The sequence below is a fragment of the Phodopus roborovskii genome, unplaced genomic scaffold (genome assembly GCF_943737965.1).
Source record: "Phodopus roborovskii unplaced genomic scaffold, PHOROB, whole genome shotgun sequence".
In the NCBI taxonomy this organism is placed as follows: Eukaryota; Metazoa; Chordata; class Mammalia; order Rodentia; family Cricetidae; genus Phodopus; species Phodopus roborovskii.
The window spans coordinates 14250466-14319971 of NW_026126541.1; the positions used below are offsets into that span (position 1 = coordinate 14250466).

Here is a 69506-nt window from a genome sequence, read left to right on the forward strand (position 1 = left end):
ATCACTCCTCCCTCTCTGCAACTGGATTCCAGGAGTTCGTTCGACTGAGTATTTGCTGTGGGTCTGCTTTTGATTCCATCAGCTACTAGATGAGGGCTCTATGATGGCATATAAGTTAGTCATCAATCTCATTATCAAGGAAGGGCATTTAAGGTAGCCTTTCTATTGTTGCTTAGATTGTAGGTTTCTGGCATTTCTCTGTTGTCAGTTTTCTCTTCAAACCTATAATGGCTTCCTCTTTTATGGTATATCTCTCTCTCTCTCTCTCTCTCTCTCTCTCTCTCTTTTTTCTCTCGTCTATTCATCCCCCAACTCAATCTTCCTAGTCCCACATGTTCTCCTCTCCTCCCCTTCTCTTTCTCCTAACTCCTTCTCCACTCATTGCCCCCCCCCACACCACTCCCAATATGCTCAGGAGATCTTGTTCCTTTCCCCTTCTGTGAGAGAACTTGTATGAATCTCTTAGATTCCTCCTTGTATCCTAGTTTCTCTGGCAGTGTGAATTATAGACTGGTGATCCTTTGCTCTATGTCTAAAATCCATATATGAGTGAGTACATACCATGTTCCTCTTTTTGTGACTGGGTTACCTCATTCAGGATGGTTTCTTTAAGTGCCATCCACTTGCCTGTGAATTTCAAGATTCCATTATTTATTTCTGCAGAGTGGTATTCCATTGTGTAGATGTGCCACATCTTCTTTAACCATTCTTCAGTTGAGGGGCACCTAGGTTGCTTCTAGGTTCTTGCTATTACAAATAGTACTGCTATGAACAAGGTTGAACAGATGCCTTTGTTGCATGGATGTGGACCATTTGGGGATATGCCTGAGTGGGATTTCCAGCTCCTGTGGTAAACTAATTCCCATTTTTCTGAGGAACCGCCATACTGATCTCCAAAATGGCTGTACAAGTTTGTACTCCCACCAGCAGTGGAGGAGTGTTCCCCTTTCTCCACAACCTTTCCAGCATTAGCTGTCACTGGTGTTTCTAATTTTAGCCAATTCTGACAGGAGTAAGATGTTATCTCAGAGTTGTTTTGATTTGCATTTCTCTGATGGCTGGGATGTTGAGCATTTTCTTAAGTGTCTTTCAGCCATTTTGGATTCCTCTATTGAGAATTCTCTATTCAGGTCTGTACCCTACTTTATTTTAATAGAGTTATTTGGTGTTTTGGTGAATAGTTTCTTGAGTTCTTTGTTTATTTTGGAGATCAGCCCTCTGTCAGATGTGGGGTTGGTGAAGATTTGGTGCTGGCACAACTGGATGATGGTGTGTAGAAGACTGCAGATAGACCCATGTCTATTGTCATGCACAAAACTTAAGTCCAAATGGATCAAAGACCTCAACATAAATCCAGCCACACTGAACCTCTTAGAAGAGAAAGTGGGAGGTACCTTTTAACAAATTGGTACAGGAGACTGCTTCCTGATCATAACTCCAGGAGCACAGACACTGAGATCAACAATTAATAAATGGGACCTCCTCAAACTTAGAAGCTTCTGTAAGGCAAAGGACACAGTCGACAAGACCAAATGGCAGCTCACAGAATGGGAATAGATCTTCGTAGTTGTTCTTTAAAAAGGTCTTTTCTAAGCCTTTTCTAAAGTCTCCTAACCAAAGAGTGATGTGTTCTTTGGAACAAAAACAAAATATGGGATTAGTGAAACAGCTCAGTAGTTGAGTGCTTGCTGTTCTTGCGGAGGACCTGAGTTTGGTTGCCAGAATCCACATAGGTGGCTCACAACCGCCTGTAACTCCAGCTCTAGGAGGATATGATGCCTCTGAGGACATCTGTACTCATTCACACACACACACACACACACACACACACTACAGGGAAAATAAAACATTTAAAAACGACAGTATAGGACTGTGAAGGCAGTGTCCGTTTTCCTTGCCTCCAGTCCCATTCAAAGACAATCAGAGTGGGGGCTGGAGAGGTGACTCAGCAATTAAAGCATCTGCTCTACCAGAAGACCCAGGTTCAATTCCCATAACCCCAGTTCCATGGAATTCAAGAGACATGCATGTGGTGCACATACCTGCATGCAGGCAAAAGATTCATTAAAATCTATTTAAAAAAAAAAACTGTAAAAAGATAGCCAGCAGCAATTTCCTATTGTCCTTCCAGACTGTAATGTGCTTCTATAAACACAAGTGCAGCTTTCTTATGCTTTTATGAAAAAAATGTAATTACAGGTTAATCATCAGTTCCCCAAATGCTTTCTCCATCCCTGTTTCTTTCTCCTTCTTCAACCTCTTCTCTCTTCCTCAGATTCATTCATTCCCATTATCCTACTGTCAAACTTCACTGACTTTTCTTTGCTTAGTCTACCATCTGCCTTTGCTCCTCCTAACAAATTGTCTGTTATTCTTAGCTCCAGAATGCCCTTTACTTGTTTGTCTGTTTGGTTGGTCGGTTTTGGTTTTTTGCTTGTTCATTTTGCTTTTTAGAGTCTCCAGACAGGGTTTCTCTGTATAACAGCTCTAGATGTCCTCGAACTCATTCTGTAGACCTGACTGGCCTCAAACTCAGAGATCCTCCTAACTCTGCCTCCAGAGTGCAGGGATTAAAGGCATGCACCACCACTGCCTGGCTTCTTGTTAGTTTTTAATCTTTTTTTTTTTCAATTTGCTATGTACACCCCAAGGTATTAGGAATGAGAAAATGGAGCGTCAGAAAGACGACTCAGTGAGTAAACCACATGGTGGCTCAAAACCATCTATAGTGAGACCTGGTGCCCTCTTCTGACCAGCAAAGATACATGTAGACAGAACACTGCATACATAATAAATGAATAAATCTTTAAAATAAATTGTTGCCAGGCATAGTGATGCATCTCAGCACTAAAGAGGCAGAAGCAAGTAGATTATCATGAGTTTGAGGTCAGCATAATTTATATAGTGAGTTCCAGACCAACCAGGGCTATGTAGTAAGACCATTTCCCCCCAGCAAAAAACAAAACAAAAAGTAAGAGAGCTGGGCATGGTTGCTGACACCAATAATTCCAGCACTGAGGAGGCTGAGGCAGAAAGTCTCACAAGTTATAGGTCTCAATATATAAAATAAGAATATATATATATATATATATATATATATATATATATATATATATAAAGTTACAGGTCAACATGCCTATATAATGTGTTCCATGGCAAGCTGGGGTACAATGTGAGACACTGTCTCAAAAAAAAAAAGTTGCTGCGTATGATGGCACACACCTTTTATCCTAGTACTCTGGAAGCCAGAAGGAGGCAGATCTTTGTGAATTAGATGCCAGCCTGGTCTACATAGCCAGTTCCACAGCAGCCAGTGCTACCTAGAGACCCAAGAATGGTAACATGCACTTCTAACCCAGCAAGGGGAGGTAAATCCCTGGTGCTTGCTGGCCTGCCAACCTGGACGAATCAGTGAGACCCAAGCTAAGTGTGAGACTTAGTCATGAAAAGCAACGATGTACAGACTCTAAAACTTGACAGCTGAAGCTGGCTTCAAGACCTGCTATCCAAAAAGTAAAACCAGATCTCAGCTGAGCTGTCATCCTTTAGGTTCTGTATATCTAGGTCAAAAAATCAACCCAAGGTGTAAACATGGTCTGGTTTGGTTTTCCATGTTTCACGAGGAGAACCTTTCTATGGCTCTCCTCATCTCATCTCACTTGACCCAGGAAACAGAAAATGAACAAAACAGAAGACTTTCTGTGCCACCCAGGGAGGGAATCACGCCACTGTTCTTGTTTGGCCACTTAATTTTCAGTGCTCGAAGCCCTGGATGCAAGTAAAGTTAGAAGGATGTCTTCAAATCCACAGGGCAGGCGCCCCTACTTGGCACCCATCTTGATTTCCTGATAGAGGAGTATAGCTACAAAAGGAAAAGTGATGGCACCTCTGATGGGAGATGTCTTCTGTAAATATGTTTCTCATATTGATTAATGAATAAAGCACTGTTGGCCAAGAGGAAAGCAAGATAGGAGGGACTAGGAGACAAGGAGGAGAGAGGAAGGAGTAGGGAGGAGATCCAAGATGGAGGATGGAGAGAAAAATGCCAGCCCCTCTCTCCGGTAAGATAAGACCACGTGGAAATACTTAGATTAATAGAAATGGGTTAATATTTAAGACAGAGCCAGCAGACAAGAAACTAGTAACTGGCCAACAGCATTATATCAAATACAGAGTCTCTCTGTGTTATTTGGGGCTGGTGTGGCAGTGGGACCAGACCGGCCAGCAGGAAAAACCTTACTACTAACACACCTCCATCAAAAGTCTGAAGAGAACCTGGGGAAGCTTCTGCCCACAGCTTGGCTGTTGTTGCCACCGAGCCCCCTGCTGGTGTCACTGTTTTGTCCTCCAGGAATACCAGCCACCAGCCACTGGGGCCAGTCTGACTGACTTCACTCATGGGACCTTCATGAACCAGACTCAAGGAGCTGCATCTTCTAGTGGTAAATGATCCAGGCTGGCTACCAGCATCTCACAGAGCCGTCTTACACCAGTGTGCTGATGGTCGCAATGGATGCATGGTTTCTCCCCCACTCTCTGTGGGCATTGCCATCCTGGCAACCAGAAATGCAGTCGGTGGACCTGATGTGGTGGAAGCTGGCCCCAAAAGTTCTACGCACACAGCATCATCTCGTGTGAATGAATACCCATAGATCATGCCTGGTCCCTGTACAGCAGTGCAGATACTTACATTATGATTCATAACAGTAGCAAAATTACAGTTACGAAGTAGCAACAAAATAACTTTATGGTTGGGGGTCACCACAACATGAGGAACTGTATTAAAGGGTCACAGTGTTAGGAAGGTCGAGCACCAATGATTAGAGCCCCTAAGGAGCAGCAGCAGCAACGGTGGCGAAGCTACACCCAGGAGAAATTTCAAGGTGACTGAACTGTGCTGGCTCCTAAGATCACTGCTGCTTATTCTGAGGTGGCAGGGGGTTCAGAGGCATGTGGGCAACCTCCGTGCCTATGGAATCCACGCCCTTCTGAAAACTGTAGCAGCTGCATCTTCCCATGCTGAGAGCGCTGACTGGGGTAGGAACAGTCACGGAATGAGCTCATGTTCCTCTAAAACATGTCACCAAAGGTAAGGTGAAAGGGTGGGGGCTGGAGCACCGGCTGCTCTTCCTGAGGTCCTGAGTTCATGCCCTGAGTTCAACTCCTGGCAACCACTTGGTGGCTCACAACCATTGATGGTGGGATCTGATGCCCTCTTCTGGCATAAAGGTGTATATGCATATAAAGCACTTACACATGAAATAAATCTTTAAAAAAAATAAGATAAATGGAAAATACCAATTTAAAAATTGTATAGGTACAAAAACAAGCATAAAAATACAGCTTATTTGAAATCACTGCTCCATCAGGGTAGAGTACATTGCTTATATCCTGAAAGCTATTTTTCTCACTTCCTGAACACAACTCTTACGCATCCATTAAGGGCAACCAAGAATACCCTCTAGACCTATCTTATACTTTTTTGTTGTTTTGGAGACTGAGTTTCTGTGGCTGTCCTGGAACTCTTTGTAGACCAGGCTAGCCCCAAATTCAGAGATCTGCTTGCCTCTGCCTTCTGAGTGCTGGGATTAAAGGCGAGTGCCACCACTGCCCGGCAATAACTATCTTTATAGTGCTTTTCCCTCTTTATCCCCTCACTTGGGTAGGATTCCAGGAGTTCTGGCTTCTACAAGCCATGTTGCTTGTATGGCTTTCAGGTAACAGATGGCCACGTAAGCCAGAGTGGTTGCCTTTCCATTCTTATGCAGGGAGCAAGAGCCCCACCTATTGGCCTTTTCAGTAACTGCAGAATCGAAAGCAGGTTCTTCAAAAAGCTGGAATTCTGAACACTCGCAGTTCAAGTTTCCTGGCAGCTGTTTGAGTCAAGAGTATTATCCCAGGGCTGAGAATGTGATTCAGCTGCTGGAGTGCTAACCTACTACTCTTGAGGCCTCAGCTTTGATGTCCAGCACCACGTAAAATGTGGTGGGTGGCACACTAATCCCAGCACTCAGAGAAAAAGTTCTTGGTCATTCTCAGCCACAGTTGAGAGCTTGAGGCCTGGGTACATGAGATCTGACCTTTTGTTGTTTTTGTTGGCAGGGTTTCTCTGTGTAGCCCTAACTGTCCTAGAACTTGCTACGTAGGTTACGGAGGGTAGGCTGGCTTGGAACTCTGGAGATCTGCCTGTCTCTTCCTCCCACCCAAGTGTCTACATCCAGTTGATTTTTTTGTTTGTTTGTTTTGTTGTTTTTTCTTTTGAGACAGGATTTCTCCATATTGCTTTAGAGCCTGTCCCGGAACTAGCTCTGTAGACCAGGCTGGCCTCGAACTCAAGAGATCCGCCTGCCTCTGCCTCCCCAGTGCTGGGACTAAAGGTGTGTGCCACCACCACCCAGCTAGATCCAGTCGACTTTGTCACTGAGCCTGAGGACCTGAGTACAATTACCAGGACTCACACGGAGGAGAAAACTGACTTCTGACCACATGTGTACAATGGTGGTGTCCCCACACACACATACACAAATGCTTTTTAAAATTAAGTTTGTGCTGGATGGTGGTGGCACACACCTCCTTTAATCCCAGCACTTGAAGGATAGAGGCAGGTGGGTCTCATTGAGTTCCAGGACAGCCAGAACTATTACACAGAGAAACCCTGTCTTAAAAAACCAAAATAAATAGAAATTTTAAAGTTTGTGCACAAGTACATACTGACTGCATGTATGTACTTGTGCCACCTTCATGCCTGGTGCCCAAAATCAGAAGAGGATTTGGATCCTCTGGAACTGAAGTTACAATTACGAACCACCCACCATGTAATGTCGGTGCTGGGAATTGAACCCCAGTCCTCTGCAAAAGCAACAACTGCTTTTAACTTCTCCCAATAAGTAATAAGAAAAAAAAAAAAAAAAAAAAATTATAGGGGCTGGAAAGATGGCTCAGTGGTCCAGAGCACTGACTGCTCTTCCAGAGGACCACTGAAACAGGATTTCTCTGTAGCTTTGGAGCCTGTCCTGGAACTCTCCAGACCAAGCTGACCGAGCTAAAGTTTTTTTTTTGTTTTTGTTTTTTTTATGACTGTCCTGGTTCTTGTTTTATATCCTAGCCTGTCTTTTGACTCCCAAGTGCTGGCAATTTAATGTAAAAATCATTTAGCCCCTAGATGATGCAAATACAAGTAGCATAGTAGACTTGGTTTACAGACCATCTTGTGAATTGCCAAATGAAATGTGCATAAGAGCTAAGCATGGTAGACACCACCTTTAAAATAAAGGAGGGAGACACGGAGAATGAGAAGTGTAACTAAGAACTGGCAGGCAAACTGCTGCCCAAGGACCCTCCATAGTGAACTCACAAACAAATCCTCACCCCGGCCCCTACTTGTTCTGCTGTGTACAGAGCTACGAGGCCTCACACTCACAAAAATAAAACTCTTGAACACATTTATAAACCATCCAGTTTATTGTTCTCTAGTAAGACGTAGAGCTGACCATGCAGACATCTGCACATTTTCTTCCTTGAGGAACTGCCACAGAAAGCCAGTTTTTAACAAGTCGTCCGGTATTTCACGCGTGGAACCTGGTGTCTGTTCTCACCAGGCCAGTCTGGTGCTCCCCTCACTCACTCTGGCTGAGCTCTGTCGATGGTCACATCCCATGTCTTTATAATCTACTTCCTTAGCCCAGGGATCACTATCCCCTAGATATGCCTCCCAGCCCGTGACTAGTCTCCATCAGTAACTCCATGATAAGGTACTAACAATTAGTCCAGAGCACCAACTTAAACAAGACATAATCAACCCCATGTACCATTCAAGACAAAACCATCCTGTTCAGAGCCTCCAACCTTGCTGTTCTCAAGCCTGCCTCTGCAAAGTTCTATTTCTCATCACTGGTTTCCTGTCATGTACCCACTGTAACCTACTTCACATTGAGGGCTGAGGATTTTAATTAATCATTTCCTTGTCGGGTGATTTTCAACCATGCAGGAATGAATCACACCAACTTTGGGTCACCACAGTTACCAAGACAGAAGTAATTAAGCATTAAGTCATTCAGTTCTTGGTGACATTAAAAACAATCAAATACAAGCATGAATTTAGTATACACATGAATTTAGTACACATAGCAGTAAGGGTCAAGTTGTTGAAAATGCCTTTCAATGTCAGAAAAGCCTGCTTAGAAATTAAAACTAAGACGTACTGTAAACATATAATAGTAATAGTTACTAGAAACCAAATACTCAAGACAGTTACATTCACCGCACAGAGAATTCTGCCTATCATTTTACCCCTGACACAGGGTTTCTGTGTAGCCCCTGCTATCCTCGAACCCAGAGATCCTCCTGCCTCTGCCCAAGTGCTGGGATTAAAAAGGCATGTGCCACCATCGCCCAACTACTGCCTGTCAATTTTATAGGCTGTTATATTCCAAGAACAGCAATTTTATCCCCAAAAGTTGGTAGATCATGTTGGCTCCTGAAAGCTTTGGTCTCAGACCCAATGAATGATGATGGACACAGAGCACTCTTACAAGACAAATCCCACAACCATTAGCCCACCATGTCTTTAAGTGAAGGTGGGTTAAAATGTGGATGTGTACGCTCACATGAGAAGACCCCTCCAATGGGAAAAACTCTTACCAAGTGACGTTCTGCTACGTCTTGGGCAATAGCTAGGTCTCTCATCTGTGAAACTCATCTCTGGAAATCACAACCAAAATCTATATGAAATTATTTAATATAAAATATACAAACTTCTCGGTATGAAGACCCACAGAGCAGGAAGGCAATGACAAGAAACAAACCCATACAAAAGAGGGACATAGGAGGACTGCAGACTGCAATGACAGCCCCAGGGCCTGCTCAAATCTGTCCTTGCAAGACCCTCTGACAACAGTTTCTGAGTCCACTGGAGGTGACTGGCCGGCCTTCCATCATCACCCTCCCTTCGCTAACATGACCACAGGTCACTCGCTGTCAAACTTGACAGAATTGACCTGGACAGAGATGGAGCCTCCCCGGTAGCTGCCTCGCTTCTTCTTCGTTTTTTCATGGCGGAAGGACTTGCCTTTCGTGAACTTCAGAACCTGATTGGCTCGTTCACCCCAGTCTCCAGATGCACCTCGCTGGGAAATAATAAAGTTAATACACAGAAGACAATACCAAGCCGCCATTGGTGGTACACGTCTTTAGTCCCAGCACTTGGGAGGCAGAGGCTGGTGGATCTCTGTGAGTTCGAGGCCAGCCTGGTCTATAAGAGCTAGTTCCAGGACAGACTCCAAAACAACACAGGGAAACCCTGGCTCAAAAAAACCATAAAGCAAACCAAACAACCCCCCCCCCTCATTTGGCAATGAGACAATGCCAAAGCCTCACCTTAGCATCAAAGGAATTGTCTGCTACTCGTGAGTCCACCTCAATCTCCTCCTCCCTGACCCTTCGGAATGGGGAAGATGCCCTCTTCTCTGCCTAGAGAATGAAGCAGAAGATGAGACGTGACTGAACAGCTCTCTTACAGGCTGCGGTGTCAGACCAGACTGTCAAGGTGACCGCAGGGTGTTCTCTATGGTTTAAGGGCTGGGTTCTGAGAACACTGGGGAGCAACGTACTTTCTTCCTTTTTGGAAATGTGTTAGGAGTCTGGACCTTAACTTTCTTAGCTTGAGGCGTCTCTGCTGTCTCATTCTGCTTCTGTTTCTTCCCTGAACCGACAAAACAAAAAGGCAGACTCAGAAGCCAAGTCTGGTGGAAATCTGCAACTGGCGCTCAGGAGGCAAGTGTCCCCTCTGAGTACATCCCAGCAATGGAGGACAAACCCAGGAGGTGGCTCTACAGATACAGACCTGGCTTGGAAACTGCCTTTTTCGTCTCTTCCTCCTCCTCTTCCTCTTCTTCCTCACTCTCCTTGCCTGCTTTTCCATTCTGAGAAGCTGGAGGGCCATTAGCCTTGCTGGCCTGTGGTTTAGCAATGCCCTTGCCCTTGCCCTTGGGCTCCTCCTCTTCACTGGAACTTTCTGAGGAGCTGCTGCTCTTGGCTGCTGCTTTCTTCACAGAGGCTGGTTTGGAAGGGGTTCCGCCTCCCTTTGCCTTTTTCTTAGCTGGAGGCTTAGGCGTCTTCTCCTCTTCCTCACTGCTGGAACTGTCTGAGTCGGAGCTGCTGTCCGCAGCCCCAGGAGCCTGTTTGGCGGGCAGGGATGGTGCTGCTTTAGCAGTCACCTTGGGCTTGAGGGCTGTCATGGGTTTATTTGCTGTCTCCTCCTCGCTGGAACTGCTGGCCTCCTCGCTGGAGCTGCTGTCAGCCTTTCTGGTCTGGGGTTTCTGGCCACTGCCTGCTGGTTGCTTAGGAGTTACAGCTGTCTTAGCTACAGATGGCTTGGGAGTGACAGCTGCCTTGCTTACAGGATTCTTGGGGGTACTGACTGGCTTGGCAGGAGCTTCATCCTCAGAACTGTCAGAATCTGGATTAAGAGGGGACAGAATGTATCAAACTCGGGGAAATCTTGTAACAGCAACCCAGAACAATGAGTATCCCAGTGGCCCAAGGGCCCTGGCAGCATTACCGGAACTATCTGAAGAGCTCTCTTTCTTCTTTGCTGGCGCTGCTTTGGCGGGAGCTGCCTTGGCCGGGGTCTTGGAGAGGACCGCTTTAGCAGGGCCTTTCTTCTCTTCTTCCTCAGAACTTGAATCTGGGGAGGACTTATGACATTAGGATGGGTCCAGTATTGCAAGCCAACCCGGAGAGCAGTAGAAATAATGTAACAACATACACCATCCCTTAGCTTTCTCTCTTCAGTCAAAGGCAACAGAGGTACAGAGAGTACGTCTCTCTTCCTTGTAGAGCCTCACCCCACCCATGACTCACCAGACTCATCGCTGCTGTCCTCGCTGCTTTCTGCAGGCTGTCTCTGTGCGGCAGCTTTCTTTGGAGACTGGGCTCCCAAGGACTTCTTTGCCAAAGGAACAGAAGGCGGTGGGACTGAACTGTAGGGACCTATTTTAAAGGTAGAATAGTTTTGAAAGATGCATTTGCCAGGCATGATGGCTCATGTCTGTAATCCTAATATAAGGCTAAGAGAGAAAAATCACTGAGAATTTGAGGCTACTCTGGATTACAGAGGAAAACATTTCAAATAAACAACAAAAAAAATAAAATAGGTTTGGGGGTGCTGTCAACATTCCAGAGACAGAGATTTTCTTTCTTTTTTTAAATTTGTTTTCATGTATTTTTTGTGTGTGTGCTTATAGACAGATGAGTGCCATGTGGGTGCTAGGAATTGAACCCATACCCTCTGGGAGAGTAGTCAGTGCTCTTAATCACTGAGCCAACTCTCCAGCCCAAGGCAGACAAATTTTTAAGAATTCCAGGCCAGTCTAGTCTATACAGTAAGACCCTGTCTCGGAGCAAGCAAATAATTAAAATAAATAGATCTATCTGCCTCTGACTCCCAAGTGCTGGGATTAAAGGCATGCACCACCACCAGGTTGAGGATGTATCTTCTGAGTACAGAACCTGACAGCACGCATAAAGCCCTGGGTTAATCTCTAGCATCACACAATTAAGTACTTAAATTGTTTTTTTCCCCATTTGTTTGTTTATTTATTTTCCTTCCTTAAACTGTGTAGGTTTGACAAGAACTCAGGAGTTGCTGGATCATGACCCAAAGGTTCAGGCAGGACTCAAACAAAAGGAAATAGACCATCTCAGAGGCCTGGTATCAATAGAGGGTTCACTGGGATACAGGGTATTAAACGGGTGCTGCCATTTGGGTTTATCTTCCTTGAGGTTACACATGGTTGGTTGCTTCCATCCTTGGTGAACCAGCCACACCCTTACTGAAGAATTTTGAACTGTGACCTAGAAAGTGTCTGGAGTATACTGGAACATAACTTAATACTTCCATACCCCTGTCTCTCACACATACAGGGTAACACATGAACAAAATTTGAAATTAAATTAAATGTACAATGAAAGGAAGGAAGCCATCCATCCAGGCAGACCAGTACTTAAATTCTTTATTCCCTCTATCCAGAAAGGGGCTTATCCCTTTTATGCAGAATGTGGGTTGGAATTATTAAGCCATTTCCAACTGTGTCTGAGTCTAGGTTATATGAGGCACTGTGGCTTCCCTCTTGCTCTTGTATTTTTTTGGGGAGGGTCTCTTTCTGGAAGAAGCTAGTTGCTGAGCTATGAGGACTTAGTTTTACAGATGGGTTATACAGCTTCATGTCTAATCACCTGGTTTTTTCTTCATGGGTGTCTTCTGCTCTTCCTCTTCACTAGAAGACTCCTCACTGCTAGAACTCTTCTGGGTAGGGGTGGCAGCTACTTTTACGGATACCTTGGCCACAACTTGCTTTTTGGGTATAGTCTGCATCTGAGAGAAAAATTTACATTAATTCTATTAGGCTGGCCGGCAGTAGTGGTGGTTTAGGACTATGACCCCAGCACTGAGGAGGAAGAGACAAGTGGATTCTTGTGTCTACATAGCTAGTTCCAGGACAGCCAAGCCCAACACAGAGAAACCCTGACTCAGAAAAAACGAAACCACCACTCTATCAGAGGAGAGACGTACACCCTCTAGTCCCTTCACTTCGTCCCGGATAGTTACAACCCTAACCTTCTTGGGGGGTGCTGTTGACTTCTCCTCCTCCTCAGAGTCATCGCTGCTGCTGCTGCTGCTGCTGCTGCTGGCTGCTTTGCCATTGGCTACTTTAGGTTGTGCTCTAGCTGGTGTACCTGAGAAACAAAGTGATATTACGACAAATTGGCGAGCCAGATGGTGGTGGCGCATGCCTTTAATCCCAGCACTTGGGAGGCAGAAACAGGTGTATCTCTGTGAATTCAAGGCCAGCCTGATCTACAGAGTTCCAGGATAGCCAAAGCTACACGGGGAAACCCTGTCTCGTAAAACAAAACAAAAACAGACAAAAGAGACAAATAGGAAGACTCAAAAAAATGTTCTGTTAGCACAGGACTTAAAAGAGTCTCCATCAATTTTAAATCTAATGAAAACGCTCGTTGGATGAAGGTGCTTCTCACCAAGCCTAATGACCTGAACTAGAAGCCTACCAGTTAAATGGTAAAAAGAGATAACCAACTCTTCCCAAGTTGTCCTTCCTCTTAAGCTCCAAGTGAATGCTGCGGTATGTACACAGATGTACCCACACGTACAATAAACCACTTATACATCATTTTCTCAAGTCTTTTTCTTCAATCTCTACTCATAGATCTTGTAAATCACAAGCCAACTCTCACCATAAGGACGAAACAATCAATTTGTTGTATGGCGTAAAAGCAGCAAAGAATACCCAGGCTGTGAGTGTTGCTCAGAGGTAATGAAGTACTTATCACACACAAAGCCTGGGGGTTCTGCTGAGTTTCTGAGATTAGTTGACCAACCACTACGCTGAGCTAAGGAATGCCTAATAATCCCAAGACATGAAAGCCTGAGACAGGAGGATCACAAGTTCTAAGGCCACTTGAACTATATCTTACCCAACAAACAAATATGCATAACACACACACACACACACACACACGCACCCTTAGCACTTGGAAGCAGAAGCAGGATTGAGTTCAAGGGCAGCCTGGGTATTTAGATGAAAGGCTGGGAAAATGGCTCAGTAGCTAAGAATTTACTGCTCTTCTAGTACCCACATCAGCACGTCAACAGCCTACATTATTAGCTCTACCTCTAGATCTGATGCCCTCCTTTGGCCTCTGGAGCCACTGCATGCATATGGGCATGAATACACTTGAGTACACTCACACATCCTTTTTTGCTTAGTTTTTCAAGACAGGGTTTCTTCGTGTAATCGCCGGGCTGTCCTGGAACTTAAAAGATCTCCCTGCCTCTGTCTCCCAAGTACAGAGATTAAAAGTGTGCCCTATTACACCAGGCTACAAGTTTTTTTAAGTAATACAACTCTGCCTCTAGGTATTATGAATATGTCTGTAATTCTAGCCATCAGACAGGATGACCTTGAATTTAATTGCTGCTCAGCCCTGTGACTGAAGACCAATCAGTTCAAGGGTTGTGTGGGTTGCTGAGCAGAAAGAAAATTTTTAAAAAGTTTTTCTTGCCCAGTGGTGGTGGCGCACACCTTAAACCCAGAACTTGGGAGGCAAAGGCAAGCAGATCTCTCTGAATTCAAGGCCAGCCTGGGCTACAAAGTAAATTCAGGACAGCCAGAACTGTTACAGAAAACTCCTGTCTCAAAAGTCGAAAAATCAAGTTTTTCTTGCCAAAATCACCACTTTTCTTATATGCCAGACCCAGCCATAAACATTTATTAAATCGTGTTTCTGGTTTCTCTCTCACTCTTTGGATGGCCCAGAACTTGGTAAGTGAAGTACACTGGCCTTGAATTTAGAGCAATCCTAATTTGACTGCCAGGATTACAGGTACACACCACGCCTGAGAACTGTGTCCAGGGCCTCACACATTGGAGGCGAGCACTCTGCACACTCTTGCGTATCCCCAGCTTTATATTTCTCCCTAAAACTTTGAGGTAGGATCTCGATAAACTTTCTAGGCTTGTCTTATACTTTCAATCCTGCTGCTTCACTTTTCTGGGTAGGTGAGATTTTAGACCTTGACAGCCATGCCTGGCTAAAGAGAAGCGAAGAATACCAGTAATACCTTCAGCAACCATACATTTTACACTGGTCCCAGCCTGCCCCGCCCCCACCGGGACAGAAGTACCTGGTTTAGCTGAGGCTTTAGGCTGAGTTTTGGCTGTCGTAGCTGTCTTTAGCTTCTGGGTCTGTGGTGCTTCATCCTCTGAGCTTGAGTCAGACTCAGATTCAGAGCTCTTGGCTTTCTTAGGAGGAGCTTTGACTGCCTTGGCTTGGGGCTTAACTGCCTTTTGCTAAAACAAAACAAAGATTGTGGCAAATTGCTTTAATTTCAGCATGTAAGCGCAGCAGAGAGGTGGGTCTCAGAGTTCAAGGCCAGCTTAATCAACACAGAAAGTTCCAGGACAGCTAGAACTACACAGACCCCATCTCAAACAAAAACCCACAAAACAAATCATACATGAGGGCAATCAGCAAGAGCACCTGGGCACTCAAAAGGCACCCAAAATGTCTACTGAAAGGGCAAGAAAAAAGTCAGACACAATTCAGGAAGAGCTAAACAGTGGGAAAAAATGTCCAACCAATTGATAAAACTGGCCTGTTTCTGACAATCTTGTCAAGAGCTCCCAACAAAACACTTGTATTTTCAAGGCCCTACATGAACCCCTGAAGAACACATGGCCTTGAGTAGAAGAGGTGATTTCTGCCTACATTTGGATCCCATTATTCTGGATCTCAGCGTTATCATCTTCAAAACTCCCCAGAATTTATCCCATACTGAACAGTTTCCATCATCCTGACAGTAAGCTGGATGCCCAGTTTAAGTTTCATTTCCCAATTCCCTTGCAGCCCTCTTTACCACCAAAGCTGCACACCTGGACGGACAGTTTCTGTTTGCTGTCCTCCTCCTCCTCACTGGACTCTTCACTGCTGCTGCTCTCCGAAGCTCTGGCTACTGCCTTCCCAGCATGCTGAGGCACACTGGCTCGCTTGGCGGGTACAGCTGAATAGAAGGACAGGGACCCGTGAGAATCACCACGCTGTCAGATGCTCTTCCTGAAACCCTGCCCCAAGCCCTGCATGCCTTACCAGCCTTCTTTGCTGGAAGTCCTTGGGCTTCTTCCTCTTCCTCACTGCTATCCTCGCTGCTGTCGCTGGAGGAAGTCTCCTTCTTTGCCTTCTTGGTCACTGGTCCATTTGACTGCAACTTCCGCTTGGGGGCTTTGGTGGACCTGCTGATGTAGATTAGGCTGACTTCTGAGGGATGGGGACCTTCTCAAACCAAGGAACACAGCCCAGCCCACCTAGGGGGAGAAAATAGACCAAGTGTAACAAGGAAAGCTTACTTGAGCCAGAAGCTATAGATGTCCAAGAGAGAAGAGGCATTGGCATCCTGCTGTGTCTGCAAGAAAAGAGGCTGAGTTAAATTTTATGATTCTATAGATCAGATTCAATGTTATTCTTTCATCAAATATAATATGTCAGCAAATTATAGTCCCAGAACCTAGAACACAGAGGTAGGTGGTGAGGACCTATGAGTTCAAGGCCCACCTAGCCTATACTCAGAGTTATGGAACAGTCAGGGCTAGGTAGAAGGAAGCCCCTGCCTCAAAAGAGAAAAAAAGTTATCTGTTACTTACCTACCCAATTTGAAATGGATGTTAGATCTTCATAAATTTTCCTACTTGCAAACTTTAGAAAGACTTCAGCAATTAAAATACTGGTAAAGAATATTAATTGAGGGGCTAGAGAGATGGTTAAGTGGTTAAGAGAACATACTACTATTCCAGAGAACCTGAGTTCATTTCGCAGCACCCACCAGAAGACTCACAACTACCTGTTAACTCCAGATCTAGGGTTTCTGACACCTCTGGCCTGCAGGCACCTGCACTAACATCCTCCATTGCAGGCTTAACAAACTGATGGTCTTAATCCCAGAACTCAGGAGGCAGAGAAGTCTGATCTCCCTAAATTCAAGGCCAGCCTGGTCTACAAAGCAAGTTTCAGGCAGTCAGAGTTGCTATACAGAGAAGAGACAGAGAGACAGAGACAGACAGACTGAGTTTAAGAGGGGCGAAGACAAACAAAACATGAAGACCAAGTGTGCAGGAGTCCCGAGGCAGGAGCATACCTGTGAGGTCTGTCTAGTCTGCATATAAGTTCCAGGCTCAAAATTAAAAGCAAAGCAAAAGTAACCTAAGTTTTTAGTCATGGTTTCATCAGTGGGAAAAGACCACAGGTCTACAGTCTGTGTTTCCATGAACACTACAGCTCGCCTTGAGATGTAGACTCTAAACATGCAAATTCCTCCATTTATCTCGATCTTACATGGGTTCAAACTGACGAGATAGCTGTCACTCATCCCATGCTTCCTGAACATGTGTGTATGTACAATGGAATTATTGTACATCTTCTTTTTGTCTATCTCATGCACCCAAACTCTGCAAATTAGGCTGGGGCACGGACTCGGGAGGCAGAAGCAGATAGTGTGAGAACAGCCTGGTCTAGAGTTCCAAAATAGGCAGGTTACACAGAGAAAGCCTAAAAATTATGTAAATCAGATGACATCCTGCTATGCTCAGGAACATTACTACATGCCTTTTTTGTCAGCATTAGTTAGGTAAACAAGCCATCCTGTCTCAAAAGACGGGGTCATGCATGTAGAAAGTCGCGGAGCCTGGCCGAAGCCTGTTTGTTTTATTTCACTACCTAGAGCTCCAGGCTCAGTGAAAATTGGCAGGACAGGATGCTCACTCCTCCTACAGTATACTGAAAGCAGCCTTTCTCCACACACATTCATTTTTTTTCTTTTGCAAAAATAGATAAAATCAGCCTTCATTACTGAAGAATTCATCTTCAGAGTCTCAAGCTAAATTGCGACCAACAAAAAAGTACACCAGAAGACCCAGGCACCGCCAATCCAAAGCTACCTGTAGGACCTAGCGCTTGCTTCTCATCGCATGCTGTCAGCCACATGACCCGGGCCACGCGGGACTCACGCCTGCCGCCGCTGCAAAACTCATCGAGTAAAAGCAGTAAGGCTCACTAGTCAGACATGGTGGGAAGAGATGTGAGGCCTCAAGCTTTCAGAGGTGACCGGAAGGCTTCGAGGGCACTGGGCTGACGGAGCCCAGACCTTTCCTCCTGGACTCCTAAGCATGTCAAGGCCTAGATTCTTGGAGAGTCGTCCCACCCCGGTCCGCGAACCAAACCCAGGACTCACAGCGCCTGTCGCCTTTGCAAATTTATTGGCCACCTCCGAGAGTTGGTTATCACGCAGAAAGCGGAGCACGAGGGGATAAAGGTCGCTTGGAACCACGCGGCGCAAGCCGGTATCCGCCATACTCCCGGTAAAACGCGTCACTACCGTCGCGCACGCTGCACGACCTACGAACTCCGAAGCACGACCAGGCCAGGGGGCGGGTCCGATGTCGTCATCACGTCGCGCGGCGCGCAGCGGAAGCGTTGGGGTCCGCCGCGGAGGCTCCTTCCGGTCTCACGTGCTTCGCCATCCTGCTAAGGGCGGAGCCCGCGGGCCGCCCATTACGAAGGCGGAGCTTTGGCGTCACAGGTCACGCGCCTGTCTGTGGCGGGAAAACCTGCGACTTCCCGCGCGGTATCTGTGTTGGGTTTTGTTCTAACAGTAGTCTTCCCATCCCCGGCTGAGAGTCATACCCCACCATAATGGGTGGCCTGCAGTACTCCCGGCTCTCACCTTCCCACGGGTGTCACCTACTGCTCACCTTCCCGCCGCCGATGGCTTCTTTCCCGCTCTTCACCTTCACTCCCTGTGATACCACCCTGTCCGGGCTCTAATCATAAGAGGGTCCTGAAAAATGGCTTATTGTGGCGACAGTGGTGTTGACACCCCAAACTGTCTCTCAATCATACTTAGGTTACAAGATATTTATACTTCCCCCACACAATTCCAAGGGAGAAAGGGATCATGCATGAAACTTGAATTAAACAGCGATACACTCTTATTAGTGCTAAAAATAACAGTTTCCCTAAACCAGAGTCACATGGAATTGTCATAACTCTACTATCAGCCAGCTTTTATGTTACATTAGTCTAGTCATCCCTCAGGAAGCAATAAAGAGCCATTTCCTGTGGACACCATTCTTTTACTTCCCTCAAAACAGGCGTGCCTTTCTCCTGAGAACTCCCTCTTTCCCAGAGGTGGTTCTTTCCATTTAAGTGCACTAAAAAAAAAAAAAAAATCTGCCAGGCAAGGTAACACCCACCTTTAATCCCACTTTAGGGGAGGCAGAGGCAGGTGTATCTCTGTGAGTTCAAGGACAGCCTGCCTGGTCTACAGAAGGAGTTCCAAACAGAATCTTTCAAGCAGATGGCAAGCACTGAGAAACTTAACTGACGCAAGCCCCAGTGTCGATAACTTTTGTTTTCAACAAGTTTCTCCTATGTGGCAAATGACTCTAACACCCAGGGCTGGGGAGACAAAGGCATTTGAGGCCAGCTTGGTTTAACAAAGAGAAACCATGTGTTAGACCACTTTTCCCCAAATTTCAAATACTGGATATCCATTCCAAGTCAGCATCTGTGTTCCAAAACGATCTGTTAGCACAGGACAAGTAGCTCTCACCTGTAATAGCCACACAGGAGAAAAGACAGGTGGACAGGGATTTCAGTCCAGCCTCAGCAGCTCTACAAAACTTAGAAAGGGACTAGATAGAAGGCTGTGTGTAGGTGAACTGTACAAGCCTGAGTTCAGATCCTTGCCACTGGTATGAAAGCTGGTGCAGCAGCTGCCCCAGGGCTGGTATACAGATGACCCTGGAGCTAACTGGCTATACTACAGTAAGAGATCTTGTCTCAAAAATAAGGTGAGGAGCAGAGTTGGTGGCATACACCTCTAGTTCCAGCACTTGGGAGGCAGAGGCAGGCAGACTTCTGTGAGTTCGAGGCCAGCCTGGTCTACAGAGCTAATACCAGGGCAGGCTCCAAAGCAATAAAGAAACCCTGTCTTGAAAAACAAAAAATAAATGAGAGGGCGCTCGAGAGATTGCTCAATTGTTAGGATTCACTGCTCTACCAGAGGCTGAATTTGGATCAGGAAGCTCACAACCACCTGGGAGTCTAGTTCTAGGGGATCCCATACCCTCTTCTGGCCTTTGCAGTACCAACGGGTACATGTGCACACTCAAAACACAGGATAAGGCATTTCAAAAGAATACCTTTTTTTTGGGGGTTTCTCTGGCTATCCTGAAACTCTCTATCTAGACCAGAGACTGCCTGCCTCTGTCTCCTGATTAAAGTTGTCTTCTACCATCAGCCAGCCAAACATAATCTTAAAATGGGTGTGTTCACACTCATCTTTAATCTCAGCAGAAATAAGCAGATTTCTGTGAGCTCAAGGCCAGCCTGGTCTACATATGGAGAATCAGGAAAGCTGCATAGCAAGGTGTCTCAAAAAAAAAAAGGGTGGAAAGACAGTTGACGTCGATCTCTGGCGTCCATAAAGGGTTCACACCTCCACACATTAACATATATATATGTACACACACACACACACACACACACACACACTTCTTCTGAGGCAGGGTTTCTCTGTGAAACACTCCTGGCTGTCCTCACCCTGAAGGCCAGATTGGCCTAGAAGTCACTGAGATGCACCTGCCTCTGCCTCCTGCATGCTGCCAATCACTGGCTGGCTGCACTACCACTGGCCAGCTCTTGCTTACCCCTGTATAAGATCCTGGACTCAAACCAGAGCACTGCAATAATAAAGAACTATGTGCGATTTGGTGTCTAAAAAAGGCTGAGCGAGTCCTGAGACTGCATAAAATGCAGACTGCCAGGTGACGGAGTGGAGACAGGATTCCTTGGGTTTACTGGCCAAGCCATGTTGTGGAGTAATATTGTTGCACGCTGTGAAGAAATACCACTCTGATTAGCTTATTAAAAAGCTGAATGGGGACTGTAGACATGGCTCAGTGGTTAAGAGCACTGACTGCTCTTCCAAAGGTCCTGAGTTCAATTCCCAGCAACCACAAGGTTGTCTCACAGACATCTGTAGATCTGGTGCCCTCTTCTGGCCTGCAGGCACACATGCAGACAGAACGTTACATAATTTAAAAAAAAAAAAAACTTTTTAAAAAAAGCTGAATGGGCAGTAGCTAGGCCTCCATACAAGCATACACCCACACACAAAATAGGGCTGAGGATAAAGTCCAGTTGGTAGAATGCTTGCCTAACATAAAGTTCTCGGTTCAAGTCACAGCACCATTTCAATAAACCAGATGTACTAAGACATGCCTGTAATCCCAGCACTTAGGTCCTCTTCAGCTAGTGTTCTAGAGGATAGGATACAAACAGCCAAAATACACTGTCTTTGAAGTCTGAGAAGTGTTCCTCCCCTTTGACTTATTGTATGTGACAGATCTGAGAAGCAGAAGTTAAATCCAGTGTGATTTTACACTAACCAGAGGGGTCCTAGGAACTCAGCGAAGGTAAGCATGACCCCAAATGCGTTCAGAAACGTACTGAATACACTTGACTAGCAGACGGAAGGAAAACCACATGGGAGCTCTCTATTGTTCATGTTATCAGACATTCCCTCAGACCCACCTTACACACAAATGCAAGTTAATTTTCTCAAATCCTGTTATTAAAAAACAACAACAAATAACACTTAAAAATCCCAGTTTAACACATTTTTTATTTAACTTTTTCCAATTTCTTTATAAAACAGTCATTTCCACACTAGCAGCTCTCCCCCTAGACTGGGGGAGGGGGGTGAAGGAGGTTGGGCACCTCCAGAGAAGATGGGTGGGGGAGGAGTGCCCAGGGTTACCTCCTCAGGTTCTTCTGGGCTTGTTTCAACAACGTATCAAAGTCAAGAGAATCAAATTTGCTCTTCACAGGGGCAGGATCAAAGTCTTCCCGATTGGAGTCTACAGAGCAGAGAGGAACAAACATTATGGTACCATACCACACTTGTCAAGCACAGAGCTTTCAAAGGGAACCACGGCCCATCCAAGCAGCAGACAGTAAAACCGCCTTGCTTGTGAAGGCGTGGGAGAGCCACCCCTCTGACCCCACCCTGTAGGCTCCTTGTATGTCAGACGGCAAGTCATCCGGCTTTGCCCTTCTGGGGAGGGGATGACGTATGTCAAGGCCTCAAGCCCTCCTTACACACTCACCAAGATCAGAGTAACTCCTCTTGCAGAACTGCCTGCGGCCCCCAAAACAGAGATCAAAGGGCTGTTCATCTGCCTGCCGCAGCTTATGGCCACTCTCAATGGCTGCAAATGCCTCCTCAGCATATCGGTAAGTGACGAAACCATAGTTGTCACTAGTGGGGAAGGTGAGCCATTTGCACACAGGTTATGAAGAAGACTCGACATCCCAGGGCACACAGGTGCTTCTAGTCATTTCCCCAATGGTCAACCCTCAGATAAAAAATGAAGGTGACCCCATACAACCCAGCACAAAAGAACACAAGAAAGACAGACAAGTATCAAGGTATATGAGTGTAACAGAAAGAACATCCTAACTTTACAACCCAAGCTTACCCCTGGACACGAAAATGAATGGTGCATTCCTCAATCTCTCCAAAAACAGAGAACCTCTGCTTCAGCTCTGACCGAGTCATGCGGCCAGGTATTTTCCCAATGAAGACCACCCTTCTCTCTTCCTATGTCGGATAAAGGACAGACACTCTGTGAGCCAGAGCTGCAGCTGTGGATGACTGAGCTCTTGGCACAGGGTAAACCTCTCCTCCACGACTCAAGTCTCTACTCACTATTGCACGCTCCTTCTGCAGCACCCTCTGCCTTTGGTAATGGTCATTCGAACGGTAAGAGCTGTACCTGACAAGAGAGTTGCCATCAGCCTCCAGACACAATTCAAGACTCAGAACTCTCAGAAGCACGCATCCTAGGTGCACTGCCCTCCAACACATGCCCATGCTCACCACCGCCTTCGGTCACTTCTCCTCCGAGGGGACACAGAGGGAGAACGGCTTCTGGAACTAGATGATGAGGAAGAGGAGGAAGATGATGATGAAGACGACGAAGAGGACGAACACCTTCTGGAACGTCCAGAGGAACTGCAGCTAGACCTGGAATAAAGGACAGGAATGATGGAAAAGGTGTGGATAAGATCTACTACCTGGACCAGGCTCAGCCTTGCCTCCCTGGTTAAAGGAGAGCAGAAAGGCTTCAAGTTTTCTTCCGCAGACACCAGATGGGAAACCCTTCATAAAACTTTGCATACATTATGTGTTGTTACAGTTTTATATGACATGCTTATTTCCCTTTTCCTTGAGCAGGGGGTCTCACTAGGTTGCCCAAGCTAGCAATGAACTACCTCTGCCTTTCCAGCACTAGGATTGTGCGACTGTTCCCAGCATGCATACTTCTCAGTTGTGGTACTGAGAATTATACCTAGGGCCTTCCTTCCACATACATGACACGACTCATTACTTGTGATCCTTCTGCGCCCATCTCCTCAGTGCTAGGATTACAGCGTGTAACATGCATGTGGGTTACATGACGCTGGGAATCAGATCCAGCTTCACGCATGCTAGGCAGGCACTCTTGTGAGCTACAGCTGCAGCGTCGCCCGCAAGGATTCTTTTTCTTTTCACATTTATTGTGTGTGTTGTGCCACAGCACGTATGCAGAGGCCAGAGGACAACTTCCAAGAATTGCTTCTCTTACTCCATGTGGTCCCAAGATCAAACTCTCAGGTCCAAGCATGCATCTACTGAACCATCTCATCAGCCACGTAAGGGTAACCCACTATCCTGCATTAACACCAAGGAAATACTATATATGAGCACCGATAATAATGGTATTAAGCAGTCTTGATTGAACTCTAACAGTCTACTCAAGGCACATCTCAAGGAAGCAGAAAACTTCAGGAATATCCCAGACTCCAACACAGGACAATCCCACAGTTTGCCTCAACAGTCTACAAAAAAGGAAGACAAGAGCCAAAGAAAAACCTTCAGCCTTAATGACTGAAAGTACAGCAGTTAACCCATAGCCTTTTCAAAGTAAACTACAACAGAGTTCATGAACTTCCCAAATGGAAAGAATCTAACAGGCCAACAAAGCTCACCTTCGACACCTCTTGTGGGGGGGGGAGAGGGACCTGGACCGGGATCGGGATGAGGAAGACACCGATGAAGATGAGGATGCTTCGCTGGTCCGGTTGGACCCAGAGCTGACAGACCGGCTGCTGCGGCCACGGCGGCCCTGCCAGCCCCGACCTGGGGGGCTGACTGATCTGCAGGCTTTTCGGTAACAGCGCATTGACCGCTGTTTGCCTGGGGGCTCAGAGGGAGTCCTAGTGTTCATGTCATTCCGGCAGGGTGAGGCCTCAGGAGACAGCAAGGTGGATGGGGCAAGACAAGGCGCTGAAGGCTCTGCCTGCTCATTGCTAGTCCTGTGATCAAGTGGCTCCTGGGAAGTTATGCATGGAAGTAGGGGAGCAGCTGGGCCCAATGACAAGACAGGTTTGATGGTGATGTCCTGATGGCGCTTGACATTCCATCGGGAGCCCACCTCTGGAATGACTAGGGCAGGCACCTTTTTTGGGGGTGTCCTGCTTCGGACACAATAGTCATGGTCCCCAGAGCCCACATGGACGGGACTAGGGCCATGAACCCCATCTTGGAAGCAGGCTGCAGCTGGGTGTTTGGTCTCTGTAACTCCTTCAGGCTTCAGGGCTCCCTCCTGGGCGGTAGATTTAGGAGATTTGGCTTTGGCCAGCAGTGAGACAGCAGCCAGGGGCTTCCATAACTGGTGGGGAGGGGTAGCTGGAGGGGTGAGCCCTGTGGGGGAGGGAGGGAGGGTGGAGATAGCAGGGTGAGATCCAGTTCTCTACTCCAGACTCTGTGTATCTAGGCTCGAGACCCCGCTTCTCAGAGTACGCTAAGCACCAACAACACCCCAACTTCTCTCACTGCTCTAACTACAAGAGTTCAGCCACTCAACTACCCAAACCTACCTAGTAACCAGTTCTAGCTCATTTACCTAATCATTTTCATACTTACATCCAGCCCTCCACCTAGCATTACCTAATGTCTAGGTTGCATCTTGCCTACATTCATGCCATAAACTTACCTACTTCCCTTCCAGCTCCATACCCTGTTATCTAGACTTTTACTACACAAACCATCCAAAAACCAGTCTGAGACTGCTTTTACAATTGTTTTCTTCAATACATATACAGAATGAAGTCCAGGCAGCTTGATATAGCATTCAAGTTCCATAATCTGACCTGTTTAATCACTCGAGCCCTAACTCTTGCTTTTGCTCTGTCCACTACCCCATTCAGCCCCTACTCTCCAGGTCAAACCAAACCACTCACAGTGCTGCAAACGTAACAACTAGTTGCTTCTGTAGTTAGTCAGGCTGCTCCATTTCCCTAAAAGCTACCATCTGACTGACAGCAATGATGTTCTCAAGCTCAGCTAGTGATAACATTCTACACACCCCTCCCCACTGCCCCTCATAGCCTATTGCATAGCATCACCTTTGATAACCAACACGCTCATTTGTTAACACATCTGCCCCCTTGATCAGGAACACAACAACGGAGATCAGATGTCTGTGCCCAATGTCTACACACACTGATGTACAGCAGCAGGCACTGTACACGAGCTGCACAGACCAAGAGCCAGACTTCAACCTGAACCCACCTGCCACGTTGGCCAGTTCTGGGGCTTGTAACCGGTCTAGGGGTCTCTTCTCCTGGGGAGTGTCAATGCTGCTGGCAAGGGGGAAAAGGGAGAGCCCGGTTCATTGCCTCAATATCTTGTATATCTGCTTTCCTCACAAAGCAATGAGAAGGTGTATGTAGACATAAACAAGATGTCCAAACTGCCCCATAGTTGTCCTCTAGCACAGCAGGGACAGTGACTAAGCTGGAGATTGGGCCTATTCAATTCTGCCAAATTTCAGGAGGCAGGCCGACTAGGACCTTCAGTGAAATGACCCCAAGTCCTCCCACCTCCTTCAATCAGTAACCTTGTCTATCAAGCTCAACTAACTCCAAGTGAAATCAGTGGATGAAGAACATGCTTAGCAGATCAGGAATGTGAAAAATGAGGCCTCTTGTTGTTAGAATGCTGGGAAGTAAAGAGGTTCAGGTGCCTGTGTCCTTCAAGGAGTTAGGGGAAGCCCCAGATATTTCCCCCTACTTTAAGTGACCCCATCACCAGCACTGAATAAGCTTCAAATCTGACAACAGAAGGGAAGAAACCCAGAAGATATCCTTTGCCAAATTATAAGAGGCACCTCAAAGGCAGTTGGAATTCCTAATAGTACATACATACCCTCCCCCACCTCATCACCCATGACTGTCTTGACGGAACAGAGCAGGGGACAGAAATGGGGGAAGACACTAAAGTCGATGGACCATCCCTGCCACAAAGGTGTCCAGTTGGAAGTCCTGGAGTGCTGGCTGGCTGCTGACCAACAGCTGTAGGGTAACTCGCTCACATCTCCATACTTACCCTGAGTTTCCTACAGCCAAGCTGTCAGCAGGAGCCGGGAGAGGACACTCCTTTTTGGCTGTAAAGAAATCATATTAGTTAAAAGCCCAACCAGATGTTCCAAACTGAGGTGGCAAAGAAGTGTTTTCTGATGCCCAGGACACCAGCTTTGCCTACACATCCCCCAATGAGCTCAGATCCAGTTCCTCCAGTGCTAGCTAGATATTGATATTTTTCTGCTCAGAAAGAACCACTCCCCACTGATTCTGAGTCAAAGCCCAAATCGATGGACATAGTAGGCAAGGTTCAACATGATCTGCCTAACTAATATCCTAGCCATAAACTGAAACAGTCTCTCTACATAGCCCAGCAGGCCTGAAACTCACCATATAAACACAGGCTGGCCATGAGCTCAGAGATCTGCTTCCCAGTGCTGGGATCAAAGGCACACGCTATACTTGATAACAGACTTGTCTAACAAATGAATCCAAGACCACGGACAGATTAAGCATGGGTTCTCCCATGAAACTACATCTCAAACACGGAGCCTACCGGTCTCTTTGCTTTTATAGTATTACTGACTCAAGTCACCTGTGCAGATCTTTTGCCACAATTATAGCATTAATGACTCTAGAAGAGACTGCAGTAACATCTACAGCAGCCAGCCTTGTCTTGAGAAAGTCAAACTCTTCATTGCCTTCCAAAAGCACCTTTGAGGACCCAGCCTATACCTTTCTGCCTTACATACCACACACATAACATGAGATCCCATCTCTTGAAGCTCGACAGAAGAGTTGCTTACCTCTAGGAAAAATCCCCACCCAATCAATCTCCCTGCATTTTCTTTATCTCCTTTTTTAATTACTTATGCTATACCACCATGTCCCTGACTTAGATTACCTCCCAGGGGAAATGTTGCCTCCCTAAACCAATTAAGAGGTTCTTCTGGTGGTTGAGATTGCCCTCTACCCTCTAACCCAGTTCAAGCTACTACAAGGCTATAAACTCAAAGGAAGTGTGAACAAAAATAAAAGTTGGAACAAAAAAAATCCTAGGTCCCTTACCTTCTGATTTCTCAAACTGCTCCAACAGACTGGACAGGTCTGATGCTTCGATTCCTGTGAAGAAATACAAGAGGATTAAAATCTAGCCCTCATTAACCAAGTTCACAGGTCTCCCTTTACGTGCCTCCCTATCCAAAGTGAGTGAACCACAGAGCAGCACGTAGCAAGGACTCAAACACAACCGGAGCTCCATTTCTCAGAGAACACCACAGAGACCCAACAAGGATGGCCTCATGGAAGTTGTCTTCCTAGCCACCTTCGTCACTCACCAATCTCACTGATGAATGCCTGTACCACATCCTCAGGACCCTGAGACCGTGGAGTGGGCAGGAAGGACAGCTTCCTTAGACGGGCTGGATGGACAGCAGGCAGTTTTGCGACAGTGTTCTGCCTGGGCAAGGGAACAGCCTTGACAGCTGCAGAAAGGGGCTTCTCCCTCGTTCTGTTCTCCTGCGCCTCAGGTTTTAGCTTCTCTGACACAGACTCCCCAACAGCAGACAGGCACGGTGAAGCCTTGATCTGGGGATTTTGTACCAGGGCAGACACTTTGGGTTTTGGTTGGGGAGACACAGGCACTGGCTGAACCTCCAGCTTTGCAGGCTCTATCGGCACTGGCTGAACCTCCAGCTTTGTAGGCTCTATCCGGATTGGCTGAGCCTCCAGCTTTGTAGGCTCTATCAGGATTGGCTGAGCCTCCAGCTTTGTAGGCTCTATCCGGATTGGCTGATCCTCCAGCTTTGTAAGCTCTATCCGGATTGGCTGATCCTCCAGTTTTCCAGGCTCTATCCGGATTGGCTGATCCTCCAGCTTTCCAGGCTCTATCCGGATTGGCTGATCCTCCAGCTTTGCAGGCTCTATCCGGACTGGCTGATCCTCCAGCTTTGCAGGCTCTATTGGTGGTGGAGGAGGAGGTGGAGCTATGGGGCTGGCTGACCCAGAACTTGGGGAAGAAGTCACTGGCACAGGAAGAGTGTCTTCAGGACCAGCTGGATTACTACTGGGTTCCACAGCTCTTCCAGTGGAGGCTGAAGACAAAGGAGGTGGAGACACAGTAGACCAGAAGGGAGGCTGTTGCAGCCCCGGGCCCCACCCTAGGGGCCCATAGGCACAGCTGGAGCTGTAGGGTGAGACCGGGGCAGGAGGGGGTACCCAAGGCACATTGCAAGTTGGGGGTACAGCATAGGTACCAGGAGTACCAGACACCATGGGCACCGTTGGTTGTGGAGGAAGACAAGGATATCCAGAAGGGGACACAGAGGGATAACAAGGCCAGGGTGGCACAGGGGCATAGTGAGTGTAGGGGTCAGGTGGTATCTGTCTCATTGACACTCTAAGTCCAGGCGGTTGCAAGGAAGGTGGGGGCAGACTGGGGACCCCATGGCCACTTGAAGGAAGAGAAAGCACAGGAGGTATGCCTGGAGGAAACGGCAAAGGAGTGGGCACTGTGGGAGGGATGGGCCCAGCAGAAGACACAGACTGCAAGGCAGGAGGGGGCGGTCTAACTGGAAGTGGCATCTCATGCGATGGCACCTGTTCAGAGTGAGTTGAAACCATAGGTCTGCTTGCAGATGGCTCAGGACTAGGGGAAGCAGAGCTGCCACCCACAGACACCAAACACGTCTCTGGTATAGCTACGGAGCTCCGCTGTGGAGCGGCCTTCTTGGCTGGGGCTGGTGGAACAAGACAAGGGATATCTGCCAGTCTTGTGGGGGTCTCTGGGAGACTAGGCCACTTGCCAACTGGGGGCTGAGAATTCCTGCCTTCTGCCTCTGTTTGCCGTTGCTGCCTTCGCTGCCGGTACTCAGACAGGCTGAGAGGCCGAGGTCGGGCTTCTTGGCTTGTAGCACTGGTGCTACCTTCCACCTTGGCAGGACCTACAACACTCTTGACTTCAGGAGTGATGACCCTGGGATGGTCTGAGGACTCTAGAGAAAGACGATTGCCCTGAGCTGCTGCAACTGCAGCCCGTCTAGGGTCGGTTGGTCTGCACTTAACTAGCACAGGGTCCACTGGAGCCAGGTCATTTGGAATAGGGTCAACTGCCACTGTGTTAGCTGGGATAGCATCAGCTGGAGACAAGTTATCTGAAGTGGCAACAGCTACCACAGGTTCAATTCCTGTCCTGTCAGCCAGGATGGGGCCAGTCAGCACTGGGGCTACAGGGAGAGGACCAGCCAGCTCTGTACTAGCTGAAGCCTGGCCAACAGGTATACAATCAGCTACTGCATGGCCAAATGCAGCGGCATCAGCTTCAACAGAGTCAATGGGCATGGGGTCAGCCTGAGCAGAGTCATTTAGTAAGAGAATGGGGTTGGCTTGGCTGGTATCAGCTAGCTCAGGGTAGAGGTCTAGAGCACCTTCTTCAGCAGGACTACCCTGTCCTGCATTTCTCTCTAAGTTCTCAGACTCGGTCTTCTCCAAGGCAGCTGCCCATGCCCTAGCCCATGCCCGTGGCTTCCCCCTGCTCTGAGGAGCCTCAGCCTCTCTCTGAACTCCTTCCCGAGGCTGTTTCTGTAAGGTGCCTGCTTGAGAGTTTGCCTCTGCAGCCACAGCAGACTGTCCTCGAGAGGATGATCTCAGCCTCCTGGTATAGCCCTCCAAACAGACTGCTGGCTGCTCCTTACTCTTCTTCTTCCTGCCCTTCCTGGGAACTCTCTGAGATCCCGGAATCGAATTGGAAGGTGGGCTCTGAGGGACCCTGGGTGCCAGTGACTCCGTGATTTCCCTGGGCTCCAATAAGCAGGCAGGGTTCAATGATAATTCTTGATCAGGGCAAGGGGCAACCTTAGGCACAACAGCTTCCGTTTCAGCCTCCATGGCGGGCATGAGTAGCTGCAGGGCACTACTGGTCTCTGCAGTCTCATCCAAGAGCACAGACTGGGACCCAGAAGGAATCTGCCTCACCACAACCGGGATCTCCAGGTCATCACCAGCTGTGGCGGCCTGGCCCACTATTTCCAGTACCACACAACCCTCGGGCAGGGTTAAATCATCAGCCTGTTCCTGAAGTTCATCCTCAAGTGATGCCAAGTGGGTGAGGTTGGGCAAGCAGTATGGATGCATGGCGCGGACCAGCTCACTCAAGGAGGAGATGCTCTCATCCCCGGGTGCCGACGCTGCCACCTTTGCTGATGTTGGGTTGTCTTCTTCCTCTGGGCATGCCAAGTGCATGGGGAAGTCCAAGCTGTTGACAGAGTTGTCCAGTTCTCCAGCAAGCATCTGACCGCTGAAGCTGGCGACCTCCTCCTCCTCTTCTCCATCACTGCGCTGCTGGGGGGGAGGGGACTGACCCCATCGAGGTCTTGACCTTGAGGGTCTCCAACTAGGCAGTTTAGGGGAAGAAGTTTCCAAGAAAGGTGGAGGGATGTCCCAAGGAGAATCTGAAAGGGACATCTCAACCTGCAGGAGACAAGAGAAGATTCGGAGGGTGTTCCCCAAGACATGCTTTCCAGACTATCCCAATGTCCTCCCCCAAACTGAGTTCATAAGGGTTCCCAGGTCTGGCTCATCATACTCACCCTGCTACTGCCTGTGCTAGGCCCCAAAGGGTCAACTGGGGTGATGAGGTCACGTTCTGGGGGTGTCCGAGAGAGAGTGAGTAGCTTGTGAAGCTAAGAAGAAAAAACCCCTCAATCAGTTTGTGTGGTTATATGAACAGGCTCACAGATGTGGCTGTGACTTCTATACTCACCCCCCACACTCCCATACTCACAGAGGAGCTCTCCCGAGGAGATACAAGCAGCTCTGAATCAGGAATGCTGTCAAATGGGGACAGGTTCTCAGAATCTGCGTTGTCCAAGATCTCTGTCAGAGCTGTGAGCAGCGACATTTCATTCTGGTCCTCCATTGATAACCTGCTCTGCTCCAGAAAGACAAGAGGACCCTCAAGATCTCTAATAACCTACTAAGCCATAAAAAGAGCTAGACACTAAGAGAATTAGTCTCCCAACAAGAAGGGTCTGAGTGCCAGGTACCATAGGGTTCCATCTTTTACTACCCACCCACCCGCTAGTGCTAACTGACCTGTTAGAATGAGTCTTAGTTGCATTTTATTTCACTCTTACACATTCAAGAAAAATGCAAGATGCTTAGAAAATCATCCTGGCCTAGACCAGTATTAGGCTCAAAAGCAGAGACCAGAACCTCCTGGACATGTAGGTCAAAAACCCTGAGAAGAGATAAGCTCGAGCACAGCCCAAACTAAAGTCATCCCGTCATGAGCCAATCGAACATTCTACAGTCTAACTCTACCCATACACAAAAAAACATCTTTCAAAGACTCAGGCTGGGCATCCAATAGGCCAAGGGTCTGGGAGAAAAAAGCCATGTCTAAAACAACTTCAAAGAATTGAGACAGAACACCCCATGCAAAGACCCTGTCTGAAGAACTGCAAACCCTGTCCCAGCTCACCTCTCCAAGACTCCCAAAATCCTCAATGAGGGAGATGAGGGAAGCATCCATGTAGCTCTGCATGGTCCCTAGTAGTGCCTCATCCTGCATTATCAGCTCCTCCATTTCCAGGTCTTTATCCCTCAAGGATGGGCCCAGTCGAGAAAGATTGACAAAGCTAGAGTCATCCCCCTCCTCATGGACCTGAGGCAAAAGGAGAGTGAGTCAGAAACACAAGTCCTTGGAGGGCAGCTAATTAGTAACTCTGTTAAAATCAGGCATCCAATCCTCTACCCATGGGCTTGAACAACAGCATTGCCTCAATGGTCTGAGGTCTGGACTAGCTAGCAAAGATGTATAAGCCATTACAAAAGCACCAACTAGAATGGCAGTGATCTGGGCACAACAGAGTTCAGACTTCACCCACAAACAGCTAGAGCCATAAGACATTATCAAACTGGGGAGTCAGAGCATCAGGTAGAAGTACTTACTTCAAAAGCCTGATAAGCCAAGTTGAATGCCCAATGCTCGATAAGTATAGGAGAGAACCAAGTCCACCACAAAGCTGTCCTCTCACTTACCCACATGTACTCCAGAGGACATGTTCACCCACGCTCAAAGAAACATAACTGCACATACACTATGATGATAGTGATACTAAAGGTTTGGTTTTTTTTTGGGGGGGGGGGTTTGGACACAGAGTTTCTCTACATAGTCCTTGCTTTTCAGAATTCATTCTAAAGACCAGGCGGGCCTCAAACTCAAAGATACACCTGCCTCTGCCTCCACAGTGTTTGGTAGCATACACGTGTAACACGAACACTGGAGGCAGAAGGCTTGCTTTGAGTTCAGACCAGCCTGGGTTATTTAAGAAATCCTGTCTCAAAGGGGAAATACATATTTGGTTGGTTTGGGGTTTCTTTGGTTTTTCCAGATAAGGTTTCTCTGTGTAGCTTTAGCTGTCCTGGAACTATAGGACCAGGCTGGCCTCGAACTCAAAGATCTGCTGTCTCTGCCTCCTGAGTGCTTGGATTAAATGTGTGCACCACCACCACCACTGTCCTTTAAGGAATACCAAAGAAAAAGGCCAGTCAGGAGATTTATGACCCACCCCAGGTCCCCCTTTAGGCCTCGGTTCTGTACTGAGCTCTAACCCTTTCAAGAAGACTTCTTTGGGCTTCCCTAGCCCATGCTGATCCCCACACCAGATCAAATACTTTTCCAAACCTGTCAACTTCCTGACAGTTATCCTGCCTATCCTGTCAAATCCCTAACAAAGCCCTGGGCCATGGAGGTGGCTCAGCTTCTCAGTCCAGTCCTCTGAACACACACCAGATAGACAGAACTGATTCTTCAGAGCTGTAGTCTTTCATATGCCCAGTGGAACACAAGGGGCCCAAATCCTCACACCAAACAAACCAATGTAATGTTTATGCCTTTCATCCCAACAAACCAGTAAATGTGGTGGAACAAAACCAGTAATACACTGGATGATGGTGGTGCTCACCTTATCCCAGCACTCGGGAGGCAGAGGCAGGAGGATGGATCTCTGTGAGTTTGAGACCAGTATGGCTTACAAAGCAAGTTCCAGGAAAGCTAGGACAACACAGAAAAACTCTGTCTCAATAAATAAATAAACAAATAAACAAACAAATAAATAAAGTTATGAGCCCTTAATCCCAGCACTTGGAAGGCAGAAGCAGGCAGATCTCAAGGCCAGCCTGATCAACATGGCACATGTTGGGCTAATCAGAACTACACAGTGAGATTGTCTCAAAAACACAAGACAAAATAACTTGTTTTGGTTTCTTGAGACAGGGTTTCTCTGCATAAATTTTTTTTCTTATTTTACACATTGATCCCAGTTCCCTCCCTCTCCCATCCTCCCTTGCCCCCCAACAAATTACTTTTTAAAAGAGAAAAAATAGATTTCAATTCCTTTGGTACAAATACTACTTAAGACTCTATGCAAGTATTCATTTATATTCCTCTGTGCATCAGAGGAATTTGGGTTTTGTTTGTTTGGTTGGTTGGTTTTTCCGAGATAGGGTTTCTTTGTATTGTTTTGGAGCCTGTCCTGGAACTAGCTCTGTACACCAGGCTGGCCTCGAACTCACAGAAATCCACCTGCCTCTGCATCCTGAGAGCTGGGATTAAAGGCGTGCACCACCAATACCTGGCACCTTACAATGTCTTATATACAAGATCCACACTCCCTGTTCTTTGGTGCTGGACTCTTAAGACTCAGTGAGCCATAATATGTCAATGGTAGTTCTAAGGGAAGTCTCTTCACCACTCCTACCAATGGGAGCTGAAAAGACATGATTCCACAGATGGGGAGGCCCCCGCCTGTGAACTAGCAGTATCTTCAGCTTTGTCATGAAGCAGGACCCGCCCAGACCTGTCAAGTGTCATAGGCAGGGCATGGGCAAGGCCCAGAATGGAACTGAGACCAGAGGCCCAGCTATGCGTATCTGCTCTTTGAAGTATGGTGTAAAGGCCGAGAAGAGACGAACAGGCGCCCTTCTGCAGCAAAGAGAGATGTGGCACTTGGACTCCTCCAAATGAAAACAGCAACAGGTGTGACCATACCCCTTCACATGCCCAATCCTCTCTACAAAGGTGGAGTTGCAGGGTCCAGGGAGGAAAGGCTGGTTTAGGACACCTGAAGAGCCTAGGCCCAGAGCTAGAGTGAAAGGGAGGAGGTTTTAGGAACTAACCCCGCCCACCAAGGTCTTCACAATCCTGTAATTATAACCAGAAGCTGAATAGTGCCTGGCTCAGCAAACAGTCATAGGTGAGCAAGTAACCGGCATCTCTAGCTACCCTGCCTCCTCCCTTCTACAGCCCAGGCCACTAGGCCAGACCGGTCTGGCACTATAAACCATCGTCTGTCTCTTACCTCCTCTCGGCAGATGCTGGAGGCTAAGACAGAGACATCTGTTTCCTTTACACGACTTCATCCCTACACTTCTCCATCCCCAGGTAAGACAACCAGGTGGTCCAGATCATGGAAAGCTAAGTCCAAGCCAAACATGAGCTGGGCACTAGCGCTCCAAACACCAACAGCCTCTCAGCTGGCTTTTTCACATCAAGTTTGCTCATCCAGAATTCAAAGCCAACTTTAACTTGAGTTTTTTGAGAAGAAAAAAAAAAAAAAAAAAAAAAAAAAAAAAGAAAAAAAAGAAAAAAAACCCAACTCATGTAGCCCAGGCTGGTCTTGCACTTGCTATGTAACAAAGACTATCCTTAACACACACACACACACACACACACACACACACACACACACACACACACACACACACACAGGGTTTGTCTGGTTAACAGCTCTGCCTGTTCTGGAACTCAACTTTGTAGACCAGGATGGTCCTGAACCAGAGATCAGCCAGCCTCTGTCTCCTGAGTTTGAGAATGGTGTGGATAAACTCTTGATTCTCCTACTTCTAAGCTCAGCCCAGAGACTTTTCTAGATATTTTAAAGTATGGAGCTAGTTGAGCCAGAGCAACAACAAAAACAGGCCATTCCTAGGACCATCTTCAGTCCCTTCAAAAGGTACGGGGAAGGGGTGCTGCCTTATTCTAATCTCAGCATCCCAGAGATGTAGGCAGGCTGAGGTCTGAGTTCAAGGACAGCCTGGTCTATACAAAGAATCCCTGTCTCCAAAACCAAAACAAACAAACAAACCCTTCAATGGTATCTTACTACTCTTAGCAATGGATTTTAACTCCTTATAATGGTCTCCAGCCAGCCTTTTTGCCAGCTTGGTCTCTCCCATTCCACCCTTCTGTGAGGCCGGCCTCTCAGTTCTTCTCATAAGCCATACCTTTGTCCCTCACATGATATTCCCTTTGATAAAGTTTTTTATACAGTTCCGGGGGGGGGGTGTTCAATTTAAAATGTCTCTTCCATTCATAGACTCTTCAAATTATATTACTACTGATGACTATACAATCCTAAATAGCCTACACGTTCCTCCTGCCTCACCATTATTCATTATCTGTCTATCCTAAGACATTGCACGGATCTCATTTGTGTGGTTTCGCACACAAATAAGTACTCAAACTTATGGCACCTGGATGATAATTGCTGGACTGACTAAGCATCTAGCACACTGGAGCTGGATCTTGGACCCCCACTGTTTCCCCCAGGTGGTTCTGTGACCTCGTGTAAGGTGGAGGAAAAGGGTACCCGGTCCCAAAGCCATTACCCCCAGAGTGTTCTATCGAACCTAGATTCCTGGGAAGCCTACAACCCAACTTTCACTTTGTGGGGGCGGGGTTGCTGTCAAGAACTCTGCTTAAATTGCTTCAAGAACCCAAGTAATTCCTGCTCACTCACTGCTAATGTGGCTGAGCATTTTCGGAATCCCAGCAACGGGCAATAGGATAACAGACACTTTTAAGTAAGGAGAACTGAAGGACACACACACACACACACACACACACACGATTTCAGCACAAAGAATTCCTCCTGAACCATTAAATATTCAGCCAACGTTGAGTAGTTTCCAAACCATCTCCTACTTTTCTTAACTCCATCAAAAATATCAGAAAGCTCACACAGACACAACTCACAAACAGTTGTATTTACGAGTCCACCGTGGCACCCCTTAACTATCTCCTCCCAAAGATACGCTAAAGAAAGAGTGATGGGAAGAATTAAGCTAGTCCCAGGTTAAGCTGACATTCCCATGACCCTTCATTCACATATGAAGGACTTCAGGCAACCAAAAACGCCAGGGTCTTGTGACTCATAACCCACTCCAAGCCGGTCAGACAGAAGCCTCCACGAGCTCATCATCCTCCACAACCCTTCAGCTTCGACCCTCTAACCCTCACCTCACACCCTGACATTTCTAGAAAGCCGCCTTTGAGAACATCTGGAAAGTCCACCATCTCCCGACGCAAGGCGTTGTGGACCCATTGCCACAGGGCATAAACGCCTCCGAGGCTCTGAGAAAAGTTGCCTCCAGCAGCCCCTACCTCCCTCCCGGCCAGAGGTCCCCAGCACAGGCCGGAGATGGCGGGAGCGGCAGAGACACACCCAGTTCCCGGCAGTGCGGCTCCAGCGCGGATACTAGATGCCCGACAGCCTGGGACAGCAGCCACGTGGACATCCCTTCCCCGCCCCCACGTGGACCCGCGCCCCGCGCCCCCTCCCGCCCCCGCCGGCGAGCCCTACCCACGTGGGCGCCCGCGCCGCCGGGGGGGGGGGGCAGACAAGTTCTCCCGGGAAAATCGTAGCCCCACACCCCACGTGCTCCGAAAAAGGAACTACGGCGCCAAGCTGGTGGAGCTCCCCTCGGCACCCTCGGGAACGCGTCTCAGCCTCACCTCGATCCCGAGTCCCCGCCGCCCCGCAAGGGCCACGTTCGCGACGCCCGGCTCCGTGCCTCCTGCGTGCCCAGGGATCGCCGCCGCGCGTCTACCCCTGCGGGTGAACCCGCGGCCCACCACTTGGGTCCCCTCGGCCCGACCCAGCTCCCGCAGCATCGGCACGCAAGTGCTTCCTCCCTTCCCTGTGGCGTCCACGTGTCACCGCCCGGCACACGCCGCTTTGCTGCCAGCCGCGGGCCGCCGGCCACCCTCTCACCTGCTCCGCCGCGCTCACGGCGCCCACGGTGCCATACGGCGCTGGGCTCCGACTCGCCCAACCGCCGCCGCGAACTCCACCGCCAGGGTCAGGACCCGGGCCCCCAGTCGGAGGCGGCGCGACTCGGTCTCTCCGTCCCCGGCGCGCCGCCATCTTGGCCCCTGAACACCCAGCGCTGCTCTGATCGCCGGCGCCGCCTCGCCCAGCCGATTGTGGGAAGGGAACTACATCTCCCGACGGACACTGCAAGACTACGAATCCCAGAAGGCCGTGCGGCGGGCCGCTCTTGCACCCTGGAAGAGAAGGAGGATCCTGACCTCCCTCGAGGGTCCCTGGGAATAGTAGTCTCTAAAGGAAGACTTGGGGGTAGGAGCTCCAGGAGTATTTGTAGGGCTCAGTTTTGTGGCACCATCGGAGACCAAGTTGCTGAGTACGCAGTAGTAAGGAAGAGAGTTAGCATTTGCCTATCACTTTATTTTTGTTAATTTGTCCAAATGTTAGACCGCTTTCTTTGTTTGACGTTCTACCTGCTGCACTTTCCTTTCACCTTAGTTCAAGACGGCCGCTGTTTTGAAACAGCACCCCCAAGTGGACACTCGCGGTCAAGACACCCTCATCTAATACTGCGGCACTGGAAGAAATTTTTTTTATCTCTTAAAATAGCGCATTTTCCACTCTTTCTCTACAGTTACTCAGAAACCTATATTGGTTTCTCTCTACCAAGCTTCTTCCTTACTGCTCCAGAAATGCTTGCCATCCTCTAAAGACAAGTATCCTTCTTGTTTTTGTGTCTCTGCATTCAATGCCTTCAAACCTTTTTAATATAGGGAAGCTTTCCTGATTATTCCAGCCAGCCACGATACTCTTATGCATTTTTACACTTCATCACCCCACACACACACACACACACACCCTGAGACAGGGTTTTACTGTGTAAACAGCCTTGACTGTCCTGGAACTAGCTTTGTGGACCAGCGATCCACCTGCCTCCGCCTCCGGAGTGCTGGAATTAAAAGTGTGTGCCACCACTGCCAGGCCCTCATCCCTATCTTTAATGTTCGTTCTTCATATTTACCTGTTTGTTTTAACAATATCATCGCAAAACTTTAGATTGTTTGAGGGGGCTGGAGAGTGGCAGCTCAGCGATTAAGCTTGCTTGCCATTCTTCCAGAGGATCTAGGACCCTTGTCAGATAGTTCCCAAACACCAATAGCCGGGAGTGGGTAGTGCAGGCCTTTAATCCCAGCACTCACTCAGGAGACAGAGGCAGGTGGATTTCCAGGACAATTAGGGCTATTGCACAGGGAAACCCTGTCGAAAAAAAAAATTTTTTTTTGTAACTCTGGATGTCCTGGAATTTCTCTGTAGACCAAGCTACCCTCAAACCTCAAACTCGACATCCACCTGCCTCTGCCTTCTGAGTTCTGGAATTGAAGGCATTGTCCTCAGTACAAAACTGAGAGCTAGAGAGATGGTTCAGCTGAACCAATGGGTCAACAATTAATACTGGCTGCTTACAAACATCCCCAGCTCCAGCTGCTCACACCTGGCCTTCATAGACACCAGGCATACATGTAGTACACAGATATTCATGCAGGCAAAATACCTATACACACACAAATACACAATAAGTTACAACTACAAAAGGAAATATTAAACATCCACCTCTAGCCTCCACATACATGAAAGCACACACATACAGATATCAAAAAGTGTAACAAAGCTGGGCGTTGGTGGCTCATGCCTTCAGTCCCAGCACTCGGGAGGCAGAGGCAGGTGGATCGCTGTGAGCTCGAGGGCAGCCTGGTCTACAGAGTGAGTTCTAAGACAGAGCTACACAGAGAAATCCTATCTGGAAAAAAACAAACAAACAAAAAACTATAACAAGCTAAATGTGGTGGCACATATCTATAAGATCAGTTCTTGATGAACAAAAAAAGGCAAGAGGATAGATTATTCAAGACCATGAGCCTATTAGATGTCTCAACCCATAAAGGCACCTTAGGACCTGAGGCACCTTTAATCCCTAGAACGTACAAGTTATCTTCTTACACACACACACACACACACACACACACACACACAGAGTCATGTAGGAATTCAAACTTCTGCTAAGGGCTAAGAATTCATTCCCCCTCCTGCTGCCCTCAGGGCTAGCAACTGTAACCCTGGATACAGGAGAGATGCTTTCAAATGCAAAATGCTAATGCTCTTTTGGCTCCCACAGCCCTGAAAGCACCCTAACCGGTCCTTGGAACCTGAGATGATTAACTGCCTCCTTTTGCTTCCCCCTCCTCCATCTGGTGCTGGGGTATATAAGCTCTAGCCCCAGAGTAAAGTAGGATATATAATAAAAAGCCTTCTTAATATCAAGAGTCCAGTGTTATTAACCTTGACACCCTCCGCAGTTTCTCGGGCTTCTACAGCAGCGCAGGCGCCACAGGCAGAGTCACACGCATGCACATTTGTAAATACAAAATTAACAAATAAATGTAGGGCTGGAGAGGTGACTCAAAGGTTAAGACCACTGGCTGTTCTTCCAAGGGATCTGAGTTCAATTCCCAGCACCACATGGTGGCACACAACCATCTATAATAAGAGCTGGTGCCTTCATCTGTCATGCAGACACACATGCAGGCAAAACAATATATATATACATATATATGTGTATATATATATATATTAAATACAAAATCTTTTGAAAAAAATGTAAAAGAAAAACAAAAAGCAAGAGTTCAAGACCAGTATCCACCATATAGCATGTCTGAGACCAACCAAGCCATGTGAACCCTGTCTCAACAACAAGAAAAAAGTATAGCAACACATGCTGGTCTTATTTGGGGGATGGGTTCTTTGAGACAGTGTCTTTTTATTGCTTTATTTTTTTGGTTTGTCAAGACAGGGTTTCTCTGTGTGTAGCTCTGGTTGTCCTAGAACTCGCTCTGTAGACCAGGCTGCCCTCGAACTCACAGAGATCTGCCTGCCTCTGCCTCTTGAGTGCTGGGACTAAAGGCGTGCATCAACACCCATGGGCTTTCGCCACCACTACCTGGCTCCATAGCCACTTTTTATTTGTTTGTTTTGTTTTTTGAGACAGGATTTCTCTGTGTTGCTTTGGAGCCTGTCCTAGAACTAACTCTGTAGACCTGCCTGGCCTCAAACTTACAGAGATCTGCCCGCCTCTGCCTCCCGAGTGCTGGAACTGAAGGTGTGTGCCACCAATGCCCTACCACAATCACTTTTCGAAAAGATTTATTTATGTGTGTGTGTGTTTGCCTGCATGTTTATGCATCACATGAGTGTCTGGTGCCTTCAGAGGCCAGAAGAGGGAATTGGATACCCTGGAATTAGAGTTCCTGTAGCTATGGATTGCCCGATATAGGTGCTAGGAATTGAACCTCTGTCCTCTGGAAGAATGCTAGTCTTCTTAATTCCTAAGCCACCTCTCCAGCTCCCACCCATAAAAGTAGAAACTAAGTAGGATCGATCTATCACATGTTAAACACGTACACTCCTTACCACTGAACTGCATCTACAGCCTCCATGATTTCCCTATGCAAGCACCAGCCAGGCCTGACCCTGTTTAGCTTTGTCGATAAGAATAAAGCATATTCACTGGGCCTTGGTGGTCTACACCTTTAGTCCCAGCACTGGGGAGGCAGAGGCAGGCGGATCTCTTCGAGCTCGAGGCCAGCCTGGTCTACAGAGCGAGTGGCAGGATATGCACCAGAGATACACAGAGAAACCCTGTCTCCAAATCCAAAAACAAAAACATAAAACAACAAAAAAAGAACACGCATGTTCAAGGGTAGTATAGCCATAGACTCTATCACGGTTTTCAATGGGAAGCAAGTGTAACAACCAAGAAAGACACGATTCCCACCCAGGGCTGCTGCAGGGATGTTTGTAGTAGGTCTGATCCCTATTGAGAAGGCAGAACTATCTAGTCAAGAGCTTTTTTTGCTCTGTGACATTGGGCAAATTTAAAATTACTAAATTCCCAAAATTACTAAATTCCTTTAGCAGTTGAAATCTGACCTTAGCCACCCATCCCCATTGAGATAGTTCCTTTTGTGTGTGTGGTGGGGGGGAGGGTTGAGACAGTGTTTCTCTGTGGCTTTGGAGGCTGTCCTGGAACTCACAAAGATCCGACTGCCTCTGCCTCCTAAGTGCTGGGATTAAAGGCATGTGCCACCACCGCCCGCCCATAGAGATATTTCCTTTAAAAACAAAACAAAACTGAACCACTAAATCTGGGCAGGAGGGGAGATGGGAATGGAGAGTTAGTCCTAGAGAAGATGGAGCTAGGACTGAGGTACTCAGGAAGCAATTGCTAGCTGGCAGGCAGAGAAGAGGGAGAAGTGTTTTAAAGGAAAGTTCAGGGGGTTGAAGAGATGGTTCAGAGGTTAAGAGTACTGGTTGTTCTTCCAGAGGTCCTGAGTTCAATTCCCAGTAACCACATGGTGGCTCACACCCATTTGTAACAAGATCTGATGTCCTCTTCTGGCCTGCAGGCATACATGCAGACAGAACAATGTATACATAATAAATAAGTAAACCTTTTTTAAAAAAGTTCAGATTCATTAACTTCCCATGCTAAGGGCTGTGGGTCAGTTGTAGAACATTCATTTTGTATTTAGTTTTGTGAGATAGGGTCTCATTATGTAGCCCAAGAGAGACTGGCACTTAACAATCGCATTGGGAGCACAGGTATAAACCTAGCTAAAACTACTTGTTTTGCATGTATGTGGCCTTGGGTTTAAGCCTAAATACCACACAAAGAAAGAATTATGGTTTTAATTGAAATATTTTAAGAATTGTATGACATGTGTGTTTCCTGTGCAATATGTGTGTGTGAGAGTATGGTAGTAACAGTGCCATGTTGTATGTATAGCGGTTAATGGACAACTTCCAGGAGACATCTGCTCTCCCATACGTCCTAGGTGTGGAACTCAAGTACTCAGACCTGTGTGGCCAGCACTTTTACCTGCTGAGTGTCTTACCAGCCACACAAAATGATTTCTAAGTAAACATGTGAAGAAACAGGACTCATTATGACATTTTTCAGGGTTGGTGACATAGCTCAGTGGTAGAGTACCTGTCCAGCATGCATGAGACCCTGGGGTTTCAACCACCTGACTCACGATGGCATTTTCGTATATGCTTTAAACTTTATTCTTTTTTTTAAAAGTTATTTTGTGAATATAGGGTTTAGCCTGCATGTATGTCTGTGTACCGTGTGCATTCCGTGCCCTCGGAAGCCAGAAAGGGCATCCAATCGCCTGGAATTGGATTTCCATATCCTTGTGAGTTGGTGATGGCAACTGAGTCCTGGTCTTCCGCAAGGGCAGCCCGTGTCAGCCAGGTGGTGATGGCCTATGCCTTTTATCCTAGCACTGGAGAGGCAGAAGCAGGCAATCTCTTATTTCTGAGTTCAAGGCCAGCCTGGTCTGTAGAGCAAGTTCTAGTTCAGCCAGAGCTACACAGAGAAAGTATCTCCGAAAACAAAACAAAAACAAACAAAAGAGCAACCTGTGCTTTTAACCACTGAGCCATGCCCCCAGCCTTATACTTTATTTTTATTCACCCCCCCCTTCCCCTCTTCTCCCCTATGCCTCTTTTGGCTGGTCCCTTGTGTGCTGCCCTGGTTTTCAGAGACAGGGTTTCTCTGAATAGCAGCCCTGGCTATCCTGGAAGTCACTCTGTAGACCAGGCTGGCCTCGAACTCAGATATGTCTGTCTCTGCCTCTCAAGTGAGTGCTGGGATTAAAGGCATGCACCACCACTGTCCAGATCTTCTTTGGGTTTTTGAGACTGTGTTTCTCTGTGTAGCCCTAGCTGACCTGGAACTTGCTGTATACACCAGGCTGGCCTCGAACCTCCACCCTCCACTTGCCCCTGCTTCCTAAGTGCTGAGATTAAAGGCTTGTACCACTACCACCTGGCCCCTTTTCCTCTTCTAAAATCTCATCCTCCCCTCTAAGTAAAATGTAATAAGGTCTCCAAACCCCAGTGTTGCAGAGCTGAAGACACATGATGCATGTCCTCTGCCACTGAGCTGTGGCCCAATCCTGAACCTCCATTCTTTTGTTCACTCATGCAGGCAATAAATAAATATCACCTTCCAAAAGTCCTCATGGAATCCAGGTGTGGTGCCCCATCACTTGGGAGGTAGAAGGAGAGGGTAGATGGGGAGAAGCTAAATTGGAAAGGTGTTTGCTGTGCAAGCATGAGGACTTGAGTTTGATTCCCAGCACCTACATAAAAAGTGCAGATATGGTGGTGGTAAACACTTGTAATCCCAGCACATCCCTGAGGCTCCACAGTGGCCAGCCAGCCTAGCCTAATCTGGGAGCCCCAGGGCTCAGGGAGAGACCCTGTCTCAAAAATAAGATGGCTTGCTGGGCAGTGATGGCACACGCCTTTAATCCCAGGACAGAAGAGGCAGAGGCAGGTGGATCTCTGTGAGTTCGAAGCCAGTCTGATCTACAGAGTGAGTGCCAAGACAGTTAGGGCTATAAAGCACAAAAACCCTGTGTGGAAAAAGCAACAATAAATAAGATGGTTCTTGAGGAACTCCACCAGAGGTTGACCTGTGACCTCCATGTGCACACATGAACACACACACACACACACACACAGCTGCACATGCACACCCAAATATAAAATGTCCTTATAAAGGAGACCATGGGTGTGATATGCCTTGCACAGAGCCTGGTACTTGCCCATAATGCATTTTGGTACTTGCCTTTCACCTTCCACATCTCTACCTAAAAAACCTTTGACTCCAAGGCAGGGAGACCCCTGTAAGGCAGGCTGAAGTCCCCATTGTCCACCAGGTGATCAGGATCACCATGGAATCTGGTCTGGCTAGTTGTGTGGAATGAACAGCCTTAGGGACAAGTGGTCACAGGGCTGAGAGAAGCCACATTCATGGATGGTGGAGATAGGAAGTTAAGGCTGAAAAATATTCCTTCCTCTGTGCCACGTCACACTGTGGCATCCAGCACTCTCCTGTCATCTTTGAAACAATCTTAAAAAAACGAAAAGCATGCCAGTACTACTGTCTAACCTGCACTGGCTGCAAGCGGAGGAGGGGCTCTCCAGCATCTGGGTATATACACAGTCTGCTACATCTCATCAAGCTGCAGGTACCAATTACAGAAGGTAACGCTGGAGTTCAGGGTGGGGCTGTCCGCTGTCCTGGTCATTCGGCTCATGAGGGGTTGTGGCTGGATTTCAAATGTAAGCCTCCAGAACTCTGGGCCATTTGTTGCCTTCGGTTCGGTTCTCTCTACACCCTCTAGTGCTGACCTCAGAGAAAGTGAGATGGGCACTAGCCGAGGGTGCTGCCAAGGAAATGGCTCTGTGAGGATGGTTTCCGGCAAGTCCCTCTGTGCCCTTGGTGGGGGTGGGGACAGGGAAGACAGCAAGACTAGGGTGAGGAGCCCCCCCCATTCTAAACCCGGGGGAAGGGTGTTCCATTCCTAGGCACGCTCCCCTTCCAATCCCCACTCTCCTTCCATAGTTTTTTGCTCCTTAGCAAAAAAACAAAAACAAAAAACAAAAAAACAAACAAAAAACAAAACAAAAACCCCTAAGGTTGGGAGAAGGGGGTCTCACAGCACTTTAGCCTCCACATCTGTAACCTTCCCCTGGCCAGTCAAGCCAGCTGTGCAAACTCTAAGTCCCGATAGGGAAGTCAAACACCTTTCTCAACCAATCCCCCTTTTAGGGACAAAGGGAAGCCACCACCCCCCACCCAATCTAGTCCAGATACTTTAGGGAAGGGACACTAACTAGCCCAGGTCCCCAGCATCCACCCGCGTTACACACCCTGAAGCTAGGGCTTGGGGACCCCTTGGAACTCTGTCCTTCAGGCAGCTCCCCTCCTCCGCGCGAATAGGTATTTCCTGTTTATGAGGCGGCTAGGGCTGGGCTTTGGGGAAGGGATGGAGGAGTTCTTCCCCTCTTAGGGTTGAGGACTGCCTGAAGGTTGGGAGGCTTCCCCCAATGGAACAGTGTTTCTCACAAGACTGTCCAGGATGCCCCACCCCCGGCCGCCCCGTGGCCTCTGCCCCTACGGGTAGGGAGCACTGGAGGAGTCGGTTTCCTGTTCTCCACCTCCAAAACCCTCCACAGAGAGCTGTTTCCAGGGGGCGGAGGATGGGGGTGGGTGGGTAGAAGGTTCTAGGGCTGGATGGAGAAAGTGGGGGATGGGAAGTGTCTCTACTGGTGCGTCAGAGCCTGCAAGAGGAAAGGATGGCCTTCGCAGTCCCCCCAACCCCCATTCAACCCCAGCGGTCATTCCACAGCCCCGGAGTCCCTAAGCAAAACGCGGATCTCAGGCCCTTAGGCGCGGGGCGGGGGGCGCTACTTAATTAACCCTTTTAGCTCTAGTCCCAACTGGTTTAGCAGGCAAGGTCTGGTTAATTTAGAGAGGGGGTGGGTGCAGCGGCTGCTCCGAGAATCAGGATAGCGCTGCTTCTCCCACCCAGCCGCGGCTGGAGCGCGTAACGCAGGCTCTGCAGACCAGGGCATCCGGGCGGAGAGCAGAGGCAGGGGTCAGTGCCCCATCCCTCCCGGGGGTGGAGAGAGGGCGACACCTCACTGCCCACCCAAGCTCCGCCTCCCCCAAGCCCCGCTCCCGCTCAGCCCGGCTCCCAAGCCCGCGCACCCGGAGGACGGACGCCGAGCGCGAGGGAGGCTTCGCCTGCTGCCGCTCCCCAGCCAGCGCCCGCCCTCGCCGGGGTCTCTGCCTCCGTCTCGTTTTTTAGGAGCTGCGTCACATGCATGCCGTTCCCGGGGACGCTCCCTGCCCCTCGCCGCGCGGCGCACGCACGTCGTCGCTCGCGGCGCGCTCGCCCGGGTCACTTTGACACGGCTCTCCCCTCCCACTAGCGGGCAATTAGCATATTAATAAAGCCCGGCCCAGCCCGCCTAGGGCCGGAGAGCCGGCGCCGGCGACTGGGAGAGGCCGCGCGAGCGGGAGCGAGCGCGAGGGCGGCGACGGCGAGGGCGAGGGCGGCGGGAGCGCACAGACACGCACACGCACACGCGCACACACGGAGCACACACTCCGGGGACGCACACCCGCGCGTACACACGCAGAGGCAGCTCGCCTTCCTGCCGGGCTTCCTTCCTGTCTGCTCCGCGCCTGACAGGCCCCTCGCTGCAGGCAGGGGCCGCCCGCACCGGGCTGAGGCCGGGCCGGGCCGGCGGCGAGGGCATCGGGGGCCGCGGGCGGCGGCAGCGGCTCATGCCCGGCCTGTCCCTGCGAGGGGCGGGCACCGTGACTCGGCTGGGCCCCCAGCGGCGGGCGATGTGAAGATGTCAGTGGGCTGTGCCTGTCCTGGTGAGTGGGTCTCGCGGCCGCCTGGCCCCTCCCTCCCTGTCGGCTCCCTCACCCCTGGCTTGGTGATAATTTGTTTGTGGGGGGCGTCGAAGGCGCGGTGGGGTCGGGGGGCTGCACTGTTAGCGGGGCTTCCGTCGGGGGAGGGTTTTCTCATCTGTGTAAATGCGCAGCAGCCCAGAGGCACGGGGTGGGGGGTGCTGAGGATGGCTTGCTTTTTATTTTTTTATTTATTTTATTTTTTTTAATTTTTTTTTGAGGTGGGGAAGGCTAACTGGGGAGGGATGGGGGGACTGAAATTCCCAGAATTCCAGTGTGTTAGCCAATCAGAAGTGACTTTGGACTTTTGACCCCCCCCTCAGGTCATCGTAGAGTTGTGATTGGCTAGTTTAGGTTCCCCCCCTTCCCTGCTGCTTATTGCCTCTTACATATTTTGTGACATTGCCCCCCCTCCGGCTGTTTCTGAGGATGCTTTTTGGGGGAGGAGTTGATTGGGGCCCATCTTGCCCCCCTTTAACTTTTCCTGTCTGTTGCCACGGAAGGTTGGTCCTCCTAAGGGACAGAAAGCACTCCTAGGGGGTGTCAGATAATTGGGCCCTTGGGTCAGCAATCTCCCTTCGTGGGAGGGGAAATGTGTCAGTTCCAGATAGGCTATGAAATAAGAGTGGTCTGCAGAGTTGAGTTAGGGGGAGCAATGCTTGACTCCCCCAAAGTGAAAACTTGAGGACCGAAATTCAAATCACAGCACCCCCCCCCCAAACAGATCAGATCTTGCCAGGTCACACCTGTATCTGAGTTTTTCTCATAGGGTCAGGGTGTAGGCTCTACAAGTGCTAGGAGGGAAAAATAGAGCCATGTGATGGGAGAGGTAGTCTAAAGAAGGTGCCAGAATATAGTCTGTCTTCTTCCTTGTAACTCTTGTGTTCTCAAATTGGCCTTCCTTCCAGGATGGAGTCTGCTTTCTCTAGGAAGTCAGTGGTCAGTGTCCTGGGTCCAGCCTGGTCTGGATCCCTTGACCCTCTAGAGATGTCTTGTGTTCTGAGACACCTATACTTTCATAATAGGGACCACCTGCCCCCACCACAACACAAACACACTCCCCCAGAGGAAGCTGCCAGTGCAGAAGCTTCCTTGGAGATCATGTGACCCTAGCCAAGTTGGACTGGGTTGGGCACACACTTCAAGTGCCTGCTGAGGCTGACATTTTAGGGGCATGGGGCCCAGGAGGAGGACTAGGAGAGCCTGAGAACCCTGGGATATCTGGGTGTGGGAACCCCTGGCTCCTTCTGCAGAGGGTGGAGAAGAGGAGGAGGGAAGACCTTGCCAAGCTGGAACCCTGCCTAGCCTCATAGCTGGCCCACCAATTTGATGTGTATGTTTGTGTGCGTGTTTTCTCCTTTGCAATTGGCCAATGCTAGACAAGGTAGTTCACGCTCTCAGCCCACTCTTGGGCCCTTGCCTTCCAGCATCATGCTTGAGAGCCCAAAGTAAGGTAAGGCTCCAAACAAGTTAGTGGGCTGAAACTTAAAAGTCCACCCCTCCCCCCCACCCAGACAAGGTTTCTCTGTGCAACAGCCCTGGCTGTCCTGGAACTCACTCTGTAGAGTGGGGGAGGGCCTACATCCTTCCAACTCAGCCTCTGCCTCCTGAGTGCTGGGACTAAAGGTGTGTGCTACCACCACCCAGCTGAAACATACATTTTTTATTCTTGTTCCTACAAAGACTAGGAAGGGATTGTATATGGAGAGGTTGTGAGCCTGGGGGCAGTTGGGAGATTGGTCCTGGGTTTGGGGCAGAACATCTGTGCCAGTGGGGAGGACATTTCCTCCTCAGAGTCCTTGCGAGCAGCATGGAGACAGGAAGAGGAGCCATGGCCAGGGATGTGTGTGTGCCATTTCCAGTCAGTGCCCCAAACTCACATTCCTGCCTGGTGGCTTGGGTGAGAGGAGCAAGAGGTGCCTAAGGGGAGAGTTTTTCTAGATTGGGAAGAGTCTGATGGACTGATGTCACAGTGAGTGCATGGACGTGAGGCGTCAAAAGGAAGCCCCGTGGGAGGGGCTTAGAGAGGCCCTGGGGTAGAGAATGGTAGGAGTTGGGTAAGAGAGGGGACCAGGCTTGCATGTGTGGGGGAGAGCACATGTTTCGTTTAACCAAGGGCATTCTGGCTGCATACAGCAGCTCAGGCCTGAAGACCACCGTCACCCTGAGCGGCCCTGGGGCCTAGGCGCCCTGGCAGGCTGCCCGCCTCCCTGCCTCTCCCCTTTGTGCTCTGCTGTCTCTGGGCTCCTCCTCCCCCAGCCCGACAGAGAAACAGCACATGCCCCACACATGTGACTGAGGGAAGCCAGAGCACACACAGCCACACACATACACATGCAGGAACACACCACGAGACACACATGTGCACGCCCCTCCAGCTCTCTTGGTGCCCCTGGGGTGGAGAACATCTTGGGGTTAAATGACCAGAAACAGGAACAAGCCTTGCTAAGGAGCATCTCCTTGGGTAGGATGCTAAGGGGCTAAGGCCTGCCTGGGGCAGCGTGTGGCTCAGAAGGGTTAAGGCAGGGAGAAGTAGGGGGAGGGGAGGAGGCGGCAGTGGTGGCGGCTGGGAGCCAGGAGAGGAGGGTGGCAGAGCGCCAGGCCCACGGGAGGCCGGGCACAGACAAAGGAATGGGGCAGGCACACTGGGGGCCTGGGTCAGGGGCCCGGGCAGGGGGCAGTGCCGGCGCCTCATACTGTGGGCTGCCTTTCTGTGAGCCCCCACCTCCAGAAGCACCCCGCAGGCTTCTCTCCCTCGTCACCTTTGTCATTCTTTGCTGCCCCCCACACCCCCCCCACCAGTAAATTGTAGGGCCTTGTGACATAGACTCGCTGCCTTTCAGTTGGACCTTTCCTGCCTCGTGCGCTGGGGGATCTGGGTTAGAGCAGGAGCAGACTTGCTACAGAAAAGGGATGAAGAGCCCTTTGAATGATAGGTCAGAGTCTTGGTGCACCTTGGAGGCCCCTTGTGGCTCCCGTCTGACTAGACAGTTCTGAGCTCTGGGCTGGGGGTAAAAGCCAGAGCACGTCCTCCTCCCCCACCCCTATGTGGACAGTCATTTGGAGCCTGGAGGGGGAAGGGAACAGGACTAGGAGAGGCTGCCTCGCTCCAGGACTGGCTTTACATCAAGTAGAGCTCAAGTCCAGGTTTCCAACCTCAAGTCCTCCTGGCTCACTTGTTCTGGTGAAATGTGTGTATTTGATCCCCTATACGCATGTCCATGTGTGTATTGAGTCTGCGTGTACACTCCCCAGGTAATGCATAGCAACACGCTTTGGAAAGTTTGGTCTTTTTTTTTTTTTTTTTTTTTTTTTTGCTGATAATGTTTTCAACTCCTCGACCCTTCCTCCTGTCTCTACCTTCTGAGTGTTGAGGTTAGGGGTGTGTTCCAGGCCCACATGCTCCTTGTATGTATGTATTTTAAGACTGGGTCTCACTATGTAGGCCTGTCTGGCTTGGAACTTGTTAGTTAGATTAGGCTGGCCTTGAACTCACGGAGATCTGCCTACCTGGGATTCAAGGTGTATGCCACCACATCCAAAACCATGTATTTATTTTTGAGACAGTCGCCCACGTGGCTGAGACTGGCCATGGGACTGTACTCATTGACCTCCTCCTACCTCAGGTTCCCAAGTTCTGGGATAGCAGGTGTGTTCGACCCTGTCCAGATCACTTTGGGAAGTTTAAAGGCACAAGTGACAGCGTTGCTGTTGCTGGCGGAAGGGTGTTTCTTATTTCAGAACTGGGATCCACATTTTCAAGCTAGAAGGAATGCCTTATATCTCGGTGGTAGGCTGTGTAGTTCAAGCTCTGGATAAATGGTGTGCTAGAGAATGGAGCCCAGGTTCCAGAGAAGATGGGCTATGGAGAGGCTGTGCATAACCATTGACCAGGGTATCCATATTACAGTGAGTGCTGGATGTAGCCAGTAATGACAGTTTTGGGGTGTATGCTGGGGTCAGGATCTGTGTATGGCTGCAGCACCCATAGAAATGGATGTCAAGGTCTAACCCAGACTTGGTATTTGTTCAGGCTGTGAGTGTGTTTAGGGTTTTAGGTGTGCGTATCAGATAGTGATTGGTGTGAAATTGAGAGGTGTAATTTATGTGTGGAGCATGTTTACAGAGCCAGATGCAGTACTCTCCCTCCCCTCCCCTGCTTCTGGGTGTGTGTCATGAAAAACCCTGGCCTAGGACTGATTGTGAATGGAGTTGAGGGAGCCAAGGTAGTGGAGGGCACACTCCAGCAGCAGAGAATGAAAGGCGCCCCATCCCTCAAGAGTGAACCTGTGCATGCGCTTCCTGTCTAAGTAGTGGGGCCTGAATTCCCACCAAAGTTTCAAAAGTATCTCTTCCCCTAGGAAAGCCCTTCCCTCCCACTGACCAAATACCTTCATTAAGACCTGGGGTAGTGGGGAGGACCCAAGGGCCCCTCTGAAGGACCTGTGGATAGGCAAGTTTGCCTTCCTTACCCTGACAACGGCCAAACGCTTTTACCCACGTGGCTTCAGGGGTGTTGTCCCGGAAGGGTGTTCCGCAAAGGGGATCTAATCCAGGGCTTAGAATTTGGCTGGCTTTGGGGCAGGGCAGCCTGGACTGTCCACGTCTCTCTAGTATTTACAAGTTGAACTCAGAATGTGGGTCTGTCAAAGGTGCCCCCCCAAGCTTCCTCCCACCTAGCGGCTCTTGGATTTCTCCAGAGGAACCCAGGGTGGCTGCTCAGACCGGCCTTTAACCTGAGAGGTCTGTCGTGGGGAGGTTGCCCGGCTGGGTGCAGATCTTAGGAGTCTGCAAAGACCAGCACCACCCTTCACCCCTGCCTGTGGCTCTGGAGGGTGCGTTTCGCTGCCCGCTTCCCTAGGCCTCCTCCCGGTCCAGGTCTCCCTTGGCCCAATCGGTTCAGTCCCCAGCCTCCAGGTCTCAATCTCTTTTGTTTTTCTCAGCAGTCCCTCCTCCCTCCCTCCTCCCTCCCTCCGCTCTTCCTCCTCGCTCGCTGGCGGGGAGGGGGCGGGGCCGGCGGGGCAGCTCCACCCTCCGCCCGCCCTGGGGCCTCCTTCGGCGAGAGGCTCGGAGAGCGAGCGGGGAGGAGAGGGAGGAGAGGGAGAGGGGAGGAGAGCGAGAGGGAGGGGAGGGAGGGAGAGAAAGGGAGAAAGAAGGAGCAGGCGGGCGCTGCGTGTGTGTGAGTGTGCCAGTGTGAGTGAGTGTGAGTGCCGGGCCCTGCCTCTCCCGCCTCCCCAGCAGAGGGGCCCGGTGGCCTAGGGAGGGCGGGCGGGCTGCTCGGAGGCAGAGGCAGCGAGAGGCGGCGGCGGGTAGAGCCGAGGAGGAGGAGAGAGGAAAGAGCCGAGCAGCCATTGTTGAGGGAAACCTTGCAAACAAAGAAGGCTCCGGACGCCCCGCGGCCCCCCGCCCCCCAGGCCGGCCCCCCGGCCCCCGGCCCAGTGGCCATTGTAACTTTCCCCCCGGGCTGTGGACGCCGCGGGGCGGGCGGAGGCTGTGCACGCGAGTCTTTGTGCGGCCTGCGGAGTGGAGCTCCCAGCTAGACCGGCCTGTCCCACTCGGGACATGAGCTGCTGAAGTTGGCTCCCCCTAAGTCCTCACCCTTGCCGGGGTCCCCGAGGGCTTCCAGGCGCTCCCCGCACCTTCCCCGACCCCCTCAGTTCTCCCAGGTAAGTCTGGGCACCTTGAAGCTTGTTGGGGTGGGCAAAAGGCCCTGTGTCTAGCCCAGGCCTGGTGTGCTGGCTGGGGGAGCAGTACCCTGGCTCCCAGCGTGGGGCCTGTAAGCGGGCTGACCTATGGTCAGCCCCGAAAGGGAGGAGGACTGCCCTCAGGTCAGTCTGGTTACCATGGAAATGCCCAGCTGGAGGTACCTTCTCAGCCTAGGGACTTTGCTTCCAGCCTGAGAAACTTTGCTGGTTCTGAGCTCCTTTTCCCAGCCCCCTTTCCCAAAGCTTCCATAGTGTTGAGTGGCAGGTGTTGACTCTGAGGCTGGATAACACACTTTCCTCACCCCCACCCGCACCTTGGTCCCTGCATCCCTCCTCCCGTGGACAGGCAGCAGCAGGGACAGATGGTCAGGGTGATGATGTCCCTCCCCTTCTCCCAGCCCCTTGTGCTGGGCTACTGGGAGTTGCTATGGCTCTTGAGATGCTGAGTTCGTTTGTGTCCATTGGCTTGAGATGTAAATAGAGGCCCCAGAGTTTGGGCTTTAGCTCTCCCCATAACTTTCAGCACAGCCCCAAATTATACCTGTGAGGAACTCAGCTGTCTTGCTTTCCTTGTCTACAAGTTCTTGAACTGATAAGTTTCTTCAAGAGATTCAGAAATTCAGTGGGACAGAGGCAGTTATGCTTTTTAGGAAGAGAGAGGATGAGGGCCAGTTCTGAGAAACCATTCTCTTGGAGTCATTGAGTAGCCCTGGCCTTTGGTGGACTACATACCTTTCTGCTTTCTGTGTGGCTTTAGCCTGTCTTCTGGTGTGTGGAGTGGAGAGTCTTGAAGGCTGGTAAAGACTGTCGTTTCCTGAAACGCAGGTCCAGCCCAGGACCAGTGTGTGAAAGCATGTGGACAGTGCTTGCTTAGAGTTGCGGACCTGAGGGCCCCTGCATGAGATGGGTTCCTTTTGTGGGCACCCTGATACTGCCTGGGGCTGCTAGGTTCCAGCCCTTGGTAGGCGTGTTGAGGCGAGCTGAAGGTGGGAGCCTGCTAGGCAGGATGAGGCACACGCGTGTGCATGCACACACAAGCTCTGACTCTTGGCACCTTTACAGACTGTAGTCTGGGCCCCCTGGGACCCTCCTTTTGCCCACGTTGTAATATGGAGCCACTGGGGAGAAAATTAAGTGGCACATGTTGGCACAGGGTCTTCCTTTGTCTCTCCCCCCCCAGGAGCAAAATAAATTTTATATCTAAATTAGGGGCCAGGGCTCAGATATGGCCAATACAGGTAGCCTCCAGTTGCAGTCAAGTTTTAGGAGCCAAGGAAGTGAAATGAAAGCAAGGCTAGAAACTTTGAGACCGTGCCTCAGTTTACCCCTTTTTTCTGGTGGGAAGGGGAAGAATAGAGTTGCCTGGGTAACTGGCTCCTATCCAGGTATGAATTTAACTGTAGCAGTCATAAACTAGTACGCAAGCAAGTACACACACTGCTTTAAGTGGAGGAGGGGCCCCGCTCATGCCCATCTCTACAACAGACCCTTTCTAGTGAGTGAGTGTCTCTTGACTGAGCCCCTGGAAGGGAGGCTCTTTACCACACTCCCGTGTCCATTTGTAAGTGGGATATAGTGGGAGCCCGCCTGCTTCCCTCCTACCTCGAGGCTCAAAAGGGGCTAAACTTGGAGGAGTTTCTGGTCTGGAAACAATGCTCTGCCCATTGTAGGTGTGGGTATGGGGGCCAGGCTGATAAGGGAGTGGCTGTTGATGGGGGAGGCCAAAAGCCCAACTGTTATCTGGTGGGCCGCACCCAACAGGCACAGCAGCCCCCTTATCTTTCTGTCCCTTGCCCTCCTGAGACCCTCTATCTGCCCCCCACCTTGGTCAGCGGAGCACACTATAAGGGGGTCAAAGGGTAGAAATAGAATAGGATATGGGAATTGAATTTCTAGGTTCATATCTGAGCTTTGCTGGTTACTAATGGTGTGTTCTTGGCAAGTCCCTTTCCTCTCCTCGGGTGCCACATCTTAAAAATGGGAATGTTATTGTCAATCCTGCTGCCTCACGGAAGTGAGTGAAACTGTGCAGATAGAAAGGATGTCTGTAAAATTTTGTGTTATAATCTTTTTTCTGTGGTAGTGGCATTTCTTCTTTGCTTCAGCTCATCCGTCATCATTCAGTCCCAGCCCCCAAAATAGGGCCTTGAGTATGGACTGGGATTATCAGCGCTCCTGCCTGCTCGCCCCTTCCTCCCTGCCTCCCTCCTTCCTAATTTTATTGTATTTTTAATTACAGGGGAGGGGGCATGGGAGGGGGCATTGCAGGTACCCACAGAAGCCAGAAGAGGGTGCTATGTCCCCAGGAGCTGGGATTACAGGAGGTTGTAAGCATCCCAATGTGCTGGGAACCAAACTCAGGTCCTCTGGAAGAGTGAGTAGGGTAGATGTGTTCTTAACTCCGGGTCCAGCTCTCCAGCCCCACTCCACCAGTCTCTTAATTAAATAGGATGGGAACTAGATTTTGAAGAGGTGATAGGTCCCCTCTGCTAGTTCACCCTCACTGGTAACCAGACCAGAGCCTCCAGAAGACGTCTAGCAGGCTTCCAGGGAGGTTCCCAAGAAGCTTAAGGGAACTGCCATTCTCTTTGTTAGGTTGTTCCTCAAAGTCATTCAAGCTGTACTCACCGAAGGAGCCCCCGAACGGCAACGCCTTCCCTCCCTTCCATCCCGGCACCATGCTGGATCGGGATGTGGGGTGAGTTGCTTCCCTGCTTCCTAACTCATTAGATGGTAACCTGCCTGGGAAGGGAAGGGAAGGGAATGTGCTCTCCTCTTCTCCAGTGGTTTCTGTCTTCCACCCTGGTTCTCATAGTCTTTTCTCTTACACAGTCCAACTCCCATGTACCCGCCTACATACCTGGAGCCTGGGATAGGGTAAGTGGGGCCCAGCCCATAGAGGAGCTTTGCTCTGCGTGGGCCTGAGCAGCAGTGGGGCAGGTCGGATGATTCTGCTTCTAACCCACTTCTTCACTTCCTCAGGAGGCATACACCATATGGTAACCAAACCGACTATAGAATATTTGAGCTTAACAAACGGCTACAGAACTGGACAGAGGTAGGCCAAGGGAATAGACTGGGGGGGGGCAGGTGAGCGCCTTTGGGATGTTTCGTTGCACACATACTCATTTCTGCGTTCTTTAGGAGTGTGACAATCTCTGGTGGGATGCTTTCACGACTGAGTTCTTTGAGGATGACGCCATGTTGACCATCACTTTCTGCCTGGAAGATGGACCAAAGAGATACAGTGAGTGGCCTCTGTGAGAGGGTTATACTTTCTCTGTACTTTGTGAGTCTGCCTTGGTCCTTTTTGAAGTACCTCTGTCCTGAACAGTTTGTCCTGTCTGTACAGCCATTGGCCGGACCCTGATCCCACGCTACTTCCGCAGCATTTTTGAGGGGGGTGCTACGGAGCTGTATTATGTACTTAAGCACCCCAAGGAGGCATTCCACAGCAACTTTGTGTCCCTCGACTGTGACCAGGGCAGCATGGTGACCCAGCACGGCAAACCCATGTTCACCCAGGTCAGCAAACAAACCAACAGGTTATGGAACACCAAGGGCACCTGGCTTTGATTTCCTCTTTCCCAGCATGTACTGCAGCTGTTCCCCACAGAGACATAATGGGAAGTGGCCAATGAGAAGGGAGGGCAGGCAGAGCACCAGCAGATATTTATTTGGTTTATTCATGTCAGTTTTCTGGGCCCCGAGGTATACGGTGAACGAGAGCCTGCCCTCTTAGAGCTTGTAGCAGATGGGTTTCTCTCACTTGGGAAAAGGACGAGGATCTGTTAAGCTTTCCTACTGTGTGTGTGAGTATATGTGAGTGTGTAAAGGCCAGGTACGACTGGTATGTGGGGAGGGAATGCTGCAACAGTTATGCACCCAGATACCTGCACGGGTAGCAGAAGCGTACGCAGGGGAGACACCCTGAGGCAAGGGCACATCTGTGGCAGGCACATTTTTGTGTATGTGGGAAAGGGGCAGGGTTATGACGAGCCTATCCCCAGGTGTGTGTGGAGGGCCGGTTGTACCTGGAGTTCATGTTTGACGACATGATGCGGATAAAGACATGGCACTTCAGTATCCGGCAGCACCGAGAACTCATCCCCAGGAGCATCCTGGCCATGCACGTGAGTCATGAGCAGGACCTAATAGAAGGTTAAGGGGCAGCAGCGGGGTGGAGCGGGCTGTGCCATTTCATGAACTTGGAGTAGAGGGGAGATGGGTTTAATACTAGCCCTTTCTCTCAGTCACGTGCTCAGGTTTCTGCTACACCAGATGCCAGTGCTCTTTCTCCCTCTCCAGGCCCAGGACCCCCAGATGCTGGATCAGCTCTCCAAAAACATTACCCGGTGTGGGCTATCCAATTCCACTCTCAACTACCTCCGAGTAAGCCTCTAATCACCCCAGTTTTGCCCCAGGCGCTCTCCTTTGAGCTGCGTAGCTCTCCCGTAACAGTCTAATCGATCTTCTGGTCCGCCGGCAGCTCTGTGTGATACTCGAGCCCATGCAGGAACTCATGTCCCGCCACAAGACGTACAGCCTCAGCCCCCGAGACTGCCTCAAGACCTGCCTTTTCCAGAAGTGGCAGCGTATGGTAGCACCTCCTGGTAAGTGCCTTGCCCCTGCCCTCACCAGGCAGGCTCTAACAGGACCCCCTGAGGCTGTATGTCTTTTTTTATATATAATAAACTATATTTAAATTAGAAACCATCTCATTTCATATCAGTCCTAGCTCCCTCTCCCTCCTATCCCCCCTGCCTCCCACTGAACCCCTCATCTCATCCCCCACTCACTCCCCAGGGAAGGTGAGGCCCAGGCCCTCCAAGAGGGATCATCAAAATCTGTCAAGTCACCTGGGGCAGGGTGGCCCCTCCACCCCATGGAGGCTGTATGTCTTATCTCCATGAAGTTCCTCTGCTCTGCTTTTCTTATCCCGGGACGACAAGACTGAGGACAGGCTAGACCCTGTCTCCTTAGTGGGAATGGAGACTGGGGGTCCGGGGCCCTCTCCCACCTGAGTCTCCTTTCCCTGGCACAGCGGAGCCTGCACGGCAGCAGCCCAGCAAACGGAGGAAACGGAAGATGTCAGGGGGTAGCACCATGAGCTCGGGGGGTGGCAACACCAACAACAGCAACAGCAAGAAGAAGAGCCCAGCCAGCACCTTCGCTCTCTCCAGCCAGGTACCTGTAAGCATCTCGGCTTTCTTCTCTTCTGGGCTGTCCCACTGCTCATCCCTGACCCCTGTCTGACCCGAGCTTACCTGCAGGCGTAGAAGCAGAGACAGTTTCCCCGTGCACTCCAGAACCAGCATGATCTGACTCCTTTCACTGATGAGAAAACCCTTGCCAGGCACATACACGCATGGTTGTGATCACACAAACTCAACCATAGGTACACAGAGTATGGGACGAGGTCAGCGCTGAGAATGGCCAGTGTTGAGAGTAGATAGTGGAGGCGCACACCGTCAGACTACACCCACTGGTGGAAGGACATGCAGGCTTGAGTGTCGCAAGTGTAGAAATCATGCACATTTATGCACCTGCACATCTCACTCCATATTTTTGATCCGCTCACTCTTACATATAGACAGATGTTTAGGGGACCCCCAAAACCAGAGGAGGATGGGTTAGGGAGCTAGGGAGTACAATGGTATTCCCAGGGTCTAAAAGCTGTGATGCTCTGGCATTCTTTAGTGGGCAGGATTCCAAGAGCTGAGGGTGTCTAGAGTTGGGTTTTAAACTCGGGTATGAAGAGGGGGTGGGCGGGGTGTTGAGCTTGTAGGGAGGGCATGGGGGCTCTGGGGATATCTACTGCCCTGGGTCGGGCGAGCCCCTGCCCCGATTATGTTTGGGGACCTCCGCCACTCTCAGGATGTGATGGTGGTGGGGGAGCCCACCCTGATGGGCGGGGAGTTCGGGGACGAGGACGAGAGGCTCATCACTCGGCTGGAGAACACCCAGTTTGACGCGGCCAACGGCATTGACGACGAGGACAGCTTTAACAACTCCCCTGCATTGGGCGCCAACAGCCCCTGGAACAGCAAGCCTCCATCCAGCCAAGAAAGCAAATCGGAGAACCCCACGTCACAGGCCTCCCAGTAAAGAAAGGCCCTGCCATGGCCACCCAGTGGTCTGCCTGCCCCACCCCTCACAGCCCCAGGGAGCAGAAGACAAATGTGACTGAGCATCTGAAATGGGCAGCCTCCATCCATCCACTTCAGGGAGGAACTGGACTCACGGGGGGGGGCAGGTGCCAAGATTTGTCCTAAAGTTGCCCTGGCCTGGGCCTGGCCCCTGCGGAGCCTTTTGGGGGAAGGGGGTTCTCATACTGATGCCTGTGTGGACCCTGGGCCTCTGAGATGTCCTAACCCTCCTCTCCCCAGGGCATTTGCCCCCATTCTCACCCCAGGTTCTGGATGTCCCAGCTTCCTGATTTGTCCCTCTGAGCCTGGGGTTTATACCCACAGCCCTTAGGGGCTTAAAGTTATGGGGCTTGGTTGAATGCCTTTCCCCAAGCGGCTGTTAATAGAGGGTAAAATTCTGGGATCCTCCCTTTTGCCATTTACCCAGCTCCAAGTTTTTAAAAAAATAATATTATTAAAAATGTAAATTAAAAAAAAAAAAAGGTCACTCATGTTCCCCTACTCCCCTGTTGAAAATCCAGCTACCTCCCTCTCGGCAGATGGAGGGTCTAGGGCCCAGGTGGGGGTGAGAGTTGGGGCAGGGGGTGTGCGTACCGTTTTATAGAGTCTGAGAAGCTTCGGGCCAAGGAGTCACTTTGCCATCTCTTTTCTTTCCCCGTGGGGTGACTGGAATTGGGAGCGGCATGCCATCACTTGGGGATGGGATCATTGATGGCCGACAGCCCCCCAGTTCATCTCCCAACCTCCAGGGCTCTAGCCTGGTCTCCTAGTGCTTGGGAGTCCCTCCAGCCCTCCCCCCCCCCCATGGTGTGTATTTTTACAGTCCTCTCCTAGAGCAGCTGTCTTGGATGGGTGGGGAGGCTGCTCCTCAGGGAGCATAGAGGGAAGAAGGGAACTGCTTTGTCTGTCACTGTGTTTTTGTCTGTGTGTCAGGGTTAGGATGAGAGGACTTCAGCCACTTTCCTCCAGAACCCTCCACTCCTGGCCCCTCAAACTGTCTTAGTCCTGGTGTCTCTCACCGAGGAAAGGAGCTGCAAGGCTACCCAGCTTAGGCCCACCAGGGAGAAAAGGGCTCTGTCCTCCCCAAGCTGAGGTAGACATCCCTCTCCCATGTCCCCTCTCTCCTGGAGAGGAGGGGCAGCCGCTATCCTCAGCTCCGGCTCAGATGGAGCATGTGGTGCAGGTTCTTTGGCTCATGGCTCTGCCGCCTTCTCCTGTGGCAGGTCCCAGAGTGTGGGTGCCTCCTCCCTCCCTGTTCTCCCCTTGTGCCCTGCTTCCTCCATGCCAGCCACTTTTGGGAGGATGCTGTCAGGAGCCAAAGGAAAGGGTGAGGAACGTGGGTGGCCATCCCTACTGTAATGATTTTTTTCTTCTATTTTTTTCTTCCCTTTTTTTTTTTTTTTTTTTTTTTCCTTTTTCTATTTTTGGCCATTTGAGTCATGTATGGTGGTACCAATCAATAAAGAGACTTTTTGGTTCGAGAGTGTCCTGGTTAGTCATTGGTGCAAAGTTTGTCAGGCATGGTGACATATGCCTTTGGTCCCACCCAGCACTCACAGGCAAGAGGCTCTGTACTCTATATAGTGAGTTCCAGACTAGCTAGGGCTATACATTGAGACCTTGTCTTAAAAACAAATTCCCTCAGTTCAAGACAGTTTCTGAGGAATTTCCTTCCTTCTCAGATTCTTCTCAGTGGAGCGGTGCTGGTCCTGCCTGCCTTTCCCTCCAGGGCCCAGTCTTTGTTCCTCGGTATCCCAACCCCAGCACCGTAGGTGTGGTCTTTTCTCACAGAAACCCTCACTCTCGACTGTTGCCCCTGCCCTCTGCAGCAAAGGCTCCTGGGAGAGAGATTTGGATGAAGATGTTCAAAGACTTGTGAGGAAGGGGTCCTTGGAGGGAACTTCCGTTGCAGGACCCTGGGGGCAGTTAGGATGTCTGTGAGGCTCTTTGCGGTTTTCTGGGACATTCTAAAAAAAAAAACCCAATACCCCACCCCACCCCACCCACCCATATGAGCTCTAAACCAGTCCCACCCGGGGCCTAAGACCCCTGGTGAGGAATTACAAGAGGAGCAGAGAATTATTTGTCCCCTCCAAACTTTGTTAGGGACACCTAAGTTCCATTGGGAGATAGGAGAAATAGGATCCCTTCAGGTTTATTTTCAGTTAGCTACTAACTTCCTCACCGTGGAAGAGATTGTCAAGACCCTGGAGCCCCTACTGTGGGTTGGAGCTCTTGTCTTAACACCCTGCCTACCCAGTGTCTCATTTTAACCCTTGACCTGCTAAGGCCTGTGGACATTCAGTTAACCCTTATAGACCTGTGCTGCTGCCTAGTGTTCCCGGTTACAGGAAGATAACAAGAACTGGCTGGCTGGCACCCCGCCCCCTCCACAGTCACCTGTCCCAGTGCCAGCCTAGGACTATGCTCACACATGGATATCAACACATCACACACAGTACATCTGGCTTTTTCTCTGCCTGAGTGTGTGCCGGTGTGTTTATGCATATGACTGATGAACTGAGGAGGTCTTAGGTATGTGTATAAACTTATGTAAAGAAGTATGTTGATGTATATATGGGTATGTGTATGCATGTATGGGTTGGAGAATTCATTCAGCTACCAGACCTAGTTCTAGGTGCTGGTAGTGTAATACTCAGCAAAGCAAGCATGACATTTGGATGTGCGTGCAGGCTCTAAATATATAATGAAGACATACTTGTATTGAATGCACGGCTTAGCAGTGACAGTGTGTTGAGTTACTGGGTCCTAGGATAGTAGTTATAAAGACTGAATTGAACATTTGCTCGTGTGTGTGTGTGTGTGTGTGTGTGTGTGTGTGTGTGTTGGTCACAGAGCTGGTTGTAGACCCTGCCCTGCTGTCGAGAAAAGGGGTGGGCCCAAGAGACAGGAACTCCCTGTCTGGGTCCTCCCCAGTGTCCCCCAGTAGGTCCTGTGGGGAAGGCATTTGCTGAGGTAAAGGAAGGGAGAGCAACCAAGGCTCCCAAGCCCTCTATTAAAGCCACAGGTGTGTGTTAGTCCCAGGCTCCAGCATGCTGTTCCAGAACTCAGTCTGTTCCAGCTACGAACCCAACCCTAACCAGTGCCTTCAGCTCCTTCCCAGCTCTGGCCCGGATACACAGACCCGCCTGGTCTTTCACAACCTACAGTACCCTTAAGCTAGGTTGACCTTCATCTTTTCCGTGGGAAGACGGGCTGGTAAGATGGCTCAGCAGTTAGCAACACTTTCTGCTCTGAAGAGGAACACGGTTCATGTCCCAGCTCCTTCTAGCCATCAGTGAACTCCAGTTCCAAAGGTTCTGGGTCCTCTTCTGACTCCAGAGCACATAATGTAAATGTAGGCAAGCGTGTACACACATAAAATAACTGTTTGAAAAAGGAGGCCCTTAGGCAGCCAACCTAAGCCCTCCCGATCGGATCTCAAGCTCCTTTCCTTAAACAAAAGCTGTGCTCCCCCAGCCCTCTTGTTTTTAATTTCTGTGACTTTTTTTCTCTTTTTGTTTGTTTTTCAAAACAGGGTTTCTCTGTGTAACAACCCTGGCTGTCCTAGAACTAGCTGTAGACCAGGCTGGTTTTGAACTCTCTGGGATCTGCCTGCGGCTGCCACCAACACCCAATGCCCGGCCTCTTTTTCTTCTTTTTTGCTAGTTGCCATGTTTGTTGTTTTCCTTTTGTGTGTTTTGCTCTGTCTTTTTTTGGACCTTGCACTTGCTGGCAGCCACTATAACCCTGAGCTGTATTCTCACGTCCTCCATATTCTTGAGACAGGGTCTCTCACTGAACGTTCAGTCCCTGACTTGGCTAGGCTGGTTGTCCACTGAATTCCAAGGATCCATTTGCTTCCGTCTCCCTGGCACTGGGACTACAGACTCTCTTAGATCATTGCTGTGACAAAATACTGATTAGGGGAGACAGGATTTGTTTCAGCTCACAAGGGTATAGTCCACCATTGTGGGAAAGTCAGGCTGGAGCTCCAGACAGCTGGTCACACTGTAGCCAGAGTGAATGAGAGCAATGCACATGTCCTTTTTCTCTCTGGTTCCACAGCGCAGGGTTCCAGGCAGGTGAAGGCACTTCCCACCATGTGTGGGTTTTCCCATCTCAGTGCTATCAAGACAGCACCCACAGGCTTGCCCGGAGGCCCATCTCCTGGGTTATTATAGGTTCTGTAAGTTAACAGTAGCCATCACAGCTGGCTACATGCCTGATGTGTGCCTGGGCCTCTCCTAGTGTGGGGCCTGTTCAGGCTTAGCCTGTTAGGCTGTCACCCAGGGGGTTCTTCTGAGACTGTTTTTGCCTTCTGTGCAGCTAAAACACCATCCACTACTTACTTCCTGCCGGCCATAGCTGTCCTTTGGCCAGAGCACCCTCCCCTGCCCTAGAAAGACCATCTCTGATGTCTCAAGTCAGGAGCCACCTCTGGTCCCCTCAGGAGATCCCCATCTAAGCTGGGACTCCTCTGAACCTTAACTTGCTTTATGGTTGAACTGTTTTTTTCTTTTTTGGTTTTTTGAGACAGTCTCTGTGGCTCTTGTAGACCAGGCTGGCCTCGAACCCAGATCCGCCTGCCTCTGCCTCCCAAGTGCTGGGATTAAAGGTGTGTGCTACCACCCCCTGGCCCTGAACTGTTTTTTCTTTCTCAAACCAGGATCTGTGCATCTGAGACTGGCCTGGAACTCACTCTGTGGTTCAGCCTTGCCTCAAGCTCACTACTCCCCCTCCTCAGTTCCCCTCCCGAGTGCCGGGTTACAGCCATGAGCACCCTGGGTGCTGTACAGTTCATTAGTAAGTACTTTTCCAGGTCAACACCTGACCATACCTTCTCCTTCCTCAGCCCAACTCGCCTCCCGTTTTTACCAGTCATCTGTGGCCACACCCCTCTACTCCGTCAGTTCCCTAAAACTCGAGCTGTACACCAGGCTGGCCTCAGAGCTCCGCCTGCCTCTGCTTCTGGAGTGCTGGGATTAAAGGACATGCCCGGCTGTATGTCCAACTTTCATGTGCTATAAAATATGTCTTACTTAGTTAGGTTGGGGTAGGATACCCATGTGTTACAGTGCATCTGAGGAGCTCAGAAGACATGAGTCAGACTAAACTAAGGGTCCATATCTGTTGAGACACCAGTGTCTCACTCTCCAGACCAGGCTGGCCTCAGACACACAGAGACCCACCAGCTTCTGCCTCCTGAGTGCTGGGATTAAAAGTGTGTACCACCACCACCCAGCTCTTCTAGGTTTTTTGAGACAGAATTTCACGGCCTGGAAATTACTGTTCATTATGTAGCCTAGGCTGGCTCGGACTCATGGTAATCTGGCTTCAGCCTTCTGAATGGCTAGGATTATTGATGTGTGTTACTGTGCCTATGTCCCTCCTCTGAATCCATCCTTCAAGCATAGAGCGACTCTTTATTCATGACAGAGCCTCAGACCAGGCTGACCTCTGCTCCTTACATTTGGAGGTTCACTGTGAACCGCTGAGCTCCATGTTTCCCCTTCCTGACTGAATGCTCAGGTTGATGTTATCATGTGCCGCATTGGTTTTATTATTTGTTTAATGATACCCACTCACTCCCCCCCCACACAGATGCATTCATGAAGGTCAAAGACAACCAATGGGGGTTGGCTCTCTTAGACCCTGTGAGTCCTGGGGATTTAATGAAGCCATCAGACTGGGCAGCAAGCACCTTTGCCTACTGAGTCTGCCCTGGTGTGTGTGTGTGCGTGTTTGCTTTTGCTTTTGTTTTTAGGGGTTTTTTTTTTTGTTGTTGTTGTTGTTTGATTGTTTGTTTGTTTTGTTTTCAAGACAAAATTTCAAGATTTTACCTTATAGTCTAGGTTGGCCTCAATCTTTGGACTCCTTCCATCCTGAGACTCCCTGAGATTATAGGCAGGATTTCACATGAGAGTTTTAACTTTCCTCAGATGCTGGGTATCCTGACCCCAGAGTTGTGACCTGGCTTATCCAGTCTCATTCTGTCCCTTCTCAGAAGGGATCGTTTCTGGTCAGGACACCTTCCCTCCAATGTTCCCATACTCTTGCCATGTCCTGTGTAGGGGTGGGTGCCCATCAGAAAAATCCAGCCCAACCTGCTGAGTGAGGTAGACAGCCTGTGCTGAAATCGGAGGGTGGAGCACTCAGGCGGGATTTTCTCTTCTTTTCTCCAGACTACATGATCAACATGTAAGTTCTCGTAGATATCAAAGCTTATGTTGGGATCCTTGGCTGAGCTGGGTTAAGAGTCAGTAGTCAAGGGCTGAACAAATGGGTCAGGAGTTGAGTATATATTATTCCAGAAGGACCCAAGTTCAATTCCCAGCACCCACATCAGACAGCTCACACTGCCTGGTACTCCAGCTCTGGGGGATCTACCGCTTTGACTTCCACATACACATACACGTGTGGCACACACAAACATGTGTTTAAAAATAAAATACTTCATTTTTTAAAAGCTTATTTATTATGTATACAGTGTTCTGCCTGCATATATGCCTTCACTCCAGGAGAGGGCGCCAGATCTCATTACAGATGGTGTGAGCCACCATGTGGTTGCTGGGACTTGAACTCAGGACCTCTGGAAGAGCAGCCAGTGCTCTTTACCTCTGAGTCATTTCTCCAGCCTGAAAAAGAAGAAAAACAGTAGTCAAGAAGGGCCAGGCCCACCCTTGGGAGGCTCAGGTGGAATGATTGCTACAAGTTCAAGGCCAGTTTGTCACACAGAGCAAGCGACACCTTTGATGCCAGCACACGGGAGGCAGAGGCAGGAGGATCTCTGTGAGTTCCAGGGCAGCCTGGTCTACAGAGAAGTTCCTGGACAGCCAAGGCCGCACAGAGAAACCCTGTCTTCAAAAGCAAATCAACACCACCACCAACAAAAACAACAAAATGTGCCAACCATACTGATGATTCCTTTAATTCCAGCTTGGATTTTTGTTTGTTTGTTTTGTTTTGTTTTTTTGTTGTTTTGTTTTGTTTTTGTTTTTTGAGACAGGGTTTCTCTGTAGGTTTGGAGATTATTCTGGAACTCTCTTTGAAGACCAGGCTGGCCTCTAACTCACAGAGATCCACCTGCCTCTGCCTCCCCAGTACTGGGATTAAAGGCGTGCGCCACCACTGCCCAGCTTCCAGTTTGGTTTATTTAGCAAGTTCCTGGACAGTCAAGGATACACAGTGAAATCCTGACTCAAAAAACAAAACTCCCAGGAAACCAACCCCCCAACCCCCCTCCCCCAGGAGTTTGGTGGCACATGGCTGTAATCCCAGCTGTAGGAGGCAGAGGACAAAGGATCAGGCACTGGGGTTAGAGAAACGACTAACTTACTATCACAGCCCCCATGACTCCAGTTCTAGGCGGTCCAGTGCCCGCTTCTGCTCTTCAAGGGCATCAGCACGCATGTAGTGTACATGTGTACATGCAGTACTCATTCATATGCATACAATAAAAGTAATCTTTAAGTGAAAACTGAACTAATCAGCAGTTCAGATGCTAGGGGGCTCTAAGAGTGCGGACTGGAGTTCTGACCCCTTGGGCTGATGTTAGAAGTCCTGAGGCAGAGATGGGTAGATACCCAAGCTCAGTGGCCAGCCAGTCTGAGTAGTAAGCTCCACGTTCGGGAGAGATTGTTAATTTAAAAAAAAAAAGTTCATAAAAAGAAAAGGTGTCCTGGAAAGATGCCTACTTGGCACCTGGGTTGGATTCTTGGGACCCACATAATTGGAGGTGGGAATCACTCCTACAGATTGTCTTGACATCCACTCAAGGGACAAGGCACTCCGCTACATACAGACCCAAATAATAAATATAAAAAGATAACAAATGTAAATATATGCAAAATAAAGTGGAGAACAATAGAGAAAGATAGCCAGCATGGTACTCTGGCCTCCACACACTCATGTACACACAGACACACACACTACATACACAAGAAAAAGAAAGAAGAGAAAGATGATTTATTAGAATTGCCAAGTTACCTTCCGCTCCATAATAAATCTGAGGCCAGTATGGACTACAAGAGACTTGGTCTCAGTCAACCCACTGTCTTCTCCCCAAAAAAGCAGCAAAACAAAGATAAAAACCAAGGACTGAGTAAGGTTGGCTCTAACTATTGATGGTTTGGGGAAAGGGCTAGGGAGGAAGGATCCAAAGCATCAACAGTAAAATGCGATTTGAAAGCTTTATCATTAATACCTTCTATTCAGTCAGAATGGATCTCTCTCCTTCTCCTCCTCTCTCTTTCTTTGTTTTTTCTTAACAGGGTTGTTCTGTGTACCCCTGGCTTTCCTGGAACTCACTCTGTAGACTGGGCTGGCCTTGAACTGAGACTCTGCCTACTTTTGCCTCCTGAATGCTGAGATTAAGATGATGTCACCCCTGCTAGACTACAAATGGAGCTATCTTACTGGCACATTTAAACTAGGGCCTGTACAGCTGTGTGTACTCAGCAAAGGACAATTGTACCCTAAACTGCAGGCAGAGAACAGGGAGGCAGGAACTCAGCACTATGGGTTTACTACTTGAAGAATTATTCACACTGGGAATAGTGAACCACCTCTCTGATTCCAGCACTTTGAGGTAGAGACAGGTGGATCTGTGAACTCAAGACCAATCTGGCTTACACTGAAAGTTCCAGGCTAGCCATAATGAGAGCCTGTCTCAAAAACAAAAACCAAGCATTATTTACAATGTGAACCTAAAAAGCAAGTAAACTAAATACCAGACCTGGTACTTAACCATTGAAGCGTCTCCAAATGAAGGATCAATTGGACTTACTGAGTGGATGATTTAAGGAATTTTCACAGTTAATTTTGCCAATATTAAATTGTTACATATGGGGCTAGAGAGATGGCACAGAGTCAAGAGCACTGACTGCTCTTCCAGAGGGCCTGAGTTCAATTCCCAGCAACCACATGGTGGCTCACACCATCTATAATGAGATCTGGTGCCCTCTTCTGGAGTGAAGGCATACATGCAGGCAGAACACTGTACATTTAATAAATAAATATTAAAAAAATTATAACATGCTGGGCATCGGTGGTGTACGCCTTTAATCCCAGCACTCGGGAGGCAGAGGCAGGTGCATCTCTGTGAGTTCGAGGCCAGCCTGGTCTACAGAGCTAGTTCCAGGACAACTGCCAAAGCAATACAGAGAATCCCTGTCTTGTAAAGCCAAAAAGAATAAATAATAAATAAATATAAAAAATTATCACATATGCATTGACTTTAGGACCTCAGCTCTTTGTTCAATATATTTTTGTTACTTCTTTTTTTGGTGGTGTTGTTTTGTTTTTTTCTAGACAAAGTTTGTCTGTGTAACAGCTTGCTGCCTTGGAACCTTGTAGGCCAGGCTATCCTTGAACTCACAGACATCCACCTGCCTCTGCCTCTCGAGTGCTGGGATGAAAGGTGTGTACCACCACTGTCCAGTTCTTTTCTCTGTATAATTCTGCTGTGTTTATTTTGTAAACTTCCCTTAGTAATTAAACCTCTGCACCTCCATTTCTTCCAGTATATAAGAGTTCCAGCTGGACTGTATGTAGTAGCTCATGCCTTTAATCCCAGCACTCAGGAGGCAAAGGCAGGTGAATCTCTGTGAGTTCAAGGTCTATAGAGCGAGTTCCAGGACAGCCAGGGCTACTCAGAGAAACCCTGTTTAAAAACAAAACAAAACAAACAAAAAGAATTCCAGAAGCCAACCATGCTGGTGCACACATTTAGTTCCATCACTCAGGAGGAAGCAGAGGCAGGAGGATTTTTCCGAGTTCCAGGCTAGCCAGAGAGACACGGTAAGACACTGTCTCAAAAAAACAAAAACAAATAAAACACTCTGACACTCACTGCTCTTCTAGAGGATCTGAGTCTTGTGGACTTTTTTATTTTTCAAAACAAGGTTTCTCTGTGTAGCTTGGAGCCTGCCTCTACATCCTAAGTAGCTGGGATTATACGTGAGGGCCACCATTGTTCAGCTCTCTCTCTCTCTCTCTCTCTCTCTCTCTCTCTCTCTCTCTCTCTCTCTCTCATAATTTATTTCACTTTGTGTACATTGGTATAAAGGTGTCAGATCCCCTGGAACTAGAGTTACAGATGTTGTAAGCTGCTATGTGCTGGGAATTGAACCCAGGTCCTCTGGAAGAGCAGCCAGTGCTAAGTGCTGAGACATCTCTCCAGCCCCTCTTCCTTTCTTCCTTCCCTCCCTCCCTTCCTCTCTCCCTCCATCCCTCCCTCCCTCCATCTCTCCTCCCCTCTCCCTTCTTTCCTTCCTTTCTACTTATTTGTGAAAGGGTCTCATTATGAAATCTCTGGATGCCATGGTACTCACTATGTACCAGGCTGGCTTGGAACTCAGAGAGTTTGCCCGCCTCTGCCTCCCATCAGTGCTGGAACCAAAGGAGTGCATCACCACACTCAGCTTCTACAAGCTTTGAAGAATGTTTGGATCATGGAGACCTTGCCCCTTGAACATCGGTTGATCCCAGAGCCTCAGATCCTGGACAGCACTGTCTAGACCCTGGGTGAGTTCAGGAGCTCTGTCTGCAAGTTCAGGTTTACAGCTTAAAGCTTAACCACATCTTAACCCTGGGAAGGGCCCTCATGGCTCCCAGCTCTTTGTTATAAAAGTGGCCTGAAAAGACTCTACCCAAGAGAGGAAGGGCAGTCAAGCAAGGAGGCCTCTTCACTCTTGCACAGTGCATTTGTTGACTAGAGATGATATAACAAATGACCACAAATGTGGTGACCTTCTACAAGAGAAATGTATTCCCTCTTAGCTCTGCATTGCTGGGAGCTGAACCCAAGGCCTTGAGGATGCTACACAAGTACTCAGTTACATCCCCCATCATTCACTCATAGTTCTGGCGCTCAGAAGTCCAAAACTAAAGCTATCAATAGTGTTAGCTGACTATCGAGGCAACCAGGGGAGAACCTATCCCGTGAAGCTTTCCTGATTTCTAATGCTACCTTTATTTAATTTGTCTCTTAAATTACATTTTCATGCCAGGCAGTGGTGGCACACTCCTTTAATCCCAGCGCTCAGAAGGCAGAGGCAGGCGGATCTCAGTGAGTTTGAATGCAGCCTGGTCTACAAAGTGAGTTCCTGGACAGCCAGGGCTCTTACAAAGAGAAACCCTGTCTTGAAAATCCAAAAAAAAAAAA

General features: G+C 49.3%; 3 protein-coding genes across 9 annotated transcripts; 1 reads left to right on the forward strand and 2 right to left on the reverse strand.

Moving 5' to 3' along the window:
- Window positions 1–7438: 7438 nt before the first annotated feature.
- On the reverse strand, window positions 7439–18009 carry Nolc1 (nucleolar and coiled-body phosphoprotein 1). Of its 2 annotated transcripts, none has more exons than XM_051199989.1 (13): window positions 17801–18009; window positions 15924–15979; window positions 15667–15812; window positions 15453–15580; window positions 14705–14870; window positions 12617–12735; window positions 12235–12373; window positions 10861–10989; window positions 10559–10684; window positions 9842–10456; window positions 9609–9700; window positions 9376–9468; window positions 7439–9125 (listed from the first exon to the last, which is right to left on the reverse strand). In XM_051199989.1, the coding sequence occupies exons 1-13, from the start codon at window positions 17918–17920 to the stop codon at window positions 8967–8969; spliced, it is 2088 nt and encodes a 695-aa protein (XP_051055946.1). In that variant the 5' UTR covers window positions 17921–18009; the 3' UTR covers window positions 7439–8966. The 2 variants fall into 2 exon arrangements, with proteins under 2 accessions (XP_051055946.1, XP_051055947.1); XM_051199990.1 differs by having other exon boundaries at window positions 15667–15809; window positions 17801–18008.
- A 3227-nt stretch (window positions 18010–21236) lies between these two features.
- Pprc1 (PPARG related coactivator 1) lies at window positions 21237–37310 on the reverse strand. Of its 4 annotated transcripts, none has more exons than XM_051199986.1 (14): window positions 37095–37309; window positions 31520–31702; window positions 30821–30967; window positions 30627–30719; window positions 27378–30507; window positions 27109–27162; window positions 26066–26123; window positions 25250–25320; window positions 23665–24379; window positions 22514–22660; window positions 22343–22403; window positions 22113–22234; window positions 21741–21892; window positions 21237–21491 (listed from the first exon to the last, which is right to left on the reverse strand). In XM_051199986.1, the coding sequence occupies exons 1-14, from the start codon at window positions 37245–37247 to the stop codon at window positions 21388–21390; spliced, it is 5190 nt and encodes a 1729-aa protein (XP_051055943.1). In that variant the 5' UTR covers window positions 37248–37309; the 3' UTR covers window positions 21237–21387. The 4 variants fall into 4 exon arrangements, with proteins under 4 accessions (XP_051055943.1, XP_051055942.1, XP_051055941.1 ...); XM_051199985.1 differs by having other exon boundaries at window positions 22343–22409; window positions 25250–25317; window positions 37095–37308; XM_051199984.1 differs by having other exon boundaries at window positions 22343–22409; window positions 37095–37308.
- Window positions 37311–46128: 8818 nt separating this feature from the next.
- Window positions 46129–59822, forward strand: Ldb1 (LIM domain binding 1). 3 transcript variants are annotated; one of them, XM_051199994.1, is made up of 11 exons: window positions 46129–46449; window positions 54786–54888; window positions 55023–55067; window positions 55173–55248; window positions 55335–55437; window positions 55543–55715; window positions 56201–56323; window positions 56499–56582; window positions 56680–56803; window positions 57235–57383; window positions 58068–59822. In XM_051199994.1, exons 1-11 carry the CDS (start codon window positions 46425–46427, stop codon window positions 58296–58298), a joined length of 1236 nt encoding a protein of 411 aa, XP_051055951.1. In that variant the 5' UTR covers window positions 46129–46424; the 3' UTR covers window positions 58299–59822. The 3 variants fall into 3 exon arrangements, with proteins under 3 accessions (XP_051055951.1, XP_051055952.1, XP_051055950.1); XM_051199995.1 differs by having other exon boundaries at window positions 57235–57377; XM_051199993.1 differs by lacking the exon at window positions 46129–46449 and adding an exon at window positions 51969–52151.
- Window positions 59823–69506: the final 9684 nt, after the last annotated feature.

Bases quoted from the DNA above. Each gene is read 5' to 3' on its own strand.
- Nolc1 (XM_051199989.1), bottom strand. From the start codon at position 17,920: ATGGCGGATACCGGCTTGCGCCGCGTGGTTCCAAGCGACCTTTATCCC. The intron at 15,980-17,800 runs GTGAGTCCTGGG...CTTTTCTTGCAG, and splicing joins TTGCAAAGGCGACAGGCGCT to ACACAGCAGGATGCCAATGC. The intron at 14,871-15,452 runs GTGTGCAGCTTT...GTTTTGTTTTAG, and splicing joins AACAGAAACTGTCCGTCCAG to CAAAAGGCAGTTAAGCCCCA.
- Pprc1 (XM_051199984.1), bottom strand. From the start codon at position 37,247: ATGGCGGCGCGCCGGGGACGGAGAGACCGAGTCGCGCCGCCTCCGACT. The intron at 26,124-27,108 runs GTAAGGGACCTA...ATTTCTTTACAG, and splicing joins GCAGTTTGAGAAATCAGAAG to CCAAAAAGGAGTGTCCTCTC. The intron at 22,235-22,342 runs GTGAGTAGAGAC...TATCCGACATAG, and splicing joins TGCAGAAGGAGCGTGCAATA to GAAGAGAGAAGGGTGGTCTT.
- Ldb1 (XM_051199994.1), top strand. From the start codon at position 46,425: ATGTCAGTGGGCTGTGCCTGTCCTG. The intron at 54,889-55,022 runs GTGAGTTGCTTC...TCTCTTACACAG, and splicing joins ATGCTGGATCGGGATGTGGG to TCCAACTCCCATGTACCCGC. The intron at 56,804-57,234 runs GTAAGTGCCTTG...TCCCTGGCACAG, and splicing joins GCGTATGGTAGCACCTCCTG to CGGAGCCTGCACGGCAGCAG.